The sequence below is a fragment of the Schistocerca nitens genome, chromosome 4 (genome assembly GCF_023898315.1).
Source record: "Schistocerca nitens isolate TAMUIC-IGC-003100 chromosome 4, iqSchNite1.1, whole genome shotgun sequence".
NCBI lineage: Eukaryota > Metazoa > Arthropoda > Insecta > Orthoptera > Acrididae > Schistocerca > Schistocerca nitens.
In genome coordinates this window covers 658,243,027-658,315,115 of record NC_064617.1, presented here as the reverse complement: position 1 = coordinate 658,315,115, position 72,089 = coordinate 658,243,027, and the positions used below count along the sequence as shown (strand labels likewise).

The following is a 72,089-nucleotide window of genomic DNA, read 5'->3' as shown; positions in this document are numbered from 1 at the left end:
TTGCTAAACTGGAAACGCTCTAATGCAAAGCACATACTAGGTTGTTGTTCTTTGATATTACAAGCCTGTACATGAACTTTCCTATTGGCGTGACACTTGAAATCATTGAAACGAACCTATTATTGCATAAAACGCTAACTGAGATGCTAATTAAAGATCTGATGAGGTTATTAAAGGTTGTGCTCAAATAAAATTATTCTACTTCTAAAAGTAAACTGTGTATTCAATTCTTTGCTATTGCGATGAGTAGTCCCTTAGCTGGCATCCTAGCTGACATTTTCATTAACTCCCTTGAAAATGGCTTCTTTAAAACGAAGTCAAAATAAGCGAGTAAAACAAAGCTTTATGAGCGGCATGTAGACTAATTAATTTTTTCATTTGATGGAACTTAACAACAATTAGATTTATTATTTAACATCTTAAACGACTTCCTCGAGAAAGTTAAATTTACAAAACAAATTTAAAATGAAAACGGTGACATAAATTTCCTTGATCTGAAATTAAGCATACAGAATTTCAGTCACTTTCGATATTCACCAAAAGACAACCTACTCTGATAATACACACATCACAAAAAAGTTTTGCATCACCTCCGTTCCGAGAGTTCCGGAACCTGTACAGAAAATTGGAACAGAGATCAACATAAACATTATTTCCGCCCTTTTTATTGCTCATGAAAACCACACATTTAATGTTGTTTCACTATACAGCAAGACCTTAGCGGTGGTGGTGCAGATTGCTGTACACACCGTTACCTCTAATACCTAGTAGCACGTCCTCTTGCACTGATGTATGCCTGTATTCGTCGGGTGTGAAGTTGCGCATCATGCACCCTATTGCGCACTGTTTGAGTCGTATCACGACGTCATGTTTCTGCACGAGAAGCGTTATTCAAGATGGTGACGTTGCTGTCAGGGTTCCTCCGAGCCATAATGCGTTGGTTGCGGTCTTCCACTGCAGTAGTAACCCTTGGGCGGCCTGTGCAAGGCATGTTATCGACAGTTCCTGTCTCTCTGTATCTCCTCCATGTCCTAACAACATCGCTTTGGTTCACTCCAAGACGCCTGCACACTTCCTTTGTTGAGATCCCTTCCTGGCGCAGGGTAACAATGCGGACGCGATCGAACAGCGGTATTGACCGTCTAAGCATGGTTGAACCAGAGACAACACGAGCCGTGTACCTTCTTCCTGGTGGAATGACTTGAACTGATCGGCTGTCGTATCTACTCCGTCTAATAGGAGCTGCTCATGCATGGTTGTTTACATCTTTGGGCGGGTTTAGTGACATCTCGGAACAGTCAAAGGGACTCTGTCTGTGATACGATATCCACAGTCCACGTCTGTCGTCAGGAGATCTGGGAACCGGAGTGATGCAAAACTTATTTTGATGTGTGTACTACTCCATCAGATGCTTTGCACCCACGGGCTCATAAACTTGCGATTTTTCATCTAGTAATAAATCGTGCATTAGCAACGCCATTGTCCCCACACGAGTTTCAGACAGAAATTAATTTTATTATGTCTATTGCTTGCAATGATGAATACAAGCAAGACGTAGTCGACAGGATACGTAGTAACGAAAGGGAAAATAAAAAATTTTCAACATTAGATGACAACAGACTGAAGAATAATGAGAGGGAAATGGCAAGTTCTTTTCAAGACCATTTTTAGATAATACGTCCTAGAGGACTGGCCGTCTTCTGGCTGGAAAATGCGGTTGTAAAGTTATCTCCTCTACTAACAATAGTTTGAAGAAAAATTTATTACATACATTAAAAATTGAACTAGATCCTTTGACAAACTCAGGCGTCTATAAAATCGTCTGTAGAGACTACTCAAGCTATTAAATAGGGCAGTCTGGTAGAGCTATTAAAGCCTCGTATGAGGAGCATCTTTGCGTAAGAAAGGAGGAAATGTTCATAAGCCTTCCTTGCTGATTATTTACTTGTTTCAGACCACTTTGAGAGGGAATTAGAAGAGACAGTAATTTTACGTAAGGAAATAAAAGGCTGGAAATTGAGTTTACTGGAGGAACTTAAAATTTATAAACATCTTGCTAAGGGAGACGGTAATGGTTGAACGATCAGCTGCAACTCGCGAGTAAGCACTTCCCTGATGGCTTTAAACTTCCGCTCACGGTCGCATAAAACGGGTTTAAAGATCTCCGATAATATTGGCGAATGTTTTCCTCAATTACTTCCTCTCTACTGCTGAGTTACATTTCATACCATTGGGTTTCATTTTTCGTGGCCTTTTCAGCACGTGTTCCTATAGTTGGTAGTCCAAAAAAATTGTTTTTTGTGAAAAAATGTTATTCTGCGTAAGCCTCCGTAGAGTTAAGCAGAACTTCCTTATTTTTTAGGTTATGATGTAACTTTATCCATTTTACTCTTTCCTCCCCGTTTTTGTAACATAAGTAATTGTTCGTACTTGAATTGTTATCTTTTGAAGCTAAATTTACATACAGTACCCCTTTCTACATAAATGGCTTGCAGATAATTTTATATTTAATCTCCAAAATTATTGCCTTTATTACTGGCCTTCTATAAGACATTTTCATTCTGTTTTAATGCAGAATTACGTTACTTAACGCCGGCGAGAAGCAGTGCGTACACGCGTGCAATTTGCGCCCACTGCTTTCCAACTTTTCCTTATCGCTGAAGCTTCCGTAATGTTAAGCGTAAGTTTCTGACTTTAGTGACGTCGTTTTAGCTGGTATGTGCTCTTCTTTCCCCATGTATTTATAACAGTGATCCTTTGTAAATTGAACTATAGCTACTGCGTTCTGAATTTACGTATAATATGACTCTGTCACCAAAAGTATTTATACGTAATAGATTATTGCTTTATTACTAGCCTTGTTGAAGAGATTTTCATTCTTGCTTTAACGTAAAATTCTGTTACTTAACACAGGCTAGCTGTGGATCTTACGCCCAGGTATTTAGCGCCCTTTGGATTCCAACTTTTTGTTATCGCTTCAGCCTGTACGTTTGAACAGCTGGGCTTTGTCTCTTGGCGTGGTGAATACTTACGCAAATTTTTTGTGTACAAGAGCCTTTACCAGTGGGCGAATATATTTGTGCATTTATTCTCACGCTGAATGTAATGTGGCTGCTGTCTTCAGCCATCGCATGTGATGTTTCTGGTTTGTATAAATGACAAGAGCCGCTCGGTTTCAGATAGTGTAATTTACCACCATGTAACGCAGCAAGTGAGTACGCTTCTTTCACAAATATTTTTCTGTTATTAATATTCTGTTATGTATTTAAAAATATTTTGTAGTCTTTGTATACATTTTTAGGGTAAATTCCTTCTGAAGGATATATTTTTAAAAATATCGAAACCCAGGTCAAGGGCTAAATAAACCTTTGGTTTGCAACTGGTTGGCTGACTTTTTCAACCTCTTCAAATTTATATAGTTGCTGAATCTCGGCAATGTTTAAGACTTTGCAAAAATTGAAGCACGCCAAGTCTAAAACCCCAGGAATGTTGGCTGACGAGAAGGTTGTTTCAAATGCTTCGATTCTCTACTTGGTTCCATAGGCAACCGCAAACATTCTTTCATGAAGGCATTGACTGTCTTGTCTCATAATGGGATAAATGAGTGGACAGTTATGGCGATTTATACTGAAATACTTTTACTTTCCTCCATCTATTTAATTTTCATTTTGGTCCTCCTTATACGTCTATAAGATATTAGTTACAATACCTGTTACTGCTACCATTGCATTTCATCTATATCTAAAAGATATAGCTTACAATTTCAGTCTACCGCACAGAGCTACAATTTAGTACCTTACATTCACAACCAACAGCTTACAGTTTCAGTTTCACCTATTTTTATGCTAAATCAATTCTAAATCCGCTTCTGTTGCGCATTCAATTTGGTATCGATGTCTTGTCGAAAATGATCCCAAGCTATAGCGATCACTTTATCATCGAATATGAAGAGAGAAAGCAAATTTACATAGCTTCATAGTGGAAACTGTAAATTGGAACGAATTATATACTGCACAGCCGAATTACCAGTGTCATTTAATACTTATTCTCCGTAATCATTAATGCTTAATAACTCATTAGCTGATAGATTGCGCGTTGTGTTTCCGTCTGGAGAGCGTATATTTTTGCTCTAAGTCCGATGGATTTGCGAGATTACACTGGAATTGCCGTATGATTTAAAAGGCTACAGGCGACTGTGTGTCTGCGCCGTGGCAGTAATTCCTTTAACTAATAAGCCTGCCTGGCCCATGCGTCCGCTACATTGATTTTGCCCTTTGACTGTGTTTGTAGTTGTTAGGCTGCATTAGAGGTTATCACATTTGTCAGAATGTAAATGAACTTTAGTGCTGACACAATATTAATGAAATGGTGACCCTGTCATTATTTTAGTCAATTGTTTATGGGTGATTAATATATCAACACGGGATTGACCTTTTATAAAAGTTACGGCACAAGTATATTGATTAATAACAGTACAAATAATACATGTTATGCCCGATGACAAATAAAACATGAACATTTGGTAACAAATAAACGCAAGAAATAATTAACATTTCACTGGGTGGCTATTGGTTGGCAAAGACTAAGGTTTCTCCGATTGAACTGTTTACTTTGGCTCAGAACATTGTAACGCAACCTGAAATTATCTAACACTGAATAGACTTTGATTTATTCTAGACAGAAGTTACACTAAGTTGATGCAGCTGAGAACAAGTGGCGAGACGTGACTCTGTTTACCCTAGCCGGAGCAGCAGTGTTGTGCCCCTTTCTCGATATATAGTGCTAAGGCGACGGTCGTGGTTCAAAGGGTCCGCGGACAGCGCTGTGCGGTGCCTGGAATTCGTTATCACGGCTGTCAATCTCTTAGAGGGATCGCAATTACTCTCTGCTGGAGCCCTGAAATCTTGGCGGATTCTAGCGTGTGACATTCCCGTTCGCCGGTCATACCATGGACCAATTTGACTCACTTATACTGCAGTGCGCACAAGCAGATCATACGTCAACGCGGCAGACCTGTCACGAATAATATTGCCATCGGCACAGTGAGTCGTCCGAGAGACTGAAGTCTAAACTCTCGTAACTGCTAAGTCCTCACCAAAGGCTCCCCAGTCAAGACCGAAGCTAGTGCGAAATCGCGCGTAGGACAGATGTCGCAAGTGCAACCCACACATACTCGTAACAACAGCCAGAAAACCAAGTCTCTACTCCCTTACTTTCAATCAAACCTCGGTAAAGTCCACAAAAGTACTCGCTCAACCGCCCCCACGAAGGTTTCATACCAGTCACAAGACTCCACGAGCTTCATGTCTCCCCTCTAACTTCAAATTCTGTTGTAATATCCCGCAATAATTACTGACCTTTCATTAATCCCAATTTCTTCCATTCCATATTAGTATGTTATCAATTTTATTATCTGGATGCACTGTGATACCTTTTTTGAACGGATCATGAGGAGATAATCTAGATACCTGAATAAAAAATATAGGATGCTATTTAAAAAGGCATACAGTCGTTCATATTTTCTTAAGAAGCAAAATTATGGGAAAGGCAGTCATACGGATTATAATGGCCTCCTTGTAGCTAAACAACCTTTGCTTGACGCATTTCTTTTGTTTTTCGATTTTGAACATAAAGTTATTTGTATGAGTCAAAATAAATGTGACACCCTGTACAGTCCTATCATCCACTGACTTCAATTTACACTGTTCCATTTCCGGACTTTATACTTGTTGTATCATCCAGAGATCGCGGTGCCACACCAAAGTCAATAACGCAGGTTGATGCCACTGGTGTTATCGAAGTCTCGCTGTAATTCGCAAAGACGAATCGGAAAAACTGAAGAAGACACGTCCTTTCTCTCAGCACAGCAGCGCCCTCGTAACGTAGGTCAGTATAGAGCGGAACATGGAAGCGCTCTGGCGCAGTTCGTGACCTCAGCTGAAGCAGTCGACTTCACCGAGTAGTACTAACCAGTTGTTCACGTCTCAGACGAAAAAGTATATTCGTAAATGTTGAGCACTGTACTTCATGAGAAGAGTTGTAACTGTAAGCACCAAGTGATGCTGTAATAGTGAATGACAGTTGTAAATTAAATATTTTTATCCAATCATGTGATCTAGTTATATTTCGTCTGTTGTGGTTCAAATGAACCATCTCCCAAGGCAATAAAAAATACACAGTTATTACCAGACGAATGTAGTTTCATCCGGTCATAACAATAGCGGTGGACGCTAAACTTGAATTACCCGGAGTTGACATAGAACACTGACTCGGCAGACGCTCATGTCCTTCTTACTCTGTAGTCAGAGAAGCTATCATTTACGGTCACGCGTGTGCGGAGAAAACCGGGCCTGATACACGGCTGGGGAATCGGGACTTGACTGGTGGCTGTCGCTCGTCGTTCTTAGCAGTAAACATAGCTCCTGCTGGCAATGGCAGCTGGATGCCAGCGCGTCGCGGGCCGCGGGCTGAATGGACTGTAAATACCTGCTTTGGGCTTTGTTGCGCCATCCCGCGCTCCGAGCACGTACGCCCGCCGTGTGCGATACACGCGGAGCCGGAATGCCTAAACTGGGCAGCCAGCTGCGGCTCTCTCACTCAGTTGTGGCCACCCACGCAGGCTTGTCACCCACGCTTCAATTATGAGGACGCGTACGGCACAGAACATTCTTTTGAATATCTGTCTCCGTAGGCTCTATGTTGGCACCAGAAAGCGTTGTTTCGAATCGCATGGACAGTGAAAGAAATTTTTGATCTACAGTTTAATGTGGTCTCCAGCCCATGGTGACACTTGGTGTTTTTCAAATACATGTCCTCCCCGGAGCGAAAGAAAAGGTATTCAAACCCATGAGCGTGTATACTGTGTCTCCCATTTGTCTTGAGCACATCATGTAACATTCTCTTGAACCGCAAAATTTAAAAATGTGCCAAGAAAATGTTTAGATACCAGAAAGACATTAAGCAGCATATAGCCTTCCTTGTATGTTCATTCTTTATGAAAATAACCACCATTACCTCTTTTTTAAACAGCAGCATGTAATGGCTCTGAGGTCATCAGTCCTCTAGAACTTAGAACTATTTAAACCTAACTAACCTAAGGAGAGCGCACACATCCATGCCCGAGGCAGGATTCGAACCTGCGACCGTAGTGGTCACGCGGTTCCAGACTGTAGCGCCTAGAACCGCTCGGCCAAACCGACCGGCCAGCATATAATGATGATACTCTTCTCCGGTGTGCAGCAGAATAATGCAGTCATCTTTAGACCCACGCACACTGATTTTTATCTTCATGTGATGAGCTGTCATCGACCACACCAGTACACGGTGGTCTTGCGGACTTTGAGAGAGATTACGCCATTTGTAGTGGAGAAAATTTGATACAGGAATTTGGCCACCTTAAAGGTATTTTTAAGTGGAATGATTACACCGTTCAATAAATATGTCATGCAACGAAAAACCAGTTCAAAGTTGCAAATTTTACGTTTTTTATTCACTCGATGACTAGTTTTGGGCCGAGACCCATATTCAGATCATCGCAACATAGTAAAAAATTGCATTTCCGGAGATGTGAGAACCGTGTCAAAAATGTGCAACGAACAGTTAAAACGCATACAAATTTACGTGCTTTTACTGTTTGCTGCACATTGGTGCAAGTGTTATTCATGGAACTGCTGACGTTTTAGAATGTGATACCACTACCAGGTAATACTCTACGTGACGGAACCACCCTTTAACTACACCAATATACAACTATGCGCAGTGATGGTCTATCGCTTTGGCTCTAATGGTGAACCTGAAGTGGATGTAATGCAACAGCGTTTCAACTAATCAAGTACCACCGACATAAATTAAATTAAAAAAGGTTATAAAGTGTGATATCTACTGAAATTGAAAGGTGTTCAGTGTAATTACATAGATTTAGTGTCGAAAACACAAGGATGAAATATGATGAGCAAACGTAGATAACTCCTAATTGGAATGAATATCAAAAAGTGCTATGATGCAGCTGACACGAGTCTCTCTTGCAGTCTGATCATAACTGTCATCTAATTCGGCCTTCCCACCACTCACTGTCTGACTCCTGCTTAATGTTCTCTCGAAAACCATACACTCCAAACGTAGCTCCTTCAAAAAGCACACTCCACCAATGGCGGGGCGTGAGCGGTGTGTTTTGCCAATAGCAAGTGTTTTAATACCAATTATTGTCTAAAAGATAGGTAAATCCTTTTCCACCAATCTTCTCTCTATCGTGACATCGAACACACGCCCAACAGTACATATCCCGATGTCAAAGTTGGCTCGCCAATCGAGACACAGATCCACCATTCTGCAAGCAACAGTGACATGGGAGCCGACATGTCCCTCAAGAAATACAGGAGTTTCTTGGAATGCCTGTGTGGCAGAAGCTAAGATTCGCAGATCCATTATGGCGACCAAAGCGAAATGTGTTCTTACACAAGCAGATACACCATTCTCAGATAGGCCCACGAAAAAAAGCACTTTCAGGAGTATCTACGAAAGTTGAGATGCTCTCTATCGTCTACAATGATCAATTATTAGTGTCCAACGCTGAGTAATCGGGTAAAGGAGCCACGGGATCACAAGTACGAGCCTCTGCACAGATATGCCCCAAATCCTATTAAATGCACATCCCTGTGGGACACAGGCAAACCCCCTGCTGCTAAGACCTTTTTCCCCCTGCATGCAGAATTGCCTTACAACCACTGCCTTGTATAATCGCTGTCAATTTCCATGTTGTTCATTGTACTGGTCACAGTGATTCCCTAATGTGACACGAAGTGTCACAACAAGGCATTGAAACTTCTGGAAGGTGGGTTTGTGTCAGAATGTCTCTCTCCATAGAGTTCCTCTTTATGAGGAGTATTGCACTTAACTTCAACCATAATGAAATTAAAGTGATGATGATGCAGTTTTTCATCCAGGGCTGTCTTTACTGCATACAATACAATGTTTAAAAGTTCTGCAGTACTGTACTACATGTACCTATATTGTAGAAGATGACAATTACTGAACTATACAGGGTGATTCAAAAAGAATACCACAACTTTAGGAATTTAAAACTCTGCAACGACAAAAGGCAGAGCTAAGCACTATCTGTCGGCGAATTAAGGGAGCTATAAAGTTTCATTTAGTTGTACATTTGTTCGCTTGAGGCGCTGTTGACTAGGCGTCAGCGTCAGTTGATGCTAAGATGGCGACCGCTCAACAGAAAGCTTTTTGTGTTATTGAGTACGGCAGAAGTGAATCGACGACAGTTGTTCAGCGTGCATTTCGAACGAAGTATGGTGTTAAACCTCCTGATAGGTGGTGTATTAAACGTTGGTATAAACAGTTTACAGAGAATGGGTGTTTGTGCAAAGGGAAAAGTTCTGGAAGGCCGAGAACGAGTGATGAAAATGTAGCACGCATCCAGCAAGCATTTGTTCACAGCCCAGGAAAATCGATTCGCAGAGCTAGCAGAGAGCTGCAAATTCCACAATCAACTGTATGGAGAGTCCTACGAAAAAGGTTAGTTATGAAACCTGAACGTCAACTACCCGAGGTGATGGATCGGCCGCCAGGCAGCGCGTGACAGAGCACTTCATCACTGGCCTCCAAGAAGCCCTGATCTTACCCCCTGCGATTTTTTCTTATGGGGTTATGTTAAGGATATGGTGTTTCGGCCACCTCTCCCAGCCACCATTGATGATTTGAAACGAGAAATAACAGCAGCTATCCAAACTGTTACGCCTGATATGCTACAGAGAGTGTGGAACGAGTTGGAGTATCGGGTTGATATTGCTCGTGTGTCTGGAGGGGGCCATATTGAACATCTCTGAACTTGTTTTTGAGTGAAAAAAAAACCTTTTTAAATACTCTTTGTAATGATGTATAACAGAAGGTTATATTATGTTTCTTTCATTAAATACACATTTTTAAAGTTGTGGTATTCTTTTTGAATCACCCTGTATAAAAAAACGTAAACTAGTTACGAGCTGCGGCGTTCTCACACTTTAATCAGCATGTAAATGTGACTACAGATATTCGGATTTAGGTTGCGACATGTTCGATGAGCCTGCCATCACTGGCGATGATGTGGTGTTGACGAATAGCGAAATTCTGCACGACCCATCGAAGTATCGGAACATCGATGCTGTCGATGACCTCGTGAATGAGTGTTTTAAGCTCAGCAATGGTTTTGGGGTTATTGCTGTACACTTTGTCTTTAATATTGCCCCCAAAAAGGAGTCGCTTATGTTCGGATCCGGAGAATACAGCGGCCAATCGAGGCCCATGCCAATGGCCTCTGGATACCCCCGAGCCAGAATGCGGTACCAAAAGTGCTCCTTCAGGACATCAAACATTCTCCTGCTTCGATGGGGTCGAGCCCCGTCTTGCATGAATCACATCTTGTCGAAATTAGGGCCACTTTGGATAATGGGGATGAAATCATCTTCCAAATCCTTCGGGTGACGTCCGGTAGTCACCGTGCCATCAAGGAATATAGCACCGATTGTTCCTTGAGTGGACATTACACACCGCACAGTGACCCCGTTGAGGGCGAAGAGACTTCCCTATCGTGAAATGCTGGTTCCCAGTCCCCCAAATGCGCCAATTTTGCTTATTGGCAAACCCATCCAAATGAAAGCTTCGTCGCTGAAGCAAACCATACATACCATACTAATTGCCATCATGCCCCGCGGCCAATCTCGCAGTTCGAACGTTCTGACGCCAACTGTTCAGAAGTTATGACCATTTTATTTCATATAATTCAATAATCGTCACCCTGTAAATGAGAAACGTTTAGCAGTTACTTTTCTGCTAACCTAACTTCTCTATTGATGAGTATCAGGAGTAGCATTTACATTGTTTCTTCTTTGGTGAGCATCATGCTCACACAAGCTTTCAAGTGAAGATGAATGACAAATATGCATTTTCCTTCAGTTTCCACGTGTTTATTGTCAGCTCCAAAAACTAGACGAGCCCTACTCTGTGAGCTAGAACAGGAGAGTCAGAACAAGTTTTGTGTTATATTTTAAGAACGTTATTTTTACGTGAATAGTAAATTGTAATACTTTCTGAACAAATCTTGAGATGAGGAAGGGGATTACTAAATAAATAATATAGGTTTCATTTTTTAAAAAAAAGTATTTATGTTCACATCTTCATAACGAACATACTTAAAAGAATAGCAATCGTGCTAGTTAATGTTCTGTTACTAATAAACAACATTTGCTTGGTTCATTTTTTATTTTGTTTCTAGATACCAAATTAGGTGTGGTGCTCAAGATAAATGGGGCACACTCTAAATATGCAAAGACAACTTCCCTAACCACACAGCAAAGGGATGCTTCTAACCGCACCATTATAATCTTTACAATATCAAAGATGTAAAGTTCTATTTATACTCTGAAACAATTAAGTTATGTCATTAGTTGCTGTTTGTTTGCAGATACAAGATGGTAGTTACTGTACACTTCCATATCCCCTCGCCATAGTCCCATAACTCGCCACCAGATACCCCAAAACAAAATGGTGCAGCCCATTTATGTAGCTCCTCTAGCTCTTCTAGCGACTTACTGCGGTACTGGGCACAGCTCTATAGTGGGAGCTCCTATGGAGGAGATGGGCTATGACAATTTGTTTTGGCTACTGTAGCAGCATGCGACAATACTGGGGTGCGCCACTAAAGTGGCAGCTAGTATAGTGGAGGTGGGCTGCGCCAATTTGTTTTGTCTCCTCCAGCGGTGTGCAATGGTACTGGGGCAAGCCACTATGGCGGCACTTAGTATAGTGGAGGTGGGGTGCGTCATTTTAATTTGGCTCCTGTATTAGGGTACGATAATGATCGGGTTGTATAGCGTAACGCGCGCAGTGTTAGCTTGCTAGACAGGTAACTGAGCCAGACAGGTATCATACATCCGCTATGGATTAACGACTGTAGGCTGCTACACCCGTCAGCTCGAATTTAGTTTTTCACAATTTGGGCAGCTCAAGAAATTGTGCAATATCGGTGTACCCTTTTTCATAGCAGTCAGTCACAAATTTCAACATGGTCTACAGAAAACCCTAAAGGTCTAACTAGCCGTGAGGATTGAAACAGCCGCTCTCCCGAACGGCAGTCCAGTGTCCTAACCACTCCAATTTCTCGCTCTCTGTGAGCACTGATGCCATATCTTTGTAATTTCGACGATACACTGCAAGCTTTCTAAATAAAGCAGTGTTCATTAACATATCACCATTACTCTTGGCATCCTAATTTCAAGCAGCATTCCACCGTTAAATATTGGAACTAAAGTTCTTGACACATGTCTGAAAGGCGGTGTTGAGAATAATCTTATGAAATCCTTCACTAGCAGTACTAAAAAATTCTTGTAGTAACATCGCAAGCTGACGCTTAGATAAAGATCTTGATGAGTGCAAGTTAGTCACTGAGAACGCATATTACGTCACTATAAATTCAGTGGCAGAGGTAAGATAGTCTGTAAGAGGAAAACAATTATGTTAGTTGAAATATCAAAAAATACCGTTTCTAGAGCGTTGACATGTTACAGTTCCTGACGTTTCGCTCATTTACGCAGTTCATCAGTTCATCGTTCTTTAGAGAGGACTCAGTCTCTAAAATTAAATTAGATTAGATTAGATTTACTTTCATTCCAGTTGATCCGTAGTGAGGAGGTCGTCCAGGAAGGAGAACATGTCAGAAAAACAATAATACATGACAAATATTTACAACTAAAACAAATAAGCTAATGTACCTACCACAGGTCCCAAGTGGAATAATCTTTTCTTTTTTAGTGAACACTATATGAAAGTGTAATTTTACAACACTCTTTTACTAAGATCGCATTAATGCACTGAATTAAAAAACATGTTTCATTTTTTATTTATAAGGTAATAAACATATAATTGAACTACTACAATAATTATTGGTAATGAACACATTCGGAAGTGAAACTGTAGTTTTAAACATATATTCATCAATGGAGTAGAAGGAGTTGAATTAGTCACCAATAAATCCTTTAGGCATCTCTTAAACGGAATTTCATTGGTTGTTAAGCTTTTTATGGCTGCTAGCAAGTTATTGAAAATGTGTGTTCCTGAATAATGCACACCTTTTTGTAGAAGAATAAGTGACTTTAAATCCTTGTGATGATTATTCTTATTTCTGGTATTGATTCCACGAACTGAGATGTTGGTTTGAAAAAGTGATATATTTTAAAAAGAAATTTCATTAATGAGTAACTGCATTGGGAAGCAGTAGTTAGGATCCCCAGTTCCCTAAACAGGCCGCTGCAGGATGTTCTTGAGTTCACACCACATATAACTCTTATTGCACGTTTATGTGCCAGGCAAACTTCAGCTTGGCTTGGTGAATTACCCCAAAAACAATCCCATATGAAATTATGAAGTGAAAGTAAGTATAGTATGCCAGCTTTTTCAGTTTTATATCCCCTATGTCTGATATAATTCGCATTGAAAATTGAGATTTGTTTAGACGCTTCGGCAGTTCTGTATTGTACGCCTCTCTGTTGAATTTATTATCAAGCTCTAATCCCAAGAATTTAACTCTGTACACTTCTTCTATCTGCTTGTCATCATATGTTAGGCATATACTCGTAGGAGACCCCTAAAAAGTTCTGAACTGCATGTAGTGTGTTTTTTCGAAGTTTAGTGGAAAATAATTGACTAGGAACCAGTGATTAATGTCCACAAATATTTTATTAGCCGATCTTTCTAAGAATTTGCTTGATTTGCTTTTTATTGCAATGTTTGTATCATCGGCAAAGAAAACAGACTTGGTATCTGGTAATATTACTGATGAAAGGTCATTGATATACACAAGAAAAGGTAAGGGCCCTAAGATGGAACCTTGTGGGACCCCACATGTAATTAGTTCCCAGTTGGATGATGCCTGATAGCTTAACACATGGCTCTTTCCTGATAACACCCTTTGTTTCCCGCCAGAAATATAAGATTTGAACCATTTTGCAGCATTTCCTGTTACACCACAATATTCTAATTTACTTAAAAGGATATTGTAATTTACATAGTCAAATACCTTTGACAGGTCACAAAATTTACGTTGCCTGCAATTTTTTGTCTAATGAATTAAGTACATTTTCACTCTAAGTGTAGATAGCCTTGTCAGTATCAGAACCCTTTAGAAATCGGAATCGCGACTTTGAGAGTATGTTTTTTTGATAAGATGGTTTTAATGCCGATTGTACATTACCTTATCTAAAATTTTTGAGAATTCTGGCAAAAGTGAAATTGGACGGAAATTTGACGCTATTTCTTTATCTTCCTTCTTAAACAGTGGCTTAACTTCAGCATATTTCAAGAGCTCCGGCTTCATTCGAGTCCTGGACACTCTCACAGCTGTAACTGATGACAAATGCTCAACACAAGAGTCTTACCACACTACTGCATAATTTATGTAAGTCTTTGATGTAGTCCAACAATTAAAGTTGTACTTTCACCGTATTTATTATTGCACTGCATGTCGATTTAGTAATGCAGGAAGATCGACACGGTTAAAGGAAGACGGATCATGTTTCTTTCGCTAACGGTGTGTATTCAATATACAAGCCAAGACGCAGCATGTTGCTTTCTTAACGGAATGTATCTCGTCCGTAATTTATTGTAACATCCATCCGTAATTAATTTTAACATCCATCAGAATGTATCAAAGGGTTCTACCGTTAAGTATATGTGTCTTTAGTATCATCTCAGGCTACGACTTTTATATTAACCCTTTAAAATCGTTGAAATCCGAAGGAGATACTAACTGCCTGAAGCTGGCCCGATGTGTCGTACATAAAGTATCACCTTCAACTTGTAGTCTGCTCATCATGGTACTCTATTAAACGCATGAACTCTTTCTTATCCGCAGTAGCACATATCGAGGGAACCAATCAGACAAACGAATGCAATTAGAAAATTTACTGTCATCAAAGGAAGACCTTAATGACTATGCCTAAATTCGCAAAAGTGGCCTACACTTAACAAAGCTCCGATGTGTTAACGTCGGCTTTTTATGGTCGCAGTGACGCCATTGATGCAAATTGTATCAGGTGACGTACTGTCTGTTCATCACCTCCTTCGTTTTAACAATGACAACTGGTAAAATGTACCCCACTGAATGTGTACTGCTGATTTGTCTCGCTTGAAGCAAATTTTTCGCTGTAGAAGCTATCGAAATAATGTCGCCTTAAGTCTGTAATGTTGCTGGAAGAACGTGTCTTCCACAAAGAACGTGAATATTATTCAAAGAGTTAAGTTATAGTTCCGCTGATGAAAATCGCATAAGAGTCTGATATTTAGATCAGAACTGATTATTCAAAAATTACGCTAAACAAGCACGAAGTACTGATACAATTGAAGACATGAGCGGAAAAACGGGCTAACCGCCATGTGTAAAAGCTTAGAGATAAGTGTTGTCAACTGTCAAAATTGACATTGATCTCACCCTCAGATATCACATTAGGATATTTAGGGTTGAGACCAATGTCAGTTTTCATAGTTCCCTTGCCCAGCAACAGATGGCAACACGTGTCTCCAAGGTTTTACATTTGATGGTTAGCCCGTTTTTCCGCGCATGCCTTCAATTTAGAAATAAATCACCAACTCATTGAGGATACATTGCCTGGAATGAATAAACAAAGGCATTACTACCTTTCTGTCAGCGGTTATCTGTCGTTTGACATTCATTGAAGTACGTCGTATTGGCATGTTTGTGCAGTTATACGTTACACAAGGGCGCCCATACACGAGGGTGAAGAGGGGCCGCTGCCAACCCCATCTCCCTAGCTCTCAGGGGAAGGAAAACAGTAGTCAAGTGTTTTTCTTTCAAGAAATGATTTAAAAGTTGGCATAACGCAGGTTTTCAACCGAATCGGAACAGAAACTTTTTACGACTACATACAAGTCGCCATTCGTGTTCCAGAAAATTAAAAGTGCTCCAATCCCCCAGGTGTAGCTCCCCTCCCCCCTCCCCTCCCTACAAACTATCAAGCTATCGTATGGGCATCTTTGATGTTATGCACTGTTAGTAGCTTAAATGATTACGTCGTCGACATGTACGTCTCAAACATGAAGGTGGTGTTCCCTAAATCTACATTATACGCAATGTTGCACTCTTCTTTATAGGCACAATGATCGAAAGAGAAGGTCGCAGTACACCAACACGAATTATTTTAATGTACAATAAATCTATTACTACATAAAATTCATTGCTTGAGGAATTTTTAGATGGACCTATGTTGAGACAAGCAGGGAGCGAAACGCTCAGTGGGATCAGAGCCCAAATATTCTGAATATGTTCTTTGAGTAATACGTTGAAAAACCGTCTTTAAGTTCATGAAACTGTGAGCGAAACCTCTGCCACACTCGCTGAATAACTTGACAACAATAGCCTTGTGTATTCCTCGGAACAGCGAAAGTAAAACGGACCAGTAGGTCGTTCCGATCAGCGTCCTCCTCGCCGATCCATCTTACTCCCCTCGTCCCACTTACACGTTCGCTGACACCGACACCCGTGGTCGCCAGGTGTTAAACGCGGACGAACGACACGAAAGACTGCGCGTTTGTCATGGGAGGCCGCGGCATTAGCATCTCCCAAGCCGTACGCATAAGCTCGGCGAGAAAAGTTTACAGCGTAAAACCACACACAAGTACTAGCGGCACGCCACTGTAAAGATTGGGTTACTAACACCAGCAAATGATAAAATAAAATTTTGAATAAAAATGGCTTATTCTCGTTAGCATATGTTTTATTTTATTTTTCTTCCATTATCAATCGCAACGTCTGAAATGCTTCGCTGATGCCTTCACATTTCCGAAAGCCGTCTTACAGATCCTTAATTTCCTTTTTCCATTGTTCTGCACATTATTCTTGCCACCAGTATGGATCTGATAGTTTTCGCTGTTATCTGCCCTTGCTATTTTCTTGATCGTAGGGGCGTTATTTTTCATTCTTATGGTATGGTCTCCAGACCCATATATATTGTACTCACCAAATCGATCGAATTGCTGCTTGGTAGAAACTTCCTACAACGATTTCAGAAATTCCAATTCAATGTTATCTATATATCCCTTGTGTCTTACTTGATCGCAAGCCGGCCAGAGTGGCCGAGCGGTTCTAGGCGCTACAGTCTGGAACCGCGCGACCGCTACGGTCGCAGGTTCGAATCCTGCCTCGGGCATGGATGTGTGTGATGTCCTTAGGTTAGTTAGGTTTAAGTAGTTCTAAGTTATAGGGGACTGATGACCTCAGAAGTTAAGTCCCATAGTGTTCAGAGCCATTTGAACCATTTACTTGATCGCACCTCTTGCAAAGCTCAATTACACTCTGATTCTAATATGGATCCCCTATGCCTTCTAAATCGACACCCATTTTTTCCCTTAATCATCTCTTCAGATAAGTCCTCTTCCTCGTAGAAGCCTTCAATGAATTTGCCCACTTAACCACTCTCTCCTCTACGCTTAACAGTGGAATTCCTATTCTACTGTATTGACGTTCTTGCCTTTAATTTCGCCGAAGGTTGTTTCATTTCTGCACCATGAATCAGTGCTTCCGATAACCTTTCCTTTTTCGTTTACTTCTTGTTTCTCCTATGAGCATTTTGCATTGGCTTCCATGCACTTCCTGTTAATTTTTTTCTAAGTGAATTTTATTACTGTATTCGCGATTTTCTATGAATATTTTTCTAATTACTTCTTTCATCGATATTTGAAGTATTTATTCTGTTACCAAAATTAACAGTTACAGTCCTTGTACCTAAATTTGTCTGTCCTACTTCTGTGACAGCCACTTTTAGAAATGTCTAGTTGACCTGGCTACTATGGTATCCATTATCGTAGCATCTATTAGTCGGAATCTCTGTCTCACTATGATGTAAACCAGCTAGAATCTCCCCTTATCTCCGGATGTTTTTCAAGTATATCTCCTCCTCTTGTGACTTTCGAACAGCATATACGCTATTACCAGCTGAAATTTATTGCAGAACACACTCTTTCTCCTCTCACATTTCTACTTCTTCTTCGTTGGTTTATCTATCTTACGGTACAACTGGAGCCTCTCCATCGTGTCCTGTTCTGAGAATCCTCCTTCATCAGTTTGTCAGTTCGTTCTCTTATAATCTCGTCCATCTTCCAGTTCTCTTCGCACCTCTTCCTCTCGTCCCTTCCACTTTTACCTCATGATTCTTTGTTGCAGGCAATTGGTACACAGTACGAGCATATGCCACAGCCAGATTTTTCTCTTTCTTATCAGTTCCAATTACCCTCTTTCTTCCTCTATTTCCTTCATTACCTCTTCATTCTCAAGTCTGTCAGTTCACTTCATCGTAAGCATTCTTCTCGATAAGTACGTTTCAAATCTTTCTAAATATAGCGCTTCTTTTTAACTGCCTATTATTCACTGCTCTGTAACAATACACTCCAGGCATACCATTCAGATATTTCTCTTGACTCCACTGGAATTCTTCTAGACGTTAGTAATTGCTTCACCTTTTCAAGTGATCTCTTTCCCATAGATATCTTTTTCGTTTTTTCTTCCATACAGCTTCTGATCCGTGTCGTTAAACTTCCCTGACACAGAAAACATTTAACTTGTTATGTCTTTCGTCCATGTTAACTGAACCTTCATCCTCGCTTATTCTTATCAGTTTTGCCTTTCCTGTATTTATCTTGATGCCAAACTCCTCGCCCTGTTTGCAATACTCTTCAATATCTACTGCAGCTCCTCTTTTGATTCCGCCAACACTGCTTGAACATACAAGTGTTTTGTAATCTTTACCTACTCTCCTCTAATTACGATGTACCTTGCGTCTGTGGTCTTACATGGCAGTTTCCTCTGTAACTGTTGAACAGGCTATGCGACAGTGAGCATTCTTGCTTTACAGTTCTTCCAGTGGTCATCTCTTCCGTCTCCTTATTTTCTGCTCTTCAGTTTTGCTTCTTTATTATCCTCCTATCAGTTCAGCCTATAAAAACGTCTTTTACAATTCTCAATAGCGTGTTCCAGTTGACTCTGTCGAAATCCTTGTACCAGTCCATAAAGCAAATATACACCTCCTTTTCCATTTCTATTGCTCTTTCTTTAATCATCCTCAGACACTCTAGCACATCTTTAATTATTTTACTCCTTCTGAACCCTTTCTGGATTCCTACTCCTGAGCCCACATTCTCCCATAACTCATTTGCTCCTTCCCCTGATACCGTTTCCCAGTTCTCCAAGATTGTACATATTTAATATATTATTCCATTTAATAAAACATGAAGTTCAAAAATTTAGGTGGAACACTACATAGTTACACATCGTAGCAACCACCGTGACAAGTTATAAACTAAAGGTCAGGTTATTTTTGCACAGGAATTTCGTGGTTCGTGAGAAAAATTCTATCAGCTTCTCTGCATCTACGCACTACTTTGATCCAAATGAAGCTGCGAGAGCCTTATCCAAACATGGACGAAATTTCAATAATTCCCGCGAGAAGTTATTCGAGTGTCAGAAGCGTGTTTGTTGGTTCTGACACGTAGAAAACGATATTCGATTCCAAGTGTCACTCAAAAATGTTTGTGATGAGTGGGATAATTTAAGAAGGTTATTACTACCATCTTAAGGCATTAAAAGGACCCTTATCACAAATATGTTGTTGCCAGTATGCTGGAAACATTCAAGAGGTTCGGCTGTTTAATGAGCCTCCAGATTCAATTTTTAAACACTGAGCTTGATTTTTTCCACCAAAATATTAGTGATGGCAATGAGTAACTCGATAAGAAATTCATCAAGAGTTCAAAGAAGTAGTATCAGGACAGCTAAAAGGCCAATATAACGAGAGACCACTGCTGGTCGCTCAACATATACAGGAGGCAAATTACAGTAGGTAAATCACCAAAGATGGTACCTACATTATCTGTAACGGCTGCTTTAAGACAAGCAGCTAGAGTAAATTTTTATAAATCTAGTACTCCTCCAGTCCTTTCTGGTGCGAGTGATTGCTGGATACCTACATCAAGAAAGTTACACAAAATAAGAAGTTCAGAAACGAAATTTCTAAAACGAACAAAAGGCTATTCAAGAACAACACGAATGAAACAGTGCGACTAGAACTATAAAGCCAAATGAAAGCAGAATAACCAAATACTGCAACATCTGGTACGAAAACGTACAAACAATAGACATAAAATCCTCCCAAACTAACCTCAGTTTCCTAATCGGCAGGATAAAGAGATGTTGGAAGATCTAAGAAGAGATAGCTGGACAATTTGTAAAGTGCGGACAGGAAAAATGAAGAGTTGCTAGAACATTGTAGCTTGACTGCTGGTAGCACTGCGAAGCTCACGAACGATTCCTTCCCCTGATCACATACGGTATTTTACAATCACTCTCCGCAATTCTCAACGGCCCTTGTTTTTTTTTTTTTTTTTTTTTTTTTAAATCCAATAACTAACCCATCTTCGAAGTCACGCAGGAGGCCCGACCCATTCTGCTGTTACTGCTTCTATAATGACAACACAACATTCCCTGCCATCTTTTATACTGGCGGGCCCACCTTTCGTGACATGTAGTGGCCAATTCCACTTTACATAAGGGTGTCCAAATACTTTTGATCAGATAGTGCATCTAAGTAATTGACTTTAGGAGCAATGAAAAACCGTAGCGCTGGTCATCATGAGTGTATGGACCCAGTCAGTGACCCTTGAAAGAAATATCTGTACACTTTATTAGACGGAAATGAGGAGGCATTACTATTTTATGGATCTTTTGGTACTGTTTCTTCACTCTCTAATTACATCAAAGTAGCTACTTATTTTGATCGAAGAAGACGGAAATATTTTAATTTCTTAGTTCTTTTACTCGTGCTCTACTGCACACTATACATACCATCTCCCTCACTTCAAGGAGGAGGCTTATAGCCTGTTCCGTCTTCAAAAATGCCACATTTTTCTGGGTCTTCCAACATCTCTCTTTCCTATAAGTCTATGGTCTGTTATATGTCAGACTATTGTTTCTAATTCCATTCTTTCAATATGCTTCTTCCACTCTGATATCTCGTTTTCTGCTCCTTCATTCATGCAAAAAGATATTGAAACTTTTCTTATGTCAGATTTATATTCTTTGGTTTTCCTTAGTTGTTTACAGGTGTGACTTCCGTTTATGAGTATCTGCGTTGTCACTTTGTCTTTGTGTCTTTCCTGGTTTTACTAACAGATGTTCTAAGCACAGTGCCACTTATCATTTGAAATTTACTTAACTTATTTAAAATTCATTATCATATTCGTAATTAAGTGACGTCCCAGTGAGATATCTGTTCAAATTCTTTTCCTTTTAGTAACATTTTTGAGCGTGCTGTTTATTTTCCTTTAAAATCAATAACTTTTGTTTTATTTTCTGATATTTTCAAGATATAGAGTTAACGTAATTCATCCACTCGATGTAGAGCTAACACTATGTCGTCTTAGGTGTTTTATGAAATTAATTGGCCATCAAGAATGCGTACAGTATTTAAATATGTAGTTCTAGCAATTAGCTTCATTTCTAGGTTAGCTTATCGTTTCCAATGTCTAACAGTACTGTCATTACTTATATTATATGTAGTGGGTGAGAGACTGCATCCTTGTCATGGCTCTTCGATCTTCGTTAATTGCTACTTGTCCTGTTTGCTCATTGCCTTCATTAAATAAAATTTCGTTGAAATGATAATTAAATGGACACCCTAGCTGCAAACAGGCGTTGATGTACTTCATTGGGGACATGTTGAAAATGTGTGCCCCGACCGGGACTCGAACCCGGGATCTCCTGCTTACATGGCAGACGCTCTATCCATCTGAGTCACCGCGGGCACAGAGGATAGTGCGTCTGCAGGGACTTATCCCTTGCACGCTCCCCGTGAGATCCACAGTCCCAACATGTCCACACCACTACATTCGTAGTGCGCCTAATAGATGTTTGCCCATCATACTCATTACTCGTGGCAGATTAATCTGCCAAGTCCCGTACGAGTTCGGGCATAGCGTGTGCGTTCGCACAAGAAGGTCAATGGCCGGGAAGCCATATTGTAACTATATATGACGCTAGTATCTGTTCCCGAAGGAACAGTTACCGTGATGACCGTGCAGTTTTGCTAGAAATGAAATGATAATTAAATGGACACCCTAGCTGCAAACAGGCGTTGATGTACTTCATTGGGGACATGTTGAAAATGTGTGCCCCGACCGGGACTCGAACCCGGGTTCGAGTCCCGGTCGGGGCACACATTTTCAACATGTCCCCAATGAAGTACATCAACGCCTGTTTGCAGCTAGGGTGTCCATTTAATTATCATTTCATTTCTAGCAAAGCTGCACGGTCATCACGGTAACTGTTCCTTCGGGAACAGATACTACCGTCATATATAGTTAAAATTTCGTTATTTAAATACCATATTTTATCACTTGTATTAAATATTTAGGATAACATCATCTTTACATTATGTTCCATTGCGTATACCTACACACGATATTGAAGGCTTACTCGTAATCTACAATTGCACTGTGAGTCTGCATATACTGTTCTCTTCTCTTTTCAGTTGTCTTCCACACTATTGTAATACTGTCATTGCATGATCATCATTTTCTATAACCATGTTTTTCCTCAGTAAGAACGCGTCAGTTGTTCTCTTTAGTGTGTTGTCAATTATTCGGCATGTAATTAATAGTCAGTGTCCAACAGAGTTATTCCTCCGTAGTTTTCAAAAGCATTTCAAGTTTTATTTTTATAGAGCGATATTACTTCAGACACAACATTTGTTTAAAAAATGAGACACACTCTCTTCTGACAAAAAACCTACAAATTTAACAAGTTCTGCGTTAATATTATCTGCCCAACTGCTTTTCTACCTTTCATTTGCTTTAAAACTTCTTGTATCTCCTTCATTGTAATATAGTCCCCTTGGTATGTTTTATCATATTATTTTTTGTCTTAGACTATTTTCATTAATTCTATTTTATCATTGTTTTCTACCCATAATACATGATAGTTTTGTATCCAACCTTCTTCACCGTGCAGGATGTTTTACCTGTTTGTTATTTGTTTTAGAGGTTTGTAAACCACCTCTCATCTACCATATAGGTCGTTTTCAACATTTGATATGATTCTGCAACAGAATTCTTATGAGTTTCTTCCACTATTTTCTTAGCGTTGCTACATTTTCTTTATATTGCGCCTTCGTTTCTTCTGTATTGTTCTGTAGATTTTTAAAGTAAGCCGTTTGTTTCCCTATAATTTCATCGTCATGTCATCATTCCATATTTTGACACAGTTGTTCCTCTAAATATCTTTTTTTTTTTTTCCTGCTGCCTCCGTCACCGTTTGGATCACACATGTTTTTATGTTTTACCCTTCTGTATTTATATTATTTTATGAACATTTATTTTGTAAATAATGTTTGAGTCGCTGTTGAAAGAGCGTTGTGGCAGAAGGTAGATTTTGAAACATTAGTTTTCTAGTTTACTTCTCATAATAGTGTGTTTCTTCCCTCTTGTAATTAGTTTCACCTTGACAATCGGCAGGAAATGGTCTGACTCTACGTTGCTAGCTCTATGCACACTTACATCTTGTACTCGTATTCCGAGCTTTGTGTCAAATATGTCAGAGTGAATAATCGACCTATAGCTCATTGCGCTCCACAAGAATTCATGAATGTCTTTGTTTCTAAACAAGGTGTTGGCCATTTCCTTTTCGTTGGATGTTACAAAGTGACGCATCTCATGTCCATTGTTATTTATGACCTGTTCTTCAAAATTTCATATTTTTCCAAGAATAGGCAACCCCATACACATGCATTAAGGTCTCCATCTATTATCAGATAACCTTCCATGTTTTGATCTACTTGTTTCTGAAGTTATTCATAGAACAGTTAAGTTTCTTCTCTCCTTCCTTTTCAGGGGCATATACACCCATTACTATGAGATGGTTTCTGTCTCTTTTTATCCTTAAGGATCTGATTCCTTCTTTCGTGAAAGTATAGCGGTGAATCTTGTTCTTTAATTTGATGTCATTTAAGATTGCTACTCCATATTCCGCTCTAGTTGTCGGACTCACTCTGCTGTAAAACGCTACATACTCATCCAAATCTTTTGTCCCTTTCAGTTTGGTTTTCGTTTCAGTTATTACTTCCATATTGATGTTCCTGCCTTTATCTAATAGTTTAGCTGATATCCTTGTTGTCCCATAAAGAAACAATGCGTCATAACACTCAATCGACGTACATAAAGACGTAAGTTTCCGCGGCCCCTGACACTCTCAGTAAAATTTAGGGGTTCGTTTCAGGCGTAGTCAGATAACACAATACCTGAATCAAAGTTTATAGAATGAATCACGTGAAATGGTAGCTCTATTTTATAGTTGTTAGCACTTGATACGGTATTTTATACCAAATTTGTTTCTAATGTTCTGAAATGAGCCGTGCTAGAAACGCTTTAATATGATTTTTACAACAACTGATTTATTTTTTATTTGTTATATTCCTTTTTATTTGTTACATTTATTTGTCATATTCTTTATTTATTTCTTGCATTCTTTATAATATTAGATAAGCACTTCATAGTGCAGTAACCGGTTTCGACCAGCCACTGTTCATCTTCACACTGTCCGTAGAGGAAACAAAGAACCTTTTCTAACATTTTATTTTTGTGGTGTCCACAGCCTCACGTGTTTTGAGAATGAAATATGGTCCATCTCTTGGTATAGTCAAAGCTATTACTATACTAAGAGATGACATCTTCTTGTTTGTGTGGGCTAAAAGACGTAACCATGTACAATAATACATTGTTTTTGTGTCACATACGCACAGAAATAAGATGTATTTCTGTACACATTTCCAAGTTGTATCTTACAGTGTAAAATGAAGCAGGAATCTTAAAACTTGTGCTTGAAAATGATCACAGGTTGAAACTGCCCAATCGCATGGATAATAAAAAGAATGCAGCCTGGGACCACGATTTCATTCTGAAAACAAAAAATCATTATTTAATCTATAAACGTCGTACCAAGATTCTTTGTTCCTGGTTTGCCTCTGTCTACATTCTGAAGATTAGCTCTTCGTGGTCTAAAGCTATTACGGCAATATTGAAATGCTCATGTCTGTCGCACAAAATACAACAAATAAGGGAACACATAATATCCAACGAGGCGGGCTTGCTGCTCGTGCTGCAAAGTGCGTGCCTGGAAATGGAAAAATCTTGGCATCGAATTCTGGTCGGACTACGGAATATTTTAGTCTGTGTTTGACATAGCTTTAATCCTTAGTCATGTGGAGATTTGCCAAGAACGACGAATAGTTCGGATTCCGTGTTAAAGTGTAGGCCACATTTTCCGGGTAGGACTTTCGATCTTAGGCACAGTCATGTAACCAGAGTGACGTCCAATTAACGACTGATATCTAGTCATTGTAGCACAAGGAATTATTACCATTATATTATTATGATTAATGACATTGTCGTTAATTCACCCTTAAGGAGAGAGCTAAAACACGGCCAATTTCCATGGCATTTTTTTCCTTCTTCTTTTTTCTTCTCGAAACCCTCTCGTTTATTCATTGTCTTTCCCTTCCTCTTTTCTCTCCACTTCTTTCCTGTGTTCTCTTGAGGCGTTTGCGTAAATTTCTGTTTCCTGATATTTTTTTCTGCATTTTTCCGTATCTGTCATGCCCTCTGTGGAGATGTTTAGTTTCTTGAGGTCTTCCATGGTTTCCTTAAACTAGTTGGTTTTCACTCTATTAGCTGCCGCTATGTCAAAAATTTTCTTGGTCTCCCTTTTTCCCTTTCATCCTAGGTATGTTTCCGAAAAACTTTGGCCTTCTTTTCCTGATTTTTTGCGTAATCGTCTCAGTCTGTTCGTACACTTTATTGTCGGTGTCCTTATTGTAGATCCCCACCTTCTGAACCAGCCCGTAGACCTTCCTGATTATTTTCCAGTCTTGATTTTCCTTCTTCCCTTGATCACTGTTTTTTCCGAAGCATACAAGGCCTCCGGTAAGACTACGGTACTTTAGTTTCTTAATTTGGCATTGATGGAGATACTTCTTTTGATTTAATGTTTCCACTCAAGTCTGTATGCTCTTTGCAGTTTGGTGATCCTTCCCTCATTGGATATGGAGTTCAGTCCTATTTTCTACATAATCTCTCTGGTATTTGAAACATTGTACTTGTGTTATTTTTCCATACTCTGTTATCAATAGATGTCTGTCCGTGGGTTTTTCTGTCCACGTACGACGTTTTCCCATAAGAGATTTGTAGTCTTGTTTTGGCTGAGATTTCGTGTAGTGTATCATCAGCAAACGCTGGACATTTTATGTTGAGGGTTATATCCTTGTGTCTCCGCATCTTTACCCAGCTGACTCCTTCGTATGGTGTCCTGATTATTTTCCTCGAAATATTGATACTACTGTTATTACAATTAATGTATTTCTCTCGAAGACAGTGTGTCATTTTTTGCACAGTCGATTCTCGTTAGTTAACGAGCTGAAGCAATGTTACGGGCGTATTCAGTTAATAAAACGCGGTCACATGCCTTGTACGACTTTCTGTCGTAAACTGAACAATTTTGCCAGCTACCGCGCTGTGGTAGGCAGACAGAAAGTGAAGATGTAGGCGCGTAGGGGAAAACGGAGTTCCTGCGGCACTTTTCATTCCTCCATGAAACCCTTTCTCTCTTAAAGAGTAACACCCTGCTCGTGCCCTCCCCTCCCCCCTCGTCCTTCCCTCCAGCGCCCCCCGCATTGCTGGGGGTCCGAGCCGAAGGCACGCAGGATGCTGTACGGTGCGCGTCGCGTCGCTTCACGTCACGTGGTGGGGAAAGCTGGGCGGCCCGGCCCGGCGCTGAGCGCTGCTCGGCGCGTCGGTGGGAGGGCGCGACCACGCGGCTCATAAAAAGGGAAGACGCCAGCCACCGATACGGTCACTCAGCTCCGACCGACTGGCGAACGTGAACGCGAACACACTCACACGGCACGCCATGGGACCAGCGATGCGCTCACTGCTGCTCTTACTGTCGCTGGCCGCGGCGGCCTTCTCCGCCGCCGTGGTCCCGCCGGTGGCCGTCGAGGACAACGAGGTGGGCGTGGAGGGCCGCGGCGTCTCCGGGGGCGGCGACGGTGCCGGCTGGCGGCTGGCCGTCAAGGTGCTGGCCGACTGCACGGAGCGCGGGGACCTGGTCAGCTGCCTGGGGGTGAAGACGGCCGCCGCGCTGGGCCGCGCCGCCCGCATGTCCGACATCAAGCTGGCCGACGGCGTGTCGTTCGTGAGGACCGGCGCCGCCGACGACCGCGACGGCGGCCGGGCGCTCGCCTCCGAGGCCGACATGCAGAACGCCATAGACAGCCAGGAGCCGGCCAGCCGCAGCGACAGGCTGGTCGACCTGGTGATGGAGGCCGCCGGCAGGTTCCTCAGGACGCACTCCCTGCAGTTCAAGCTGCCCGACGAGATCCCGGGACAGATCCAGCGTGCCCTGCAGGATGAAGGTGAGACCACCAGCGTCGGTTTCTTCTTCAGTTTTTGTCTTACTTTCAGTACATTCTGCCTATTAACTCGTATACTTCGAATCGTTACTGCTGTTTTCAGTTTGCGATTTCTATGTTTCAGTATGTGTACTATCAAACGAACCCTTCTTCTACTCAACTTCTTCCATAAATTTCAGTTCTTAATAGCACCTCAACAGCTATCCAATCTTCAGCGTTCTCCTCTAACACCGCATTTCAAAAGAGCTTCTATTCTCTTTTTTCCCGAAATGTTATCGTCGACATCTGACTTCTATGTAAGGCTACATTCTAAAGAGCATCAAAAAGTCGCTCTTATACGCTCTTTTTCAGAAAATGAGTTTTGTTGTTATTGGCAACCTGCGTTTTATATCCTTTTCACTTCCGCTACCGTCAGTTATCTTTCTGCGTAAATACCAAAACCTATTTACGATCCTTAGTGTTTCATATACTAATCTAATTCCCTCCGCATCGCTTAAGACAGCTACGTTCCACTACCCTAGCTGTACTTTTGTTGCTGTTCATCTTATAACATCATTTCAAGACCCTTTACATTCCGTACTACGACAACAACTACAACTACTACTACTAATACTTCTCTTGCATGTTTCTTGCTGTCTCTGAGAGAATCACAATCTTATTGGCATAAGAGAAACCTTAAATTTGCTAAATGACGCCATGTTTGCTTTCAGCTGTTACTACTTTTATTTTATTATTGCAATTTCTGCATTTATGTTTTCAAGAATCTACAAAGCGTAATACAACGTACCGGGATCAATGTAATGTGAGATTAACAGTATGTGCAGACGATTCTGCAATTTGTTAACAATGGTATACTCATAAGATTTCTGCAGTTTGAGCACGGGGAACAACGTAATATGTACGCATATCAAAGAGCCACCAGTCCGAAATACATTATAGATCATGACACATGCTGTTATTGTTAGTGCACTATGTTAATCATGACATGTTCACATATCTCAAGTGTCCACTTCTAATAGACTTGAGTCAATACCTAAAACAAATCTGGGGTCCGTTTCTTCATTGAGTATCTATTGCGGTTTTTCTTTGAAGGCACAAGAAATCTCAATTCAATTTAAATTTTTCATTTCTTCTCCCTGTTATTTAATTCCGTTTCCAGATTTCTCCTTTTTCATTTCACACTTTCTTAAATGATTAAATACAACATGGGTAGGCCACAGTCCTGTCTCACTCCTGAGCCAGTACTTTCCTTTCTTGTCTTTTGACTCTTATGACTCGAGATTCGTTACTGTTCAAGTTAAAAATAACTTATCACTCCCTATATTTAATCCCTGCTAGCTTCAAAACTTCTAAGAATGTGCCCCAGTCACCTTTGTCAAAATATTTCTTTACATTCACAAATGCTATAAACGCAGCTGAGGGTTTGCATATGCTGCCTAAAATAGTAATACTTTTGAATCTCTTTATGTTATGCTAGTGGCAGTACGTTCCTCAACAAATTAATGTTGAAGTACTGGACATAAAGTCAATCGTCAGCTGATGAAAACTATACGGAGCAATTCTCTCCATGCAGCTACGGGAGAAATGCGTTCCTGACCTCCACAACTCGACGGCGCTATGACTCATACCTCATCGTCGATCACTGCTTATGGCGTATACGTGACATACATTCCTCAAACACTTGCACGATCGTTCTGTGTGGCAGATTACACGAAGGGAAACGTTGTCCCTGTGGCAGTGAAGATCCACCCTAGTCTCTGTTGAGCCTAGAAGCGCCAATTCTTCTGTAATCCTCGACAGTCCATAACATATGCGTCTTGCACCGATCATCGCTTCACGTTCTAAATCAGATGACTAATTACGTTTCGACACTTTCACTGTACACTCCTCTGCAACAGAATGCTTGGATATCGTTCCTACACTTTCGCCTTACGCGACGTCTAACCGCAGCGTTCAGGTCTCATACACGGCTCGTCTTCAAATGCGACAACCCTCCCCTTGACTTCTTGTTTCCCAGCCAGGTATGCAATTCATCTCGAGTCCTGACGTTGTCACATCCAAGATTACGTTAGAAACGTGCTCGTACTAATTACACGTACTTAATAATAATAATAATAATGTTCAGTGTTTATACTATGAATGTTCAGTGTTTGTCTGACGTGATCGTAAATATCGTCCCGTAGTTTAATTGCTGTTCCTTGCCATCGACATTTGTGTTGAGAATGCCCCATTCAGTAAAAAACTCTCATACTCTATTACAAACCGTAGTAAAAGAGTTCCTTCAAATGTTATAGGCTTTAGAGACTTAGCTGCATGTTCTTCTGCTGGGACCGTTGTTCCACTGTGACACTGCATTTCATTTCCGGACACAGATGGAGCACATGCTGTGGTTGTAAATGTTTTTGTTACCGTTTCACAACGATACAAATCGTTGAAAGCTCAGCACTGTCATCTGTTTTAGTTTGCATTGTACCTGCTGTAGAGTTAAATCGATATGAAATGCTATACATTCTGTCAGAAGAAGCGTACAACGAACAAGGCCTGACAAGTATAACATTGCTGCTACCTAGGACAACGACACCATATCCGTATAGACTGTTCGCGGTCTCGTATTAAAAATAATAGCTGCTGCATATTTTGTTCAATACTTATCAAACATAACAGATTATTCAGGAAACACCAACGGACGCAAGGACTGTGTCAGTTATCTTTCTATTATTACCAATCCAGTTGACTTTTGGGCCGATTCATAAAAAGAGATAAATAATTTCATGATGTTAAGCGCTAAAAAGACGAAGCAACGGAAAAGAGGCAATACTAGTGAAAGGATTTTAGAGGAATTATTAGCCAAATGGGGTCCAAAAGGATCAAACTTTGGACCAAAAACTGGTTAAATCATCCCAGTTTTCAATGCATCGTGGTCTACATGGACTCTACATTAAATACTGAACTGCCATTTAGTGTCCCCAGTACACTCACACCAGCAAGTTATTCACTTTGAATCGGAGAATATCGTTAAAGTACAAGTATCAAGGGAAAAAAAGAAATAAGTAGTTTTCCAGTATCATCATTGCGAGAAGTTGTCAATGGTTCAAATGGCTCTGAGCACTATGGGACTCAACTGCTGTGGTCATAAGTCCCCTAGAACTTAGAACTACTTAAACCTAACTAACCTAAGGACAGCACACAACACCCAGCCATCACGAGGCAGAGAAAATCCCTGACCCCGCCGGGAATCGAACCCGGGAACCCGGGAGAGAAGTTGTCATTCAGGACACTTGCTGCGATCTTTCTTCAAGACGACGGTGATGCTTGTCTTACAACCCGACGAGATATGAAACTTCCTGGCAGATTGAAACTGTGTGCCGAACCGAGATTCGGACTCGGGACCTATACCTTTCGCGAGCAGGTGCTGCACCATCTGAGCTACCCAAGGACGACTCATGCCCCCTCCTCACGGCTTTACTTCCGCCAGTACCTCTCTTACCTTCCAAACTTCGCAGAAGCTCTCCTGCAGGAGAGTTGCCCGCGAAAGGCATACGTCCCGAATTCGAGTCTCGGTACGGCACACAGTTTTAATCTGCCATGAAGTTTCATATCAGCGCACACTCCGCTGCACAGTGAAAATTTCATTCTGGAAACCCGAGGAGATGTCATATGCAGAAGTTCCAGAGAACGGATGTTTATTCATCTAAGTCGCTGGGTTACCTAAAGAAGATATGTCAGTAATAGGTACTGAGGTGGCTTTCACTTTTGTGCGAATAGACAGGTATGACTGCGCAAAATTTCGATATATGCCGCACACCCGACCCTTTCTGATCAGACTGTTCCGCGTTAACCGTCTAAAAACGGACAACGCACAGCTCTCACGGGATGTGCCGCCCTCACAGGCAGCAGACGCGAAGGTCGAGTAGAATGCCACGCTGGCGGTAAGTGCCCGCATGATTACCGAGCGGACGTGCGGAGGTGCAGCGCCCGAGCCGTAACGGGAACGCCTAATCGCGACACAGGGTGGGGTCGCGACAATGAGCGCCGACCCACGCGCTCCGTCGTGACCCACAAGGCAGGCGGCACAGTTCCGCGGCCGGGGTGGCGTCTTCTCCGAAGCTCGAGTTTCGGCCAGCATCCGGCTGCGCCGCACCTCGGCCGCTTCTCGGAAGGCGATCAGCCGCGGACGCGAGCGTCCGGTGACGCCACCGGCCGGTACTTTCTCCCGCGAGGCCCGATGAAAGTGCCCTGCCCCCCTTCCACTGGCCGCGCCGGCTATCGTATTACCCGTGGTGCTGCGTGGGTCGTGACCGCGACTGGTTTTAGCCACATCTCGTACAAAGGCAGCGGTAACGAAATCGGAAGACGCGGCGGTCACAAAGGCGTTGTGAAGCAGACAGAACGCTCTACTTCAATACGCTGATGTCATTAGAATTACAGCACCAGAAAATATATCTAGTGAAGAAATATTATTTATTGCGCCTACATAGTATGTTAAGAAGACTACACGATTCAGTTGATAGGTCGTTTGCGGGTATACGGGCTGTGTCATTGAGTCCACACAGCTGCCACCTATGACAGCAACGATGGTTATGAGGCGGCTGGAAAGACATATACGGTTACGTCATCATTTATATCTCTTGACGATACCACTCCGGCTTTAGTGAACATCGTCACATCAAAAGTATCCGGACAAGTATTTGTGAGCACTAGTGAGGTTGGTGTCCAGCCTTCGCCTCTACGGCGGCTTTGCTCGGAGTGCTTTCAGCGGGCTGTCTGAATGTCTGTGGAAGAATGTCAGCTTGAGCAAGAGCCGAAATCAGAGAAGGTAGTGATGGACGTTGGGGGGTGGAACAAAATCGCCGTTTTATCTCATCCCAAGGGCGATCTCTCAAGTTTTCTCGGTGCGAGTGATCAGTAGTGTGCTTCTGGGTGCTCTGCTGCGTTGTTGTTTAAACATTTTATGCACAGTACTTCGACCAGTTTTTGTTGAAGTCCAGGCAGCGAGTACAGATAACAGCTAAACTCGCAACACATGGAGAGGACGGCTGGGTCGATTGTTGAAACAACAATTCGGCAGAACAACCGTTAATCCCAGAGGTGCCCCTTGCGGACCAGATCGGGACTCAGTACAGACGAGTCCAATTCAGGAATGTTACTGTCAACAAATCATTTCCACAGAGACGTTGCATTATGACAGAGTGCATTTTCATGCTGATGCAGTCATCGTCTCCGAGCTGCTCCTGCTCATCTGTGCGCAATATGTAATGATGTAAAATGTTTTCATCCCCTTCCACATTTACCGGTCTGTTCAGCACAACGAGGTGAACCACACCCTAAACAGGAAACACAGCCGCACTCAGTAACGCCACCTCCAACGTCGCTCACTGTTGGCACTATATGTAACGGCGGGTAACGTTCTAAGAGCATTCGCCTAACGCACTAATCCTTCCATCTCATTGCCACGGGATATAAATCATTCCAGTTCACTAGAATTCAGTCATCTACCGTCCAATGACGTTGCTCATTACACTACCTCAAATGTCGCTCAACATTGACAACAGAAACGTATGGCTTATGAGACGTTGCTCGGCCATTGTGCTAGCACGATTACTGGTAGCGCTTTTGGGCTCATGAGTGATTCCTTCCACTGATTTCGTGCGATTTTGTACAACTACCCTCCGCAATGCCCGACGCTCCCTGTCCATCACTACATGAAGTACGCCTGGTCTTGCTTTAGCTGTGATTTGTACATCACGTTTCCACTTCACAGTCACATCATCAACAGTCTTCTTGGGCAGCTTTAAAATGGTTGAAATGTTATACCTCGATTTGTTCAAAATTTTCAAATGGATGTGAATTCCTAAGGAACCAAACTGCGAAGGTCATCTGTGTCTAGACTTAAACACTACTTAAAGTAACTTAGACTAACTTATGCTAAGAACAACATACACACACACACACACCCATACCCGAGGGAGGACTCGAGCCTCCGGCGAGAGGGGCCGTGCAGTCCGTAACAGGGCGCCTCAAAACGCGCGGCCACTCCACGCGGCATCGATTTGTTACATCGATTTGTTACTCAGATGACATCCTACAACCAGATTCGAAGTAACTGAGCTCTCCTGTAGACCCAATATGCCGCTACTGATTCTCTGCTAACAACGCAGCAGTACCCGCTTCTTCTTATATTCGCGGGTCTGCCTCTCATGACGTCTGACGATAGATTCTGCATTACGTAGTTGTGTCCGAATCAGATAGTGCAATAGGACATGTTTTAAACGGGTCTAATGATGCGCACTTCAGAACGAAATAGATAGTCTGACAACTTTTGTTATCATGGATTGGAATTGTAATCCGTGTTGTCCCAACTCTGGCCCGGAATTCATCAACTTTGGCTCTGGCAATTGGTTCTCTGTGGGTCAGATACCTGGAGAACATGCTGTCCAAGAGAACAGGCCAATAACCTGTGCACTGCCCGCATCTCGTGGTCTTGCGGTAGCGTTCTCGCTTCCCACGCCCGGGTTCCCGGGTTCGATTCCCGGCGGGGTCAGGGATTTTCTCTGCCTCGTGATGGCTGGGTGTTGTGTGTGATGTCCGTAGGTTAGTTAGGTTTAAGTAGTTCTAAGTTCTAGGGGACTGATGACCATAGATGTTAAGTCCCATAGTGCTCAGAGCCATTTGAACCATTTGAACCTGTGCACTGGAAACATGCGGTACTGCGTTATCTTGTTGAAAGTTAACGTCACGGAGACCTCGACTACAGATTAAAGGCATCGGATTTAACATGTCAGAAATGAAACGCCAACCGTCCAAATTACTGGTCTCCTAAGTAGCGCACCAAATGGTGTACCTGTTTGACATTGGTGAATGCAATATCGCGACATCCATTCTCCTCAAACACTCCACCCACAGGTACGCCCCTGTCTACGAATGACAACCCCACAGTACTGAAAAGATGCTGAAAAGATAGGAAACAAACCACTTTAAAATGGAACTTTGAATAAGTTCATGAGATGTAATCATGTAAGTCATCGCAGTCGGAAGAATCACGATTCGGCACTCAGTTTTTCACGAATCATCAGTACAGCGCAAATCTACTCAGATGAAACACCGTCCCTACATCTTAATCCATTTCAAACCGTAACAATTTATCGAGCCACTTTTTCCAAAGAGGTGATTCCTACCCGGGCAAACAAAAATTTAGCTCCAGACTGACGGTTCCAAACCGCGCCAGCATGATATTTCTCCAGACATAGCTGCATATTCCTTTGGTGGTTCGGTCATAATTTCATTTCCACATCACGACGACAGTGTAAATATTTAGTTAAAGAGTACTAGGAGCCATGAAATAAGAGATAGAGAGAACATTTCATCGATCTTAGTGCTTTTCCGTAGAGACATCCTCTCTACATTGCTTTAAAGACAGATATTGTGCCTTCTCAAAATTCAAACTTTAATCCCTCCGTTTCCGTGTTGCCGTTCCCCTTCCTCTCAACAGTTACGTACGTGTATTTCGTCAGCCATATCGTCCATATGTCTTCCGTGCGGCAGCCATCCTCATCTCACCTGCGTCGCACTATCGACAGAGACCGCAAAGTAGTCTCTTAAAGACGCACTTGGACAAAATTTCTCGAATGAAACGAAAATGTCGGTGAAATTTTATCATTAACAAAGCTCGCGATTCCACATTCCCTCTCTCGAAGGGGAAACGAAGAAAATGGTAAATGAACGTGTCACTGGCAACGACTTCATTGGAGGCAGAGCACAGCCTCGAACAACACAGGAATGGGAAGAAAACACCCAGGCATTCGCCCTAAGCTATTTCTGTAATTCAGAATAAATCTTGGTGATCGGATGAGGATAAGAACGCCTCGTGCCTTGGTGGCGTTGCCATATTTTCCCATTAAGTATTCCTATAACTGTCACCCGTGGTCGGATTCGACCCCAGACTCTGAACCATGAACGTAGCTCTTGTAGGGGGGATTTACATTTGTTTCAGATATTTTTATCCTACACCACCTAACATAAGAAGAGGTACAACTTACTATTATTTAATAAATTAAATGTTTGTATCTTTACCAGTTATGAAGGTCTATCGTTTCAAAATCTCTACAGCTGAAATAGCTGGTGAAATATGAATGAATGAAAGTGTTCAGTACAGGTCTTTAAGGGTTTGTGTGAAATAACTTCCACACTTTTAGTGGTCACTTAGTGTACGCAGTTATAAAGGGAAATACTGATTGGTACTAAAAAATTATAAGTAATGCTCGAATTGCTTATTCTTTAAACTCTGAACCACCAGTGGTCATTAGGATGTTCTCACAAATTCGACGTAAGCTTGCTGATGATTAGACTCATTCCTTTCGTATCACCGAAATGAATTCTGCGGTATATTTCATTGCGCTGTGGAAAGTTGGCTTCATTCCAGATCTTGATTCTGCATTCGATTATCTCAGATCATCGTTAATGGTAGACTTGGGAGATAACAGCTAAGGGGATGCTGTTCAGCAGTTAAGAAATGGACGGAATTAAACGATGAAAACTAGAGAAAAAGAAGGAGGTGGAGAGGACGGCGCCACAGCCAGCTAGCTGCCTCTCACGAAGCTGGTGCCTGGCTCGACAGGAGGTGTCGCCCGTCATCTGTTTAGCTAACGGCGTGAGAGCACTCTGTGGACCCAGCGTCGACACGCGACCAGCACTTGTTTGCTTGGCCGTGACTCGCGTCTCTCAGGAGTCGCTTCCTAACACCAAGTACCAACAACGCGTTGGGAAGTGATGTATAAAGAAGGACTGAGTGGTACTCCCAGCATCAATAAGGAAGGTGTGCGAATACCAGTGTTGAATCCTCAGCATATAAACGAGTGAGCGTCTTCGTACCTTAATTACTGAGGTATTACCCTGGGAGTAGTGAAGTTCGTGATATACTCGTAATAATATCCGTATGGAGACCACTGTCTTGATTCGACATGTGGAGATGTCTATATCTTTGTCAGTAATTCGAGGTTCAGCGTTGACTAAATAGGCAAATAGTACAGGTATTTCTAGAATTTTACTTCAGACAGATATATTTATGGTCCAAATGCGACTTTCAGTAATAGCGTGACGCTGTGATTGTCTCTGACTACTGCCTTACTGAAGTTTATATTTTCATCGAAATAAGCTATTAGTTCTACTTTGCTTCCGTTGTTTTTCTCGCCGTTCGAGGCTATATTGCGAAACACTTACAAAAAATTTGTGGATATAAAGGACTGGTCATCGCTGGCCACTACTTTCTTCCATCTTCCGGGCAACATAGAATCCGGCGGCGGAAGAACTGAGAGTCTTTGGAGAGTTCTATGAATTGATGCAATTTTGTACCTGTTCATGCGGCTGGAACTGCTGGTCGGCCAAGTCTTGTTCCAATGATCGGAAAAGGTGATAGTCAGAGGGAGCAATGTCTGAAGAATATGGCTTGTGGGATAGAACTTCCGTTTCCAACGTTTCCGATTACGTCTGTAGAGCAATGTCATGCCGAAAAATCACCTTCTTATTTCTTTCGCTGTGTTGTGGTCGTCTGTCTTTCGGTGCTCGGCTCACGAGCATAATTTTCTTTCGATAATGTTAGCCGCTGAGTGTTTCTGTCAGTTTCAGTAGTCTTTAAATTCTCTCTTCCACCGCCATTCCTGTCTTTGACGTCAAAATCACCGTCCTTGAAACCTTGAAACCATTTTCTGCATGCTGTTTCACTAAGAGATGACGAAAATTGGGCTCGTAAGTTGACACATTCAATCGAGAATAACTTTATGATGCACTGACAAGCCGACTAATAGTTTGGCGGAGTTTCCTTTACAAGCGGTTAAGCTTATTACACGACACTTACGACCCACCACCTGCACCACCACTCGCCGCTTCCGCCATCTATTGCAAAACGGCAGAAGCAAAGTTGTTGACCTTATATGTTTTTAAGCTCACAGTCTTCAAAAACCACCAGATTATAAGTTTCAACAATCCAAGTTGGGAGCAGGTTACCTGACTTTTATATTGCAACGCTATTTCTTAATTTTGTGAGAAAATGTCAATATTCGTATTAGCTCACACATGTGATACAACACTGTCTCCTGAAGAACCTTGAGAAGACGTAAAAGTTCCTAACATCTAGTTTGAAACGCGTTTTCTTAAATGCTACGTCAAATTCACACGGATGCCCCACAATTAATCATGTAATTACTCAAGTGTGGCAGCTTCTCTTTCATAAAAACGTGTTAAAGGCGTTACTAATAACATTTTTAAGACTTGTTTGTGAGTGCAGTTGTTGCTATTTTCTATCGTTGAACTCCTTTACATTCCTGTGTCCAAGAGCAACGACCCGGACAGAGGAGAATGGACTGTAAAGCAATGAAAGAGGGACACGTGACAGAGGAGAATGCGTCTCGTTTTACGGGTCCTTTACAGCCTCATTTCCGGTAGTCAGGCATGTAAACGGCCAGCTCGAAGACGTGACTTCTCTGGAAACCGTTAAACGTTTTGCGTCCAGCACGGAATAAATGTATGTCTATGAAGCTAGGCTCGGGTGTGAACTTCATGACTAACAGCGTATTTAGAAAGATATTCATACTCCAAGGAATTTCCAGTTTACGATAGTCTGCTTCCGGTTAAACTGTAAGAATACTGAGTACAGACAACATTCTCTACGGACTGCTAGTGGAACAGTTTTCTTTCTGAAGGTGCAATGGTCGGATACAAAAACCAAATTCATTTTGGATGCGTGGTTCTCATCTTAAATATTGTTCTTCACAAGTATTCATAATTCTGTTATTGAATTTTTTTCACAAATCATTATTCGGTGTATAGTGTGTATTTCTGGAGAAAATTATAAAATACTTGCTTCTTCGTCAAGGTTCATAAGATCCAATTGTTAGCACATATTAGTTGTCAAATAAGTATATTTGTTGGTATTACTATTGTAGATCTATGAGCAAATGGAGCTGATTCCATGAAAATGCATGTATTTATTTTATAAAATTGCCTCGTAGTTCTTTACTTTGTTATCCGTATTTCCCCTCTCACTTCTGTTCATACAAGTTATTCCAACTCGATATTTTGTACATATTCCGCTAGTGATTAACATTCTCGTCTCCATCGTTCACTTTGTACTCTCACTTGCTTTTATATCAGGTTCAAATCTCATTTTGTAGAGCTTATTCTGCGTACTAGTTAAGTGAATATGAACATAACGTTATTGTTTTCATTGCGGTGTCGATACTGAACACTGCAACACACACCTAGTAGGATATTCTTTGGATACAGACCGTGGAAACCTGTTCTCATTTATTTAGAAATTTTCCTGTAGCTGCTCGCGTCCAATATAGTACATCGGTATACGTCTAACTTTTAACGCATTTTTATTCTTACAGTTAGATTTTTCCAGCTATTGCCCACATTATATTGCCAACAGTTGAATGACCTCTACGAGATATCGTGGGTGGGTGGAAGATATGTGTGACGGAGGCGTCACAGACCGTTACCGTCTGGTATTCCCTGTTTCTTTCGTCTCATTACGATGACGGACTGCAAACGGGAGTCCTCACAGTAAGACCGTGTTGACCCCTGCGTCTCTGATGCCCTGTAGTGTTACTGGATGAAGTTTCCAGACATAGTGCCGTATCTTCAATTTGTCCTCGAGGTAACCTCTGTAGCACCTAAAACTTTTTCTGCATGAGTTTTGGTTTGAACTACTGCGTAGATGACTTCCTTTGAAGATCCCATCTACGGGTATTCAGAGCATATCTGCAATGTAACACATACTTGTGTTGTAGCTAGTGGATTTACTGCTACTGTGGCGAGCAAGACTGAGGGCCGGTTTAAGAAACAAGCGACAGAAGCCGTTTCTTTGCGGCGCAAAGCTGTGAGGGACGCTCGAGCCGCCACCACTGTGGATTTTTTTATGCAGGACGTATGAGAACTCGTAGCGGCCGTTTTGGGTGCCAAGCAGAATGGGGAGGTAGGGGAGCGTCGAAGTGTAAAATCTTTATACAGTGTGTACCATAACTGGTAATTATTGAAAGTGTACGAATGGAAAGGGCGGCGGCCTACCAGATATTCTCTCTAAATACAACAGCGACGACTTTCTATAAGGGCACAGTACTTCTGTATTGCTAATCCGCGCTAAACGGCACAGATTGATGCTGATGAGCTCGAAATTCACATTATTAGAGTATAAAGAACATTGTTTATCTGTATTCCTTTGAAAACATAAATCACTGCCTAAACTTCCGATCTATGTCAGGAAGTCAAAGACTCGTTTTTGCAATCTGTGGAAGAAATGCTTGCTTCTTGTACGCAATTTCTTAGGACATATTTCACCAGAATGTAGAAGAAATGATTACGAACGTTTTCTTTTCTTTTGATTATGTATCGAAAGACTAGTATGTTACACAAAAGAATTTTGTATTACAGTTGACAGTTTCTGAGTTACATTCTGATGATAGATACACAGAATTCCTAATATATTCTCAGGAGTTATTGCTCCGATTCAGTGGACAGCCAAAGATTTATAAGGCGTTTCATACATAACCAGACAATTATTCGAACTCAGGCCCAAAAGCCGGCCGCTGTGGAGAGCGGTTCTAGGCACTTCAGTCCGGAACCGCACTGCTGCTACAATCGCAGGTTTGAATCCTGCCTCGGCCATGGATGTGTGTGATGTCCTTAGGTTAGTTAGGTTTAAGTAGTTCTAAGTCTAGGGGACTGATGACCTCTGATGTTCCATAGTGCTTAGAGCCATCAGGTCCAAAATGCAAACCGTTAATGGAGGAACGACTAATATACTCGTATCAGCTTTAGTGATAACCATATGAACTAAATTAAGGTCCAGTAAAACTTTCATGATTAAGAATGTTCCCATGTTTCTGCTTAGTTCTCACCAAAGCTTGATTGGAAAGCTTCATTGTGGTCTGCATCACATGAAGAAATGCATACTGTGCAAGTCAAGGTATCATTAGACCAGAACCACTAGTGCCAAATGAAGGAATACTTCAAAAACGTGCAAGGAGATGGCGATGTGAACCAAAACCAAACATTGATGATGTTTTTGTTTCAATAAAGGAAACGCGTTGGGAAAGAAAAACACGTTTTTTGTTGTCGTCGCAAAGAGGAATTTAAAATATCTTGAATAAATATAAAGCATCTGTGGATAATATGACCACGAGTAAGTATAAATAAAGATTAGAAGTACGAACACCAATTAACGGACATACTGTATGTAATAAGTGGAAAAGAAAAGATCAGTGAAAGATAGGAGACGTCAGAGGAGAACCTGAAAAATGATTGGAAGGTTGATGAAATTAAATTATCCTGCGACGTACTATGAGCTAAAACCCCGAAATATACTTCAACGCTCAATTGATGTTAAAGTCATCAGAGGAGGGCGGAACCTAGAGTCCCAGCAATTAGTGTGTCCCTAAGGAGGGGTGCTACACTCAAAAGAACCGCGTCTCTGCTTTCGCGTTTCCAAATTTCTTGATACATCATTACGTCACCTCATGCAGTTACTTCAAAAGTGTCATTATCACCTTTACATCAAACAAGAACACATTCGTCTCCTTCTTTTTCTAATGGTCAGTAGTTTCTCTGCTGATATTACTCCATATTGTGTACCTTCTGATATCTTGAATGGCGTCCATGCTGTAATATATCTTCCTCAATTGCTTATAAATGTGTAAAACTCTGGAAGTAAACTAGCAGCCATTGCCACAGTTCTTCATATGTTTCCTTGCCATTTGTTCACAAATACAGAAAAATCAAAATGGCATGCTCTAAAAGCACTCGGACCACCAATGATTTACTGCTTAGCAAGTACAGCTGTTACGTCAATAGTAACACCTTTCATATTCCTATAAAAAAAGGGGTAGTAATACTGATGAGAGAAGCGTTCCTCAGCCTGTCGTCCTCAAGCGATTTCCTCATCTGAACATATACTTTTAAGGGAATGATTCAAGAATTTGCACGAAATGATTCAGCAAAATTGCTAAACTTCAGTCTCCTGGCTGCTAAGGCTCTTAACTTACAGTAAAAGCGTTCCAACTAGCCATCCAAACAAGTATACTCCACAGGCAACTGGACAAGGTAGGTGAGATCCATCTAAGCAATTGTTTCTTTTGGTAAATGGCCAGATTGTAGTGCATTATTTCGTACACAACAGTAAGGAACGGTGGGCTACAGAATGGTATAGCAGTCGTCGCAGGGAAGGTGAACAGGAGCATATATGTTTAGCGAACTTGCAAATGTAATAAACAGAAGTTTTAATTAACTTGTAGCTCTGTCCAAGCATTGCCAAGAAACTTTACAAAAGAACAAACAGCCATGAAGTCCAGCTATTACAAGAAGTAAACTAAAGTGCATAATGCAGCTTGAGGCTCCCGCTGCTAATGCACGAGCGAATTTTCTAAGGCTGACTAAGACTGAAGACTGTAGAGGACTAACTGAGATTGGGCCGCGTAGCTACCGCCTGCAATGTGATATCAGGGCCGCTGAAGGCGTGGCCAGCTGGCACACATCATTGGATCGGATGGGTGTCCTTGTGACCGTTATCGGTGTGTGTCAGAAACGTGCGTTTCCATTAGCTATTGTGATAGGGTGCTAACGGTGGTACCGTTCTGTGATACTACACAGGTCATTAAGGAATTTTTTCTTTAGGTAGCTCCACTGTATGTTGGCCACATGCGTGAACTGGTGTCGCAAATCTACATCATCCAGAATAGATGTCCTGGCTAGTAAGGCTCTTCAATTAGCACGTAAAAAATTTTGTGTCCACTGTATCCCAGTTAAACACCCTGTCAGTTAAACACCTTGTCAAGCTACATAGGTAACTTGACAAGATAGTTGGGAACCATCTGACTAACTGGTTGTGCTACTAAATGGCATAACGTTTATGGAATTTGATCATTAACTAGCTGCCTGGTTTATATCAAAAGTAAGGGTATATCACAATTAGCCATACTGACATGTAAGCTGCATGGGTACCCATTACAGATGTGTTCATCTCAGCTTCAATTTTCATAAGAAACAGGAAAATATGAAATCAGGCACAAGCTAACTGCAGCGTTTACTGTCCGCAGGCCGTGGTAAGAAGAAGAAGCTGCTGAAGGCTCTGCTGCCGATCCTGCTGGGCGTGGGCGCCAAGATGTTGCTGCTGGTACCCCTGGGTCTGTTGGTGGTGGGCGTGTTGGCTTTCAAGGCGCTCATCGTGAGCAAGATCGCACTCGTCCTGGGGGCCGTGCTGGCGGTGCAGAAGTTCCTGCGCGGCGGTTCTGGAGGCAGCGGCGGCGGCGGCTGGGCCGGGGCTGGAGCGTCCGGAGGTGGCTGGAGCAGCGCGCCGGCCGCAGTCGGCTCCGGCTGGAGCGCTGGAGGAGCGTCCAGCGGGCCCGGGGGCGCGCCCGGCGGCTGGGGCCGCAGCCTGGAGGGCGACGCACAGGAGATGGCATACAGCGCGCACGCGCCGCGCCCGCACCAGGACTAGCGCCCTCTCCACCTCCTCCTCAACCCCCCTAACTTATTCGTTATTTATCGCCGAGTGCCTGCTGTGTGCCTGCACTGAGTCTTTCAAGTGGACACAATCCATTCAGTAGACAGCTATTATTTTTGATCACTACTTTGTAACAATACTTAGGAAGTACGTAATTACAAAAAAATCTGATTATTAATACAATTATGTAAAAAATACACCTAGAGTCTCCAACTATGTCACGCGGACTTCTCATGCGTTACTTATAGCAACTGTTTCATAGATCGCTATAGATGCAGTACCATTTCGCCACTGAACAGTTCAATACGTACCAAAAACGATTTGGGAAACAATAAACGTTACATAAGAGAATCACCTCACTCCATTAATAAGTGACACTTTGCATCGTATCTCAATTCACGCACTATTTTCGCTTGAAATATGTGTAATTACTGGGACTGATGAACGAAAAGAGGAAAAATTTTCCTTCAGCAACCGGCCACAAAGAAGACTGTCCGAATGTTATGTTTATAGACCATCTGTATGAAGCCCATTTTACCTTTACGATAGCTGTAGGAGTGTATTTCATATGTAGTCCTCTCTTAACACTGTTTAAGAATTGTCCTAAATATACTTTCATGATGAATCCCAAGGATTCAGTGTAACAAATACTTTGTTGTGTTATCAAGTGTAATTGTTGATATTGTAATAAAGTTTTTTAATAGAAAATCTGGCACTTACATAGTTTAGGTATTACATACATTAATTTCTCTGTTGCTGTACACCTTTTCCTTATTTATCCTTCACAGATTTCCACAAAAGAATGCTTACGCGTAGAGACGGATTTTGCTGAACAATATTACCTGCAGATGAACGTAAAATCATTAAAAGTAACATCTTATCATACAGGATGCTAGTTTGTCGAAGATGTCAAATAAGAAGAGTATTTTTGGTGTTCTCTGTGACAAAAATTCGCTGAAGATATTTTGCAGAAACAAGGCCCATGTGGTAATAAACTGTTAACTGCTCCTCGTTGCCACTGGAAAAGACCGCCATCAACAATGAAAGGAACAATTTTCACAATGCCAGATATTCCTCCTATCAAACAGTAAAAATAAAAATGAATAGCTCCTAATAGAACGCCAGTCAGGAAGACATCTACAAGTAGCAATACAGCGTCACTGGTTCAATACGTTCACAAGACATTGGTTCTCAGACTTTGCTGATGACTATATTGCTTCCATTATCTACTTCAGCACAAACATCAGGTCATTTTTAATTTTACTTGAACTGGGAGCTATGACCTTGCTAAATTACCGTGAAGTTTAACGGATCTCAAAGGACTTTTCATTTTGTACCTTGCTCTCATATTTACAAGTCTTTCTGGATTTTTCCTTTACTGGGCCCTGTGTTGTGGGGAGGAACCACATACTGAAACGAATGAGCTAGATGGTAATATGAACCTTAACGACACACAAATACAATTCACTACAGTTTCGTAAATGAATATTATTGGACTGCAGCATAACCAAAGAAAACAACTGGTAGCATTTCACCTTATACAGGAAGGTAGTAATCACAACTATCTAATCACCTCATATCACATAAATAAGCTAGCTACAGATCATTACTGCTAACCCTGGACAGAGCACCAATGAACAACACATGACTACAAAGAAGAACTAAGGAAAATAAAGCACATAGCACTGGAGAATAGCTGCAATACAAAGACAGTACTTAAAATAAACAAAACACAAAAATATATAGAAAAAATTACATTATCAACCAGACGTAACACAATGCACATCAAATCAGCAGACATCGACACACGTAACAAAATCACACAGAGAACAGACAATATCAAAATGACAGAGGCGTAACACGACATACCAACCAACAACACACTAGATAAGAACTTTCCGCATTACCCACTCATACATATAACCACTTGCCTTAAACAGTTGTTAATCTTTGTATGTGAGACGCAAAAATATGAGCTGTACAGCCAGATTTTCAGAACATTAAAACGTGCGAGTAATATTCCCACTAAACATTCACTGATTACCTAACACCACATACAACAATTGTGAAAATTGACTTGTCTGCTCGCCTGACACCAGTTCCATATCACTTCCAGCGCTTCATAGCGGCGAGTTCAAAAAATGGTTCAAATGGCTCTGAGCACTATGGGACTCAACTGCTGAGGTCATTAGTCCCCTAGAACTTAGAACTAGTTAAACCTAACTAACCTAAGGACATCACAAACATCCATGCCCGAGGCAGGATTCGAACCTGCGACCGTAGCGGTCTTGCGGTTCCAGACTGCAGCGCCTTTAACCGCACGGCCACTTCGGCCGGCTCATAGCGGCGAGATTGCTGTTTTAAAAGGTTGACTAATATCTTCACAGGTGACTTGAAAGTCCCGGCATACACTAGTTGTCATGGGTCCCATCAGGCAGACGCACCGCTTCGGTTTGGGAGCAGGGCCTCGGTCGTGTGGAGTGGAGGTCCAGATGACGCCAGCCAGCAGCGAAGCCCTGCAAAACGGAATGCGCATGCGCGACCCGCTCCGGTAACCCTGTTGGCCCGTGGCGTGGCCTGCTGACCCTCGGGGCCGAAATGCGGACTTGTCGAGCGTGGGAGTGCGGCTGTTTCTCCCCAACTCTAGAAATTATCCCCTCTCTAGTGGTTGTCGAACTGTAACGGTGTACCACGAAGAGGCAACGGATAGAAGCCATCTGTTGTGAGTGAAATACTTACAGCCACGATAAGAGATGCACGTGTCATCGGTACGGTAAATTGCAAAGCAGACGTAGCAGGTTTGAATTCTGACAGTAATTGCAGTTTTGGTCACAGAAATTTAGGAAGAGAGGGACTATGGGTGCTTGCTGATTACCAGATCATAAGCCAGCCTGGATGAAACCGTTTTAGGTCCCAGCGACGTTAAACGGAGTCAGGAAATTTGTTCTCGATTGGAATACGCCGTTGGACGAGTACGGTAAGCCTAAGGGGGGAGGGGGGGGAGTGTTATGTATTATACATTTTCCAAAGTCTTCATTTACTGATGTCCATTATGTAATTAAGAATCGAACATTTCATATAAACAGGACATTAACAAACTGACCATCTCAAAAAATATGCAGACAGTGTAAAGTTTTGATGTAAGAAAAAAGAAAAAATTGCTTACTTAGTTATTACGTTTTACTTGTTAACATATCTTGCCAATATGTTTCTTTTGGCCGGCCGCGGTGGTCTAGCGGTTCTGGCGCTGCAGTCCGGAACCACGGGACTGTTACGGTCGCAGGTTCGAATCCTGCCTCGGGCATGGGTGTGTGTGATGTCCTTAGGTTAGTTAGGTTTAAGTAGTTCTAAGTTCTAGGGGACTTATGACCTAAGATGTTGAGTCCCATAGTGCTCAGAGCCATTTGAACCATTTTTTCTTTTGTAAATTATTTTTACGTCGACACGAAAATGGCATTTCCTGCCAAAACTAGTCTTCAGTAAAGCATTATTCATTACAAAAAGCTTATGATGGTAGTATGAATTTCTTCATTTCATGTAGGATCTTGTCATAAGACCGATGTCTAAATCCACATCACGGAATTGTTCTGCCCGCCTAAAAGAGGTTTGAATTTTATTGACAAACAAGTTTTGTTGCCGTGTTTCGTCTGTAATGTGAGAAAAGTTGGTGACCAAACTTTCCTATCATCTGACCTTGGACCAATGTCTTGAGTTACACTCCACAGGTCTCTGCAGTGTATTGTGCATTGTAGCCATCCGGTGATGTCATCCATAGGATGGGATCTTTCAGTTTGGCCCTGCCTCGGCGTTACTACACATTGTTGTCGAATATTTTACGTTTCCTGTATTCTCATAGTCCTCATTCATATAACACAGACACAGCACTACTCTACAGAAACACACCATTACTTCCAGAACAAAGGTATATCATTTGATATCGAACGATAAGAAAAGAATGTCTTTCTCTTTGAAAAACAATTTTTTTATGGAAACATTTTCTCCTTTTTTTCTCGTATGTTACCTACATGCATCTTTCAAGTTGCACATAGCAACTGCTGGAATGACTTCCAGAATAAAAATTCCTTTGACGACATTACAATCAACTAATTGTATGAATGCCACTATCCACTTAAATGAGACTGAAAGATGGAAGCATGAGAGCAGTTTGCCTACATTTAGGGGCTATAGCCTTATGCCCTGGTGACATCATCAAACAACAACCCCTTTGCTCTCTGCCACCACGCTCTCCAGTTACTCAAAGCAAAGTATTAAAAACCAGCATTAATAAGAAAATAAATAAAAGAAGAATGCGAAATGGTGGAACTGGCCTAGTTGTAGTTCGTAACATTATCCTCCATTCTCCTACTTTCCAGCAATCACACTACATTGTTAAAATGAGGTGCAAAAATTGCAACAAGTAACATTATCTTCGTAATATTTGTGTGATATTAAAATTATGCATAAAAATGACGCCAAGGTGAAATGGATGCATTAGTCAGTATAGCCACCTTACATCCAGCAGTTGCATCAGCAACACATCCTTTCTTTTCAGAACATCTTATTAGAATACTGACGAGTACAGTACCCTGATATGATATTCTGAATAGACAAGACAGGTTGCTGCCACTACTTCGTAGGTATGACGGTAAACCTGACTGATCAAAACATGTCTCTAATTAAAAATGTGTAAATGACACTGAACAATAAATAAGAAATATCTTAAATATGCATTATTCACTTGAATGTCAAAGATATTTAGACACATGTTTGTATCTCTGGTGCAATAATAAAATGATGCTTAAATTTGGCACTAAATTGTATTATATCCGCGATGTTTACATAACATAGCATAAATACACACACACATACACACACACACACACACGCACACGCACACACACACACACACACACACACACACACACACACACACACAAACACAATCGCATATACGAGCGCGATTTCACACACACACACACACACACACACACACACACACACAAACACACAAACACACACACACGCACATACACTACATAACGTAACACATCCATCCATCCCTTATTCTAACATCAGAGGTCAGCAATTTAGTCGCCAGTAAACTAAAAGGCCCAATTGCACAAAACGACCCGAATTATTTATCCAAACCTTACGTTTCCACTATTTCCACATCCGGAACACAACACCCTGAATTGTGTGAAATCACATTAAAAGTTATGTAAACAATTTTTCATTACTAACTACAAAAACTCCAAAAAATCGAATTCAGAGTAGCTCACTTGTCTCACCCGTGAAGTTCATCAGAAGCAGTGTAACATTTGCTATGGAATGTTGTAACAAGTATGAAACATATTCTCCATAAATATTTAAAATCCAATGTTCTCTTATACAGTTAACTAACGATATAATAATACATAGTTGTTGAATATGAGTTTCACTTTAAACAATTTTCCACAAAGATTCAACTGCTAGTTTATGTCCTTTTTGCCTGTCTTCGCCAATACATGGCTGCAGAAGTAAAGACTACTGTGGCACAGTGTAAGACGCAACGGAGGCTCAGATTAATGGTTCATCACATATGTAATGCTTGTAAAATGTCGCAATATTCTAAAATTCGCAATATTATAAGAGTCTGTAAAAATGCATCAGCAAGACAAAACCGTGCAATGTTTATGTCGAGGATCACAATGACAATGTAAAGTATCACATTGTTATTAATCACATGTATTCGTAAAACTGGTGCCTAATACGTGATTTTGAGCACTGAAGAATGGTACTGGAATGCCTTAACACATATGGTTGACAGAAATTAAGCAGTTGATATTTAAATTTAGGCCACAAGGTTCGAAACTAACATGATGCGGCTAGTCAAGCACACAAATTAATATACTTCGTGAATGGAACTGACGTTAACGTTTCCCACCATCAATTTAGGACAAGGGCAAAGATAATATATCGTTAGAAGAATCTTATCTAGTGTATTGATTGGCAGTTACTACAAATGATTGGACCTAGTCAAGATTAAGTAAGAAACAAACAGCTGCAGTCGAATCTACAGATCTCTAAACTGTATATCTGTCAGAAATTAAGGTCTCTAAAATATTTACAGACTGTGTTTCCTATAATCACTCATTAAATAACGCCAGCATGTAATAAAAATATGCAGTCTAAAACACAACACCCCCCACACAACATAGACAATCAACATTTTAGAAAGGGAGAAAGAAATCATTTTATTACAGTCTATCACTTACACTGGAGAAAGATTCCTATGTTTATGCACACACTCGCGCACACACACACACACACAAAGACCAAAGACGGTGACAGAGGTGTAACATATCAAAAGTCGACACAGAGTCGATATATTGAAAGTAATTTTTTTGATAAAATTATTTATCATTTATCAAGCATAAAAATAAGCACACAAAAGCAGGTTACAAGTAAAATTACACATTTGTACGAACATAAAGTTCTGTTTATTCTTGACATAATAACGCTTTTGCACATTTTAACCACACTGGATCTTAAAATTAAATGTTTCCAAGTCTTAATATTCTATATTACTTGTTAAAATGTGTATATCATGCATATTGGTACTACTTATAAACACTTTTAGGTTAACCAGCAATTAGAGTATTAATTTCGGTGCTGCACCGCACTTAGCAAGCTCTGTGACCCTCAAATTAAATATTTCCACACATAAATTGACTGTATTAATTTTTTAAATACTCAGGCTTGCTTACTGATACGACCAAAATAAATTACAAGTTAGTGGACGATTGTAGTTTTCTCTTTGTACCACACATTAAATATATCTAATTACATTAAAATTGGTTACAAAAAAACACACATGAGCACAACTGCAGATCTAACATGCGGCTTTAAATGCTCCAAGAATTAACGAAGTAAACAGTGGCAATATTTTATGCTTGTAAATAGCAGTTATATGTCTCCTTCATTAACTTACGCAGTATAGGTAGGACTTAATGTTTTAACATGAAGCATAACGGTCTTTCATTTTATTTTCCACATCAAGTAATAATCGATGCTTGGTGTAAGTTCCTTCACAATATAAATTATTTCATTATCATGTGATTATTGCTCACCACATCCGAATCCAGCATGAATACTAATAGCTCAACCAGTTCAGTTGGGTCGACTTCTGCAGGCGATTTGTTGGATAATGTCTCCCAGTAATGAACGTCATAATAATCGTCCTTTTCCTCTTCCTCCTTGCTGTAGTACAATGATCAGTTGAGAATTATGTTCATTGTTTAGAACGACAATAAGTGGAGAATGATGCTCAGCAAAGAGTAGTGGTCAGTGGAGAATGACAGTCAATGGACAATGATGGGCAATGGAAAATGATGATCAATGGAAATGATGGTCAGTAGAGAATATAGTCAATGGTAGATGATGATCAATGGAGAAAGATGGTTAATGGAGAATGATGGACAATAGGGATAATAATGGTCAATGAAGAATTATGTTCAGCAGAGAGAATGATGATCAGTGAGAGAGATGATCTGTGGAGAAGGATGGTCCATGGAATATTATGGCCAGTGGAGAAAGATGTTCAACGAAGAATGGTGGTCAGTGGAGAATTGTGGTCAGTGGGGAATTATTGTCTTGAAAGACTGATTATCAGTGGAGAATTAAAGTCGGTGGGAAATGATGGTCAGTGGAGAAAGCCAATGGGTAATGATGGTGAGAGAACAATTATTGTAACTGGTAAGTTACTGTCAGTGGAGAAAGGTGTTCAGTCTAGAATGATAGATCAAGGAGGATTATTGTCAATGGTATGTTGAGAATTATTGTCAGTTTAGAGTTATTGTCAGAGGAGAATGATTGTCAGTGGAGAATAATGGTCAATCACAATTGTTGCTCAATGGAGAATTGTGACCAATGGAGAGTAATGCTCAGTGGAGACTTATAGTCAGTTGAGAATGATGCTTAGAGTACAGGGCGACTTTCATAATCCACTGTGTTTAAAATTCTTCATAAACAACTATCCAGGGCTTATTTTGAGGCTGTGTAATTAATAATATGTTAACAGAAGGCAATTATTGTGAACTTTAGTACAGCTACAACAAACTTACTGCAATATATCTCTTAATATAATTTCGTTCATTATTGTGAAGGATGGTCAGTTTACAGATTGACTAACGCTACACAGGGAAAGAATGTTGTTATTTATTTTTCCAAACATAGGATTCATAGAGATTTCTTTTCATTATACTCTTGATACCACAATATATTACCCATTTCATTGGTGAAGACATTGTCATTGCAATTATTTGTACATTGTTTGGATGTCGGATTTCGTGTGACATTTCAAACAAATGATAACGTTTTGATCCAGTTCATTATGATGTACTTTCCTGAACATAAAATCTTACTTCGTTGGGGTTAGTGTTAAAGTACACATGCTTTGGGGTGATGTTTCTTGGAAATGAGAAAGAGTAAGAGGAGGACTTAAAGAAAAAAATTCCAACTGAATCCTCTCCCAACCACGTGCTGTTTGACACAAGGTAAGGAATTCTGGGTAATCACATCTCCACAGATTTCCCACTTAGCAGTCGAATAATAGTATGTTCTATGCTTTCTATGCTTCCACATCTGTCTCATTATCTAATCAGTAACTTTCATCCCTCTGATTTATACACTAACGTCAATATTCATACATTACAGAGAAAGATGGTTAGTGGAAAATAAGGGACTACAGTTTTCCCCAGATCTTGACTTCATAAGTATCAACTCAATTTGCTTATCACAACATGCTGAAACAAATCTCAAGTTGTTTAGCCGACATCATGATAAGACTTGCTGACATCCGTGCATGTACACTGATGCAATCTTCAAGCTTCTCTTGTTTAACTGAATGACGACGTATGGGTCATTCGTTACTGTTTGTTGCGATTTTTTGTGGTGTAACCTGCTGATTATCCTCACAATGGCAACATGGAATTTCGAATTTGCCCTTATGTCAAGAAAAAGGTGCCAGCGTCCCATACTAAGACATCAAAGAAATTATTTTCTTCCTTATACGACACTAAAAGCTATGTCATTCACAACAGAAATTTTAAGCAATGTTTTCAACATAAACTGGTTTTTAAAGGGATTCATTTAATGTTTAGAGGTCCGTACCTCTGTCTTAAAAATGGAACTCTTATAAGACCACTTTGTTGTCTGCTCTCTGTCAGACGTTTAAGAACCCTTTTTCTAAGGAACGAGAGGACGTATGAAGTACAAATTTATGCCACATATTAAGGTCTATGGTCCATTGGAGGTGTAAAAATTTTAAGGTTCTAAATAAATTCATTCAAAAGGTATGGCCATTCATGTCACATATTCTGATACTCGAAGACTCACTCATCAAAATTTGTAGGGTACTTCCCATTTGTACAGAATCATGAAATTTGGCAAGAAGCAAGGTTTCACAGTACAAGTAAATGGAAAAATGTGAAACTGTTAATTTTTAATTATATCACACGATAAATACTTCCTTTGTCAATTTTTATCGCACTTCAAACTTGAAATTAAAACAATTCTCGAAAGTTTTGAAATCTATGGGACGAATATCTTGTCAGTATCAATGTCGATAAAAGGCAAGAATCGTCAGTGTCCTGGATTCGCGGAATGGATTAGCTGCCTGTATGTGTAGTCTTGTACGGAACCTTCAGTGCGTCGAGTCCATCTCGCACCTGGTCAATGTCTTTATCGCTTAGGCAAGCTTCCTGGTTGAAGCCGTACAATGAGACTAATACATAAAACCGTGTTAGTGTAAGCAATGAGTTCGAGAAGAATTTTCAAAGTGGTCAATAATTGTATGTTTGGAAAAACCGTAGAAAAAGTGTGAAAGATTCTGAACAAAAGGCTAGCGATACCCTGGGAAGACAGATATGCGGTAGTTGCATTAATTACCAAATCAAATTTCCGGTGGAGCATTATTTTTAACGAAAATTTAATAACCTTTGACCTAACTAGACTTAATAGAGACACTGATGAACCCATTGCAGTAGGATTGGCCGTTTTAAATATTTACGAAATGCTTCTTCTTGACTTTCATTCGGTCCACACGCCCTAGATCTACCTACCACAGAAACGTCTGAGGTGCCGGGAAACGAAATTAGCTTCTAAGGGACTGGAGGCAGTGAAGCTAACCACTTGGCTACAGCTTATTGTATATATAAGGAAAATAGTGACGATGAATAAAACCCTGTCTCTCTCTTTCTCCCTGTAATGCCTACTTTAATGAGAAAATAACATTATAACGTTTAATACAGAGGGATTGGAAGCTGTAACGTTGATAGTAGTTAGTCAACGACGTTCTAATATGTTACAGAAGAGATGAAAGGAGTGCAGTTTCCGCAGTGCTCTAACAGCAGAGGATGCCAATGAATTTATCTACAAGATGAGGTTAATACCTTAGCATGAGGTTACCGATATGTCTGACTGACTTTGATATCAGTCAAGTTTCAGACATGAGGCTAATATTGTAGTTCCCTGTACATTTTAACCACTAAGTTAGATCTGCTCACGTTCGTGTTTTTGCAACCAATTATTATATATATACTAAGATGGTATCTGTTCTTTCGGACTTGGTTAGAGTTTTTGTAGAGCTCTGTACTCGTAATTATAGTTGCGTTTTACGAAGATCGGTCTGTATGTGTGGGCTTTTGTACTACATTAGTGATAAATAATTCTATTAAAGATTTCAACTTTCGAAATATCGACCCTGACAATGCAGATGGCGATATTTCATCCGTGTCATTTCCGTTGTTGTTGTAGGTATGCACATAAACAAAGCAGTCATTTTTCAGTGTGAGATATTCGTCGTCGTAAGACATCTTCTTCCTTCCCTCCTAATATCATGTTGCACTGTAAGTGATAAAGACGCCGTCTTCCTTTCTCCTTAACACCATGTTTGGCTGTGTAGTCCGGGATTGTGATGTTTTGTATTGCATTTTTTATTACCTTTTGTTGTTATTCAGTAATGGTTGTAGGAAATACAGTCCACATTTCCCACCGGTAAACGTTTTAGAAAGTCATATTTCAATTGGTGGTAATAGAACTTAGGTGATGACAGTAAACAGCAACAGACTGAACAGTCTTAGTATTTAGGTACTGTAAAAACGCTTAAGTATTTCATTAGGGTCTCACAGCTTGAATATGCCTAAATAATTACATTTATATTACTATTTATTTGTGTATTCGCCTAGTATTTTAGCCTTCTCAGGTCGGTTTCAGTTTTTTAGGCCTGAGTTTAAGAGTAAACTGTCTGTTAATTTCCTTAAGTCAAGTGTGTTTTAGCATAGGAATGTTATTCTCTAGATCCAAAATCATGTTTCAAACACCAAATTGACGAATACCTATGAAAAAGCAATATGGTAATTGTTGTAAACATTTTTATACTCGACATAAACATTGCACCTCGAAGCTTATGTGTTTTTGCAGACTTTTAGAATGCTGAGACATTTGGCAAACATCGTAGATTTGGTAAATGATTAATTTGAGTTCTGTTATATCTTTCACTATGGTACAATCAGCGTAGTTTGAACGCCTATTAGTGCAGCCATGTGTTGGCAAAAACAGACAACAGGACTTTGTATCAGCATTTGATTTTATTTCCCATTTTTATAGCTTTGTGGATTATTATTAATTAAAACTCCTCTTCAGTAATTAAGTATTATTAAATTGTTGATTGCATTTCATGAGGAAATATTGTTGTTTCACTATTTATGGAGAATGTGGTTTATGCTTGTTCTAATATTCCATAGCAAATGATAAGTAGGCACCACTGAAACTCACAGATGCGACATCCACATATGTCTGCCTTATCCCATTGTTCCTGACTGCCCTTTCTCTATCACTAATAAGAATACCAGTCCGCATACTTTCCCTCCATCTGCACGTGTGTCCCAAAGCTTCGTCGACTTCTCTGTCATGTACATTGCCGATATGCTCAGACCATGTTAGCCAGTCCACCTCTTTCAGTATGCTCATGTCACTCCTTTCCTCGCCCTCTGTCCTACACTCCAAAAATCTTGATAAACCCTCCAACTCTACCTCAGTCAATTTTTCTCGTGATGTAAATAATGGTTCCTCAAGATCAACTCTTCAAAACCGCAGGCAATAGTTTTTTCCACTTCCATTACTTCTACCTTACCATTTATGACCGTCCTCTCCAGTTAAATAATACACTGAAGTACCTTGGACTAACCATCGACCGTTAACTAAGTGGAAACCTCGCTGCTATCTAACAGAATGATGGCAATAGGTCAAAACTTCTAAGTGACCGAACTTGGGGACTGCACTCCTTCACTGTCTTCTGTCCATACAAAATCTAGAGTCGACCCAGCCTTTCCTACGCAAATAATGCATGAATATCCGCTCCATCTAAGTTTAATAAGTCCTTCCAAACCCTTGAAAGTCGAACGCTCTACGTAGCTTTCCGCATCTGTTTAACTTCCCCCACATTGATTCTTTACTATCTTATCAAATTACTACCTCTCCTTTCTCGCACTGCACACCTTCGAAAATCATCCGCAAACTCGATTCCACTAAATCTATTCTTCGCCTCTGATTTCCGATCCTAGTATGCTGCCTTGCCTTTACCGACTCATCCCACCTGCACACTCCTGACATACTCTCGCAACGAAATGCCGACCTTGTCTGCCCCGAGATGTACACTTTCCACCATTTACAAATCAACCCTACACATTCCACATCATCGGTTCTCCCTTTTCCTTCCCACCCTATCTTTCCCTACCCCTTTCTCTTTTCTTTCTCTATGCCTTTTTCCCCTTCTTTTATTTCCAGCATCCCTAACTACTTCTCCATGTTTCCCAACATCCACTCCTCCTCCATCGATATTTCCCATCGGTCCTTCATCATCCTACTCCCACTCTCCCAACCTTCACATTGCCTGACCTTTCCCCAGGGAAGGTCCTTCACTTCTCAATGACACGTAGTGCTTCTTTTTAAGATCAATGTTGTAAATCATGTTTTAGGTGTATTATTATTATTCTTGTTTTACATTTTTGTTATTCCTGTTTTCAGACAATAACGAAATGCAAGTTTCTTTTGATTAAAACTTCCAGTAATTCCAGCTTTACAAATTTTCCAGTTCTCTCGTAAATAAGTTACCTTTTAATTTAGTGTTCTTTTTCTGCTTAGTGCTACATGTCCTTGTGCTCCCCCCCCCCACCCCTCTCTCCGCATCCAACTGTGTGAGGGAGGTGAAATCACAGTAAAGACAAAGAAATCAGAGATGCGTCTGACGGACCAGTCCACAAAGATTTTTTTGCAGTCAGAAGTAAAAACATAGTTAAGATTAAATTTGACATTATTTTACGAAATTAAAGTAGGGTTACACATTTTAGATGTATAAAACCATGTGCAAACACTGCAAACATATTTTTTTGATAAACAATTCGGATAATTTTGAGCATACCACAGAGGGAGCTAACTGTAATTGGCTCTTTCATTTAACTGCCTGCTGAAGTATTAGTCTTTGCTTGGAGGATAAGTGAGGAATGTGGTACATAATGCAGTGTGTGTGCGCGCGCGCGTGTGTGTATGTGTGTGTGTGTGTGTGTGTGTGTGTGTGTGTGTGTGTATTTACGGCAATTGTGAGTAAATGTTATTAATTTTAATATTACGCCAGAAATACATAATTATGTGAAACTAACACCTGCACTTTACAAGATATTTCAGGCGCAAAATGGGTGAAATATCCTATAGCATTCCTACAGATAATAAATAAGCTTTATTTTTATTAAATGGCGGCGCTGATACAGAGTAATATGTAGCTTCTCTGTTGTGGAGACTGTGAAACGTGCAGCGAATAGCGATTATCTTCTTCTTTGTTTACTGACTTGTTAGAGACAATCAAAATGATGGAAACTTCTGGCTGTATAGTGGAAACATCTTTACAAGCAGTACTTTGGAGCACTACGTTATTGACCAATACAGTGGAGTCAACTCTGTTGTTCCGATGGAACAAAATTTTTTCGTGTTCAAGGATTAGTATCGATGTTTCATTAACTCATCCGCGAATATAGGTCATGAGTCAGCTAAGTGTCCCATTTATTTAATACTATTACAGGTATTATAATATCTTCTATCTACTTTTTTTCTATTTATGATGATTTGTGGTATTGTATTCCATATAGTCCTATGGAGCATATGTAATTTCGTTACATAATTTTTGTGCTTATTTATGGAATAACAGTCAAAAAGTGATTTCAGACTCTCTTCAATTATTTTTCACCCAGCGACTCTCATAAAAGATAGTGTTTCCATGGTCAGATTGCATGTGCCCACATATTCTTTGTCTAAAATCGTAGTTGATGTGAGCAGACTTAAATGAATACTTTATTTGGACAAGGTGCCGTCGGTAGATGATGCACTTATTGCCTTGCATGCATATTACAACAAAAATAATGTTGGTACGAGCCGTTGAACACTTGGAGACTTGGGCTGATCCTGAACGTGTTGAGACTGGCGATTGTGATCCATGCTTCTTATAAGCAGAAGTTTTGAACATGACTGTTTCTCAGCAACCGTATACTGATTTCAACATAGGATTATACAGCCAACAGGTCACGCATAACTGGTAGGTACATTGACCTAGATTTCGACACCTACTGAGAGTGGCCTCATCAGAATGAAATTTTGCTAAATTCCATAAAATAATACATAGAGAATTAGGAATGAAAAAAACGCATTACCCAAGATGACAATTTTCATAACGTACAAAGGTTACTTACGTAAAATAACATTACTGAAAAGCAACGATCAGAATTTAGAGCGGCTATACTGAAGTCAAAATTGAAACAAAACGTTCTAGCCTTTGCCACGTGTGCCCAGCTGGGAACATCAGACTAACCGGCCCAATGGCTTACATTGCTGCCAAGAAAACAATACCAGTTGCACCACATATGAGGCGCGGATAGTAACAGGTGCTCATTTTAAACATTATAACAGAAATTTTGACAATACACAGTAGTCAAGCAGATTAAGTATAACAGAACCCTATGTTAGGCTTTACTGAAATTACTATTACGTGGAACGCGAGAATGATACAGAAAAAAATTTGCAAACAGCTGTACAATCCAGCGAATATTTGCATGTAGGTAATTTCAGCGGCAAATATCTATGACAATAGAAGAAAATGAAGTTTCAGAACCAGAAGCAGGGAAAAATATAGTAAAAAACAGAGGAATCTAAATTCCGCAAACAGTGGACTGAAACCGTTGACAAAATATTTGTTAAGTAGTTGTAACTGTTCATTGAGCATAAAGCAATCGTTCTTAGATGTATGCTTGAGAATCTCCAGCTCTTCGAGTACATAGAGTCTGTGACCTTTCTTTTTTCTACGTAAAAGGGAAATTTCTTCAGTGGGTTTCGAATTGTGTCCGGAAATTAGCAGATGGTCAGCAAAAGTGGAATTGTGTACAATATTGCCTCTTTCCCCAACAAATGATCTTGTACCTGACACTAAAAGAACTTCCAGCTTGTCCTATATAACAAACGGGACACGTATTGCAAGTGATTTTATACACTCCTGAATTGTGTACCGGAGCAACTGTGGCTTGAGATTGTCATGATTTGAGAGTTATTGTTCATGGAAAAGGAAACTATGGATCCATATTTTTTAATCAGATGACGAGGAATTTTGTACGTTATAGGACCTAAAACGGAATGGAGAAAACATTTTTGTACTCTTTAGTGTTGGTAATAACATTGTTTCCTAAAGTGGTCGCTTTAGTGGTCGATCTTAGGCTATACAACTTGGAGTCTATTTCTCCACTGCAGAATATGTCTGATTGCAGTCTGATGGCAGTTGTTTACTTGTTCTGTGTCAGGAGGTCTTTCTACTTTTCGTGGTCATTGTTCACCCACTGTCTTGTGGTTCGTCTCGTGGTAGGCCTTGTGGCCTAGAGGAGTCAGAACAAAAATAGTGAAACTGAATTCCAAAATTTCTTTTAATAGAAGTTCTTAGCACAGAAAATTTCTCTCAAATATGTTAGAGGAATGATTAATGATAGATATCAGTTTTCCGTTGTACAAAAGTACTGTTTTACAACTGAAAAACATCATTCTGTGTATGAAATACGATATTAGAGATTCTTTGAAATGGAAGATGTTCTAAATTTTAAAATGTACAGATTGCACCTTTCATTAAGTAACACAATGTCTCCTCTTTGCTTCTCCACTTTACTGAATATAGTTGACGACAGAATTAATTATATACAGGAAAATATCGAAAAAAACGCACAATAAGAAGATTAAAGAATTAATTACACAGCACATTGGTGATCCTTGTACAGTGTCTTCACCAGTACATGAATTTTACCCGTGGCTTGTCAAGTTAACAGACATACACTTTTCCGCAACACGGACAGCCGTCCTTAACAAAGAATTAATATATAATGGTACTCTTAGATTAAATGACGACAATATGAAACGTATAAATGCTGATGTTACGGTAGCCACTAAACGAAATAACTTAAATAAACTCGAGACATGTAAGACTGTATTAAGGACCAAAGAAACACATGTGAACACACGACAGCTTGAACACGAGATTGGATTCCTAAAATCAGTGTACATCGTATTCTTACACGTCACCGGTTACATCATTAACATATACACCTACATCATGAAGAGCATGGAAATTATTTCCAGCATCGTGTACAGTTCTGTCAGTGGGCACAGCAGCAAATCGTCGCCAACCCGAACTTCTTCTTCAATCTTCTATTTACCGATGAATGTTCCTTCTCAAACAAAGGACAGGTAAGTACGAGGAACATGAATTATTGGTCTCGCGACAACCCACGATTCCTTAGACTGGTGGAACATCAGCGTAAATGGAAAGTTAAAGTCTGGTGTGGGATGCTAGGTACTACAACTATTGGCCCTTATTTCATCAATGGTAGGCTAAACGGCACGGCGTTTGCCAACAACCTCACACGAATTCTTCTTCCTCTTCTGGATGAAGTGCCACTAAGAACCAAAATGCTTATGTGGTATCAACACGATTGATGTCCAGCTCGTAACGCCTTACGTGCACGTCGTGTTCTGAACCGAAGGTATCCTGCCAGATGGATTGGTCGAGGAGGAACAGTTACTTGGCCTGCTATGTCTCCTGATTTAAATCATCTGGACATTTTCCCTTTGGGAATGCATTAAAGACGTTCTCTATCGTGATATTCCAACATGCAGGAACGTATCGTGCTTGCTTGTAATTCTCTTCAGCAACACTGGAAGCAGTAAATAATTCTTTCATTCAACGAGTGCACCAGGTTACCGATGTCCAGGTTTACCATTCTGAGCACCTTTGAATGTTCTATTCCTGGGTAATGGTACAAGAGAGTCAAAGTCAATTTTGTGTTATGTTTTTATTTGGATTTCATTTGTTTTCTGGCAACTCCAGCAAGTGGGCGAGTTTGTGGTCTCGGGTTCAAACTCATTGTTGTGTTATGTAACTAAAAACGTTGTCTTTCAATGAATGGTGAACTGTGATACATTTCTGAGTCGGTCTTTATGAGAGGAAATGAATTACCGAATAAAAAATACCGGGTGCCGTTTAAAAAAGTCATACCGCTCTTCATATCTTTGTAAAAAACAAAGCTACAACTAAGAAATCATGTTGATTGATTTCCCCGTGACCTTTAAGGAACATTTGCTTGAAACATTTTGTAATTCGCATCTGGACAAAAAGTCATTTAGGGTGGTCAAGATAAATGGGACACCCTGTATATTGGTCAAACTGGACGTGGTTTTACAACACGGTTCAAAGAACATATCTAGGGTACAGCACGTACTTTGGACAACATCTGAATTTTAATAGTCATTCAGAAGGAGTTACCATGAATAACCTCAAAGTTCTGCGTACTGTTCCAAAAGGTTTACTCCTGAACAGTCTTGAAGTATTAGAAATCTTTTTGTATTTCAAAAATAATTTGTCAATCTTGTTGATGAATTGGTGGACTTTCAACAAAAAGCTTTCTTCGATTTATTTGAAGACATCATTTGAATAGACAGCTGCTTTTCTCTTTTAACTTTATTCCTGTGGCTTTTTCATTTTGTAAACTAAAATTCATAACTGATAGATCCATATAATTATGTTGTTGTGGATTTATTAACAAATTGTAGACACGAGTGACTACTCTGGGACTTTTTTGAGATATATTATTTGACCATGGGCTCTTTTATCAGCACATTTTATACGTTGACTTGATGTCCCGATCGATATGGTCTACTGGAGGCCAAGTACATTGTTTCCTGCGAAAAAATAGTGCTGTACTAAACAATATGATCAGCATTTCAGTTTTATTATACGATTGGACGTTATTTTATAATCAGTTTTTATACGTTGACGTTATATACTAGAAATAATGTTTTATTGGCCTCCAAGTGTTAGTGTTCTCTAGTAAAACAGGTCTGTATAACGAGTATGACCAGCTTTTTTGGGCAACCTATAATAAAAATTGTACCGGCGCCACTTCAAGACGGCATCCTGATTATCTTTAACATCTGTGATCGACATCATTCGTTATGGTAACACATGGCGTCCATGATATACATCTTTGATACTTACTGGCCATGGGAACGGCGTCAATAGATAGCGTCTTCAGGCCAGAAGACTGCACCAATGTTCCACCAGAGTTCGTAATATTCAGCACACAGTTTAATTTCTGCATAAACATCATAGATGATAATTATTTTATATTTGTTTATTCTGTACACACACTCTCTTGATTAAATAGCTGAAGCTGTGGATATTTTAAACTAGTTAAATAAATTATTTCCGCCAGATGATACAACAAGAAATAAGAGTAATAATTTTAAAATAATCTTGTTATATTAACCACTATTTTTAACATTCTGTTCTCTCTTATAGGCATAACTTTTTATAATCATTCACTTTTAAATAAACGGTCTCTTCAAATGACACATAACTTATGTAAGTCGTCTCTCATAGGCTGACGTTGACGTCATAGCACAAATACGCCCTCTCCAGATCTATATAATGTAATGCCTCCAATGCAATAGCAACAGTTTCAGCGACTGAGGTCAGCTGACTGTGTTATGTCTCGTCACCTTCAGCTGATGGGTAACGACTCTTCCATTTTAATGTGTATAAATTATTTTAAGCCTTTGACTTGTTTATGTAAATAGCACGTTTTATATCTTTCATACTAGTGTCTGAAGACGGCCTAAGCCTAGACCGAAACTGGTCATTTTACTAAAGTACCATCGCGACCTATACTGTTTTCTCACAGATTTTATACAGGCTGGTGTAAATGGTGTAATTTGTCGAGAACAAAACAGCCAAGTGGTCACTGTAAATTGAGTTTACAATGCTATGTGCATCGTAGCATCCATTAGTTTTGGGGTGAACAAAATGTGGTTAGGATCTCAGTCCCCTCTCAAGTAAAAAACTGATGGATGTTTGGCTCTTATTCTATCTGTAAGTCTGATCAGCAGTAGGTCGGTTGCCGCTAAATAACGTGTTACGATTGTTGGCAGAAGGATGTCCATTGGATTCACATCACCAATATTATTTCTGTGTTCCTATATTGTACAGGGGAATCATAGCTTTGTTCCAACTATAGCGTTTCACATATAAGTCGTTACTCCGCGTTTGCCAATTGCCCTGCATTTCTGCAACAACTGTACTTTGGTGTATTGCAGTTCTTCCGTTCTGACATTCATGTACTGCGATTTCAGTGATATGAATGTCTTAGCATAGCATCCGGTGATAAATGTGGAACACCTCAGTGTTTTTCATGTGATTCTTACACAGAAGCGAATCTTCTCTTTATCTTTCCAGTTTTAGCGTATGAACAGCAGAATCTATAGAGTGGTGGTAGTGACAGTGAAGTCACAGGTGCTCAGTCCGTCACGGCATGAGATAATTATTTCGCACCGCCTCTGCCATGACCGTTTTAACGTTGCGATGCCTGCAGATCCCCATCTTTATTCTTTGTGTTATTTGATGTTTTGAACTCTAAATCTTCTTTAATTACGCAATATCAGAAAACATTACTATTCGTGATGTTGGTGTTGTCGTTGAATGTATTTTCAAACGCATTTCAGATTCCCGTAGTTCATCCTGGATTGTGGAGTCGCAGACACCTCTCACCACCAACAAATTTTTGTTATATGTTGTTATATCGTGCGCACGGTTTACTCGACATCGCCATTGGAAGTATTTTGTAAGCACAGTAACTTATAAGGCTATATAATCTGTCACAGGGCTCGCTCCTTGGCGTAATTTAGATAGTTGCCCAAGTATTGACTTAATATTAACGCTCTTCAGGAGGGAGCTGATCTTCCCTATCACTGAATCACAGAATGGCAAAGACACACGATTTTTCATTTACTCCTCGCCGGTGCTCTTCTTCTTGACACTGACTATAGTTTCTTGCACTGTTTCTTCGTTGTAACAGCCATTTTGTAACAACAAAGAAACAGCACAGAAATATTAGTCAGTATCCAAAAGTACAGATAATATGTTATTGCACCCGTGGTCCAGGGATAACGTTTTTGTTTAGTAAACAAAAGTCCTCGGTTCCGGGTTCATCCGCATCACAGCTTAAAATTGAAATAAAAATCATCAGCCGTGACGGCCTTGTCAAGGAGGGTGGAGGAGCGAAAAAAAGTTAGGGCACTCTCTTGCACTTGGGTTGGGAAATTGCCCTAAAGACCGAAGAATCAGCAATGATCAACGACATGAGGATGCAGACGGCTATGGAACTACTGCATTAACGGCACATAATATGTATCCACAGGACATATGGCCTGTAACTGAATAAAATTCAGATGATCTCTACAGTGGCAAAAGACTTCACAGTAGTCCTCCATTCGGAGCTGCGACAGAGGACTGCTTAGCGTAAGGTTACGGTGGGAAAAAGATTCAGTAACTAGCGAAAGAAGAAAAGTGCTTGAAAAATTTGAAGAAATCGAAATAGAAATGACTATCGGAAGGACTGTCTTAGCATATTGAAAAGTCAAAACAACATTGAAATTAATAGCAAGGGCGGTAACATTAAGAGTGCAAAGGAAATCCCCTCGTTAAGTGCAGAGGAGAAAGCGCATAGGTGGGTAGAGTACATTGAATGCCTCTCTGTGTGTGAAAGAGAGAGGACTTGTTTGATGACATAACATAAGAACAATCATGAGTCGACAGGAAGAGACAGGGGTCCAATGTTAGAATCAGAATTTAAAAGAGCTTTGGAAGACTTAAAATCAAATAAGGCATAAGGACTCGATAACATTACATCGGAATTTCCGAAATTATTGGTGTGTCAGCAAAACGACTATGCATGGTAGTGTGTACAATGTATGAGACTGGGAAAACATCATCCATAGAATTTAGAAGACTGCAGGAGCCGACAAGTGTGAGAATTATTGCACAATCAGCTTAACAGCTCACTCATCCAAGCTACTGACGAGAATAATATGCAGAAGAGAATGAAAAAGAAAACCGAGTGTCTGTTAAGTGACGATCAGTTTGGCTTTAGGGAATGTAAAGGGACCAGAGAAACAGTTCTAACGTTGTGACTCGTTATGGAAGCAAGAATGAAGAAAAATAGACATGTTCATAAGAATTGTCGAACTGCAAAAAGCACTTAACGGTGTAAAATGGTACAAATTCTGAGAAAAATAGGGGTAATCTGTAGTGAAAGACGAGTAATATACAATAGGAAACAATACAAGAGGGAAAAATAAGAGTGGAAGACCGAGAACGAAGTGCTCGTATTTAAAATGGTGTAAGACAGGGACCCTGCAACCTTTCACCCCTACTGTCTAATCTATATATCGAAGCACGAAAATAGAAGAAAAGTTCACGAATGTTATTAAAATTTAAGGTGAAAGGTTATCGATGATAAGATACGCTGATGGGATTGCTTTGCTCAGTGAAAGTGTAGATGAATTACAGGATTTGCTGAATGGAATGAACAATGTAATGAGTACAGGATAATGACTCAGAGTAAATGGAAGATAGACGAAAGTAATGAGAAGTAGCAGAAATGAGAAGAGCGAGAAGCGTAACATCATAACTGTTGATCACGAAGGAACAAGGAGGACTAAAAAGCAGACTAGCACTGGCAAAACGGGAATTCCTGGCGAAGAGGAGTCTGTTAGTATTAACTTTAAACCTTCATTTGAAGGAGAAATTTCTAAGAATGTACGTTTGGAGCAGAGCATTGAACGGTAGTGGGATAACCGTAAAAGGAAAGAATCAAAGTATTTGAGGTGTGGTGCTACCGAGGAGTGTTGGTGAGGTAACCAATGAGGAGGCTCTCCGGAGAATCGCCGAGGAAAGGAATGTATGGAAATAAGTGACAAGAAGGACGCGCAGTATCATAGAACGTATGTTGAGACATCAGACAACAACTTCTATGGTACTAGCGGGAGGTACCAATGAACCATGGACCTTGCCGTTGGTGGGGAGGCTTGCGTGCCTCAGCGGTACAGATAGCCGTACCGTAGGTGCAACCACAACGGAGGGGTATCTGTTGAGAGGCCAGACAAACGTGTGGTTCCTGAAGAGGGGCAGTAGCCTTTCACTAGTTGCAGGGGCAACAGTCTGGATTATTGACTGATCTGGCCTCGTAACATTAACCAAAACGGCCTTGCTGTGCTGGTACTGCGAACGGTTGAAAGCGAGGGGAAACTACAGCCGTAATTTTTCCCGGGGGCATGCAGCTTTACTGTATGGTTAATGATGATGGCGTACTCTTGGGTAAAATATTCCGGAGGTAAAATAGTCCCCCATTCGGATCTCCGGGCGGGGACTACACAAGAGGACGTCGTTATCGGGGGAAAGAAAACTGGCGTTCTACGGATCGGAGCGTGGAATGTCAGATCCCTTAATCGGGCAGGTAGGTTAGAAAATTTAAAAAGGGAAATGGATAGGTTAAAGTTAGATATAGTGGGAATTAGTGAAGTTCGGTGGCAGGAGGAACAAGACTTTTGGTCATGCGAATACAGGGTTATAAATACAAAGTCAAATAGGGGTAATGCAGGAGTAGGTTTAATAATGAATAACAAAATAGGACTGCGGGTAAGCTACTACAAACAGCATAGTGAACGTATTATTGTGGCCAAGATAGACACGAAGGCCACGCCTACTACAATAGTACAAGTTTATATGCCAACTAGCTCTGCAGATGACGAAGAAATTGAAGAAATGTAGGACGAAATAAAAGAAATTATTCAGATAGTGAAGGCAAACGAAAATTTAATAGTCATGGTTGACTGGAATTCGGTAGTAGGAAAAGGGAGAGAAGGAAACGTAGTAGGTGAATATGGAGTGGGGGTAAGAAATGAAAGAGGAAGCCGCCTGGTAGAATTTTGCACAGAGCACAACTTAATCATAGCTAACAATTGGTTCAAGAATCATGAAAGAAGGTTGTATACATGGAAGAAGCCTGGAGATACTGACAGATTTCAGATAGATTATATAATGGTAAGACAGAGATTTAGGAACCAGGTTTTAAATTGTAAGACATTTCCAGGGACAGATGTGGACTCTGACCACAATCTATTGGTAGTGAACTATAGATTAAAACTGAAGAAACTTCAAAAATGTGGGAATTTAAGGAGATGGGATCTGGATAAACTGACTAAACCAGAGGTTGTACAGAGCTTCAGGGAGAGCGTAAGGGAACAATTGACAAGAGCGGAGGAAAGAAACACAGTAGAAGACGAATGGGTAGCTTTGAGAGATGAAGTAGTGAAGACAGCAGAGGATCAAGTAGGTAAAAAGACGAGGGCTAGTAGAAATACTTGGGTAACAGAAGAAATATTGAATTTAATTGATGAAAGGAGAAAATACAAAAATGCAGTAAATGAAGCTGGCAAAAAGGAATACAAACGTCTCAAAAATGAGATCGACAGGAAGTGCAAAATGGCTAAGCAGGGATGGCTAGAGGCTAAATGTAAGGATGTAGAGGCTTATCTCACTAGGGGTAAGATAGATACTGCCTACAGGAAAATTGAAGTGACCTTTGCAGAAAAGAGAACTACTTGTATGAATATTAAGAGCTCAGATGGAAACCCAGTTCTAAGCAAAGAAGGGAAAGCAGAAAGGTGGAAGGAGTATATAGAGGGTCTATACAAGGGTGATGTACTTGAGGACAGTATTATGGAAATGGAAGAGGATGTAAATGAAGATGAAATGGGAGATATGATACTGCGTGAAGAGTTTGACCGAGAACTGAAAAACCTGAGTCGAAACTAGGCCCCGGGAGTAGACAACATTCCATCAGAACTACTGACAACCTTGGGAAGGCCAGTCCTGACAAAACTCTACCATCTGGTGAGCAAGATGTATGAGACAGGCGAAATACCCTCAGACTTCAAGAAGAATATAACAATCCCAAAGAAAGCTGGTGTTGACAGATGTGAAAATTACCGAACAATGAGTTTAATAAGTCAGGGCTGCAAAATACTAATGCGAATTATTTTCAGACGAATGGAAAAACTAGTAGAACCCGAGCAAGGGAAAGATCAGTTTGGATTCCGTAGAAATATTGGAACACGTGAGGCAATACTGACCCTACGACTTACCTTAGAAGCTAGATTAAGGAACGGCAAACGTACGTTTCTAGCATTTGTAGACTTAGAGAAAACTTTTGACAATGTAGACTGGAATGCTCTCTTTCAAATTCTGAAGGTGGCAGGGGTAAAATATAGGGAGCGAAAGGCTATTTACAATTTGTATAGAAACCAAATGGCATTTATAAGAGTTGAGGGGCATGAAAGGGAAGCAGTGCTTGGGAAGGGAGTGAGACAGCGTTGTAGCCTCTTCTAGATGTTATTCAATCTGTATATTGAGCAAGCGGTGAAGGAAACAAAAGAAAAATTCGGAGTACGTATTAAAATCCATGGAGAAGAAATAAAAACTTTGAGGTTCGGCGACGACATTGTAATTCTGTCAGAGACAGCAAAGGACTTGGAAGAGCAGTTGAATGGAATGGATAGTGTCTTGAAAGGAGGATATAAGATGAACATCAACAAAAGCAAAACGAGGATAATGGAATGTAGTCAAATTAAATCGGGTGATGCTGAGGGGATTAGATTAGGAAATGAGACACTTAAAGTAGTAAAGGAGTTTTGCTACTTGGGGAGCAAAATAACTGATGATGGTCGAAGTAGAGAGTATATAAAATGTAGACTGGCAATGGGAAGGAAAGCGTTTCTGAAGAAGAGAAATTTGTTAACATCGAGTATAGATTTAAATGTCAGGAAGTCGTTTCTGAAAGTATTTGTATGGAGTGTAGCCATGTATGGAAGTGAAACATGGACGATAAATAGTTTAGACAAGAAGAGAATAGAAGCTTTCGAAATGTGGTGCTACAGAAGAATGCTGAAGATTAGATGGGTAGATCGCATAACTAATGAGGAGGTGTTGAAGAGGATTGGGGAGAAGAGAAATTTGTGGCACACTTGACTAGAAGAAGGGATCGGTTGGTAGGACATGTTCTGAGGCATCAAGGGATCACCAATTTAGTATTCGAGGGCAGTGTGGAGGGTAAAAATCGTAGAGGGGGACCAAGAGGTGAATACACCAAGCAGATTCAGAAGGATGTAGTTTGCAGTAGGTACTGGGAGATAAAGAATCTTGCACAGGATAGAGTAGCATGGAGAGCTGCATCAAACCAGTCTCAGGACTGAAGACCACAACAACAACAGCGGGAGGTGTAGAGGGTAAAAGCGGTACAGGAATCAAACCAGTCTCAGGACTGAAGACCACAACAACAACAGCGGGAGGTGTAGAGGGTAAAAGCGTTACAGGAATCAAACCAGTCTCAGGACTGAAGACCACAACAACAACAGCGGGAGGTGTAGAGGGTAAAAGCTGTACAGGAATCAAACCAGTCTCAAGACTGAAGACCACAACAACAACAGCGGGAGGTGTAGAGGGTAAAAGCTGTACAGGAATCAAACCAGTCTCAAGACTGAAGACCACAACAACAACAGCGGGAGGTGTAGAGGGTAAAAGCGGTACAGGAAGACAGAGATAGGAACACATCCAGCAAATAATTCAGGACATAGTGCGCTAGTGCGGCTCTGAGATTAAAGGGGTAGCTCGGTACCGGAATTTTTGGGGTGCCGCATCAAACCAGCCAAAAGAATGGTGTCTGAAAAAAAAAACGAACTTGTGTATTGATCAAACCTATCAGTAACAAGTCTAGCAGCACGCCTCTGAATTGCTTGGATTTCTTGCTTTAATCAGACCTGGTGATGTTCCCATCCACTCAACAGCACTCAAGGATATGTCGCAAAATACCTATGGTAGAGTTATACTTTTCTAGAATTATAATGAAATAAAGACGATCATTCGCCTTCCCTACAACAGACCTTAAGGGATCTTTCCATTCGATATCGCTTTGCACTGTCACATTCTGTTAGCTATTACGCATCAATGTGTCAAGCACCACATCACTGATACTATATTCGAAAATTACAGGATGGCTTTCCCAACTGAATTGCTTTAACTTACAATTTACCGTATTTGAAGCTAACTGCCATTCATCTCATCAAACAGACATCCTAGACAAGTCATCTGGTACTCTCCGACACTCAAAGACAACACTTTCCCCTACATTTCAGCGTCAAAATTAAACAATTGCAGATGTTGCTAATTCTATCCGTGAGATCGTTTACGTAGATTGAGAACAAGAGCAGTCCTATTCTACAACTGTGGGGAACTCCTGGCGACGCCTACGTTTCCGACGAACACTTGCCGACCAGTGCAACGTTCTGGGAATTATTGCACAAAAAGTACTCGAACCCCTCACATATTTTACAGTCTAATTTGTGTGCTTCGTTAATAGTCAGCAGTGTAGTACTGTGTCCATAAATCTAGGAATAAGGCATCTGATTGTTGACCTTCACCCATGGTGCGAGAAAATCTAAGTTTCGCTCGAGAGACGCATCTTAAATTCTTGCTGATTTATGGATAGTAGCTTTCCTCTCGCACAAGGAAATTTATTATATTCGAACATAGAATACGCCGAAGAATTTCGCAGCAAGACGATGTTAAGGGTGTAATTTCGTGGCTCACTCCTTTTATCCTTCTTCATTTCGTGTCTTCGCGTTATCACCAAAAGGTATTCTTTTCTGCGAAAGAATAAGCGTTGCGGAATAAACAGTTCGCAAAATATTCTTTGAGACTGTTGATGAAATTCACCTCGAATTGATCCGACATCTTTTGATATCTAATCCACCAGCTCATAATCGATAAGTTTACATTTCAGACACATTGTATAACTCGGACAGTCTATCGAACTGAAGTCGGTGGCACCTCACAATCACAGATTCACAATTATTTCGCAAACGGCTCGTTTTCTGGAATGTTCTTCTGCTTCATGTATGGTATATCTTCAGCCACATCAGTTTTCGCTGTTAATTAAGGTAAATGCTGTATACTGCCTTGAAACACCGAAATTTAGGATCGAATAACTAGAACTACTAGACAAAGAGTATGTGGACCTAGAGTTTCATGTGGAGCGATCGGTCACAAGATAGGTGACTGTACACAGTTAGCGCGTACTGTTAAGAGCTACGTGACACCCACGCCACTCCGCCCCGGTAGCTCTTCGCTTGAAACATACTTGTCGCCAGGGCCGGGATGGTAACGGCAGTCTTCGGTGCCTCGCATCTCAGACAATCAGAATTCAGCAAAAGGATGTTTATTGCAGTGTTCTTCGTCTCACATCTGATTGTAGAAAGAGAAAACCAATTAAAATTATGGTCCCATTGTTTGACGAAGCTGTACTGAGGGATCGAAGAATTTACTTCTGCGCAAATAATTTCAGTTGGTGACAATCGCTATCATGGCTAGCGAATGACCTGGTAGTTAGTAAAGCCTTGGTCTCACATTAAAAGGAGATGGGTTCATATCCAATGAAAATCCAGCTTTAGATTTTTCCGTGACTTTCTGCATCACTTACGAGGCCAGATCTAGCTTGTTTTCCGTCTCTAATGATTACCCGTCGAGTGGGAGCTAACCAATCACTTTTATTTCCTTGTTTTCGTGTTACCAAAGCTAACTCCTTCAGGTACAATAATGTTGGAGCACTACAAAGAGCAGAAAACAAAAAAAAAACTCCAATCCAACTTCAGGTGCAACATTATATTGGTGACAAACAACACATTTGAGTTACTGACATTTATAAGGAATGATCTGTCAGAATGAGTGATTAAGATATATGATGTTCCACATGAATACATAGTGTCAACTACACATCTTCGAATGACTCTGATCGTGTCCCTGGCCGAAAAAAGTGACAAAATAAAGGAAACATAGTCAGCATAGGAAAGTATACCGTAAAGAAAGAATGAGAAATAACACGTATCCCAAACATAATTGAATAGCAAATGTCAGGACTTGTCATGACCGTAATAATGTCCAACTATAATTAATACCTACTGGTACAGGTACCCTTGGCAACAATAGAAAGGGAATACGGCAACAAGAGAAAGGGAATACAAAGAATTAGAGTATTTATCCTCATACTGTTCAGCTGTGAATACTTCCAACAGTAATACGGCTATAGCTGCATACACTTCTACAAACTAGCACAGTGCTCGCGGGACGACGCTGAAATGTGCACTATCTCGTTGCTGTTGCACCATGCCACAAAGTAGAGAAAGAGAGAGAGAGAGAAAGAGAGAGAGAGAAAGAAATGAGAGAAAGAAATAAAAAGAAATGGCTCACATAGAAAGAGAATTTGCAATTTACGCCTATATTTGCGTTCTTGGCCCAATATAATATGGCGCTGGAGACGTCCACGACACAGAAATGGAAGACCTCGGCTACAATGGAACGGTGGAGTGAGTCCTGCGAGGCAGGAGAGAGCCATGCCAGAGGGAAATGGAAACTTGGATGCGATAGAAGCCGCATGGTGTAGAAAACTTGCAGAAAGAAGAGACGAAGAATTACCATCTGTCATTGTAAGTCTAAAAATTAAACATTTTAATCCATCGCTACATCTTAAATAAGAATTGTACATAATAACAAAAATATCAAGTGAATTTAGCATAATTGTTCTCTG

General features: G+C 40.6%; 1 protein-coding gene and 1 pseudogene across 1 annotated transcript; one reads left to right on the top strand and one right to left on the bottom strand.

The window, feature by feature from the left end:
* The first annotated feature begins 27,004 nt into the window (after positions 1–27,004).
* On the top strand, positions 27,005–43,597 carry LOC126252488 (uncharacterized). Its single transcript, XM_049953383.1, has 2 exons — positions 27,005–27,509; positions 42,593–43,597. Exons 1-2 carry the CDS (start codon positions 27,005–27,007, stop codon positions 42,991–42,993), a joined length of 906 nt encoding a protein of 301 aa, XP_049809340.1. The 3' UTR covers positions 42,994–43,597.
* A 19,179-nt stretch (positions 43,598–62,776) lies between these two features.
* On the bottom strand, positions 62,777–62,876 carry LOC126254817 (U6 spliceosomal RNA; annotated as a pseudogene).
* Positions 62,877–72,089: the final 9,213 nt, after the last annotated feature.

Excerpts from the sequence above, each read along its gene's own strand:
- LOC126252488 (XM_049953383.1), top strand. The coding sequence starts at position 27,005 with ATGGGACCAGCGATGCGCTCACTGCTGCTCTTACTGTCGCTGGCCGCG. Across the intron at positions 27,510-42,592 it reads GCGTGCCCTGCAGGATGAAG|GCCGTGGTAAGAAGAAGAAG; the intron begins GTGAGACCACCA and ends TACTGTCCGCAG.